At 40.8% G+C, this 70,941-nt stretch overlaps 3 protein-coding genes and 1 long non-coding RNA gene across 5 annotated transcripts in view; 3 read left to right on the top strand and 1 right to left on the bottom strand.

Annotated features, from left to right (window-relative positions):
• The window catches only part of c3b.2 (complement component c3b, tandem duplicate 2), a 22,768-nt gene extending 3,911 nt beyond the window's left edge, over positions 1–18,857 (top strand). The window contains exons 10-44 of the mRNA XM_060859692.1: positions 3,374–3,461; positions 3,556–3,658; positions 3,974–4,088; positions 4,601–4,716; positions 4,802–4,945; positions 6,246–6,461; positions 6,579–6,779; positions 6,853–7,011; positions 7,117–7,246; positions 7,534–7,602; positions 8,523–8,804; positions 9,587–9,812; positions 10,116–10,201; positions 10,391–10,530; positions 10,695–10,904; positions 13,045–13,111; positions 13,224–13,310; positions 13,392–13,595; positions 13,772–13,847; positions 13,945–14,104; positions 14,244–14,354; positions 14,529–14,673; positions 14,771–14,934; positions 15,156–15,305; positions 15,515–15,574; positions 15,690–15,780; positions 16,526–16,577; positions 16,664–16,748; positions 17,004–17,093; positions 17,191–17,296; positions 17,422–17,511; positions 17,624–17,701; positions 17,785–17,865; positions 18,007–18,154; positions 18,535–18,857. Coding sequence (XP_060715675.1) covers positions 3,374–3,461; positions 3,556–3,658; positions 3,974–4,088; positions 4,601–4,716; positions 4,802–4,945; positions 6,246–6,461; positions 6,579–6,779; positions 6,853–7,011; positions 7,117–7,246; positions 7,534–7,602; positions 8,523–8,804; positions 9,587–9,812; positions 10,116–10,201; positions 10,391–10,530; positions 10,695–10,904; positions 13,045–13,111; positions 13,224–13,310; positions 13,392–13,595; positions 13,772–13,847; positions 13,945–14,104; positions 14,244–14,354; positions 14,529–14,673; positions 14,771–14,934; positions 15,156–15,305; positions 15,515–15,574; positions 15,690–15,780; positions 16,526–16,577; positions 16,664–16,748; positions 17,004–17,093; positions 17,191–17,296; positions 17,422–17,511; positions 17,624–17,701; positions 17,785–17,865; positions 18,007–18,154; positions 18,535–18,673 — 4,469 coding nt within the window. The 3' untranslated portion in view covers positions 18,674–18,857. The remainder of the gene's footprint in view (positions 1–3,373; positions 3,462–3,555; positions 3,659–3,973; positions 4,089–4,600; positions 4,717–4,801; positions 4,946–6,245; positions 6,462–6,578; positions 6,780–6,852; positions 7,012–7,116; positions 7,247–7,533; positions 7,603–8,522; positions 8,805–9,586; positions 9,813–10,115; positions 10,202–10,390; positions 10,531–10,694; positions 10,905–13,044; positions 13,112–13,223; positions 13,311–13,391; positions 13,596–13,771; positions 13,848–13,944; positions 14,105–14,243; positions 14,355–14,528; positions 14,674–14,770; positions 14,935–15,155; positions 15,306–15,514; positions 15,575–15,689; positions 15,781–16,525; positions 16,578–16,663; positions 16,749–17,003; positions 17,094–17,190; positions 17,297–17,421; positions 17,512–17,623; positions 17,702–17,784; positions 17,866–18,006; positions 18,155–18,534) is intronic.
• Positions 18,858–35,255: 16,398 nt separating this feature from the next.
• On the top strand, positions 35,256–46,299 carry LOC132838686 (platelet-derived growth factor subunit A-like). 2 transcript variants are annotated; one of them, XM_060859202.1, is made up of 7 exons: positions 35,256–35,758; positions 37,232–37,328; positions 40,978–41,085; positions 41,556–41,743; positions 44,645–44,765; positions 44,946–45,055; positions 45,735–46,299. In XM_060859202.1, exons 1-6 carry the CDS (start codon positions 35,666–35,668, stop codon positions 45,023–45,025), a joined length of 687 nt encoding a protein of 228 aa, XP_060715185.1. In that variant the 5' UTR covers positions 35,256–35,665; the 3' UTR covers positions 45,026–45,055; positions 45,735–46,299. The 2 variants fall into 2 exon arrangements, with proteins under 2 accessions (XP_060715185.1, XP_060715186.1); XM_060859203.1 differs by lacking the exon at positions 44,946–45,055 and having other exon boundaries at positions 35,257–35,758.
• A 5,407-nt stretch (positions 46,300–51,706) lies between these two features.
• On the top strand, positions 51,707–64,757 carry LOC132838981 (uncharacterized). The gene is made up of 4 exons (XR_009647678.1): positions 51,707–52,000; positions 52,287–52,346; positions 63,985–64,080; positions 64,692–64,757. It is a non-coding gene; the product is annotated as an uncharacterized LOC132838981 (long non-coding RNA).
• Positions 64,758–66,447: 1,690 nt separating this feature from the next.
• The window catches only part of dnaja3b (DnaJ heat shock protein family (Hsp40) member A3b), a 5,405-nt gene continuing 911 nt past the window's right edge, over positions 66,448–70,941 (bottom strand). Inside the window, exons 2-12 of the mRNA XM_060859142.1 lie at positions 70,511–70,910; positions 69,592–69,719; positions 69,131–69,214; positions 68,837–69,034; positions 68,513–68,665; positions 68,250–68,397; positions 67,970–68,034; positions 67,738–67,866; positions 67,305–67,420; positions 67,100–67,197; positions 66,448–66,914 (exon numbers count right to left, since the gene is read on the bottom strand). Coding sequence (XP_060715125.1) covers positions 66,799–66,914; positions 67,100–67,197; positions 67,305–67,420; positions 67,738–67,866; positions 67,970–68,034; positions 68,250–68,397; positions 68,513–68,665; positions 68,837–69,034; positions 69,131–69,214; positions 69,592–69,719; positions 70,511–70,742 — 1,467 coding nt within the window. The 5' untranslated portion in view covers positions 70,743–70,910 and the 3' untranslated portion in view covers positions 66,448–66,798. The remainder of the gene's footprint in view (positions 66,915–67,099; positions 67,198–67,304; positions 67,421–67,737; positions 67,867–67,969; positions 68,035–68,249; positions 68,398–68,512; positions 68,666–68,836; positions 69,035–69,130; positions 69,215–69,591; positions 69,720–70,510; positions 70,911–70,941) is intronic.

Raw genomic sequence — 70,941 nt, 5'->3', positions numbered from 1 at the left:
ACTCCTCTAGTTGCAGTAGTGACACATTGTTGGTAATGGATTTAATGCTCTGCTGGATGTTGCGCAATTGTGATCCTTTTCATCACCATCAAATTTTGATTGATGCCAGATCTTTGACTATTGTTGGAGGTAGGTCCTCTAACAAGCTCTGGGGACATTCAGCAAGAGCAGTGACATTTTAACTATACACAGCTGGACTCCAAACATCTGATGGTATCTGGTGTCTGATAGCATCTGTTTGCACCAGATCTAATTCATAGGGGTTCATAGCAATGTGAATACTTTTAGGATATCTAAATAATGTTATGTTAATAATGTCCATCCATCCATCCATCCATCCATTTTCTGCCGCTTATCCGGGACCGGGTCATGGGGGCAGCAGTCTAAGCAGGGATGCCCAGACTTCCCTCTCCCCAGGCACTTCCTCCAGCTCTTCCGGGGGAATACCCAGCGTCCCAGGCCAGCCGAGAGACATAGTCCCTCCAGCGTGTCCTAGGTCTTCCCCGGGGCCTCCACCCGGTTGGACATGCCCGGAACACCTCCCCAGGGAGGCGTCCAGGAGGCATCCGGAACAGATGCCCGAGCCACATCAGCTGACTCCTCTCGATGTAGAGGAGCAGCGGCTCTACTCTGAGCTCCTCCCGAGTGACCGAGCTCCTCACCCTATCTCTAAGGGAGCGCCCAGCCACCCTACGGAGGAAACTCATTTCGGCCGCCTGTATCCGTGATCTTGTCCTTTCGGTCATGACCCAAAGCTCATGACCATAGGTGAGGGTAGGAACGTAGATCGACTGGTAAATAGAAAGCTTCACCTTGCAGCTCAACTCTTTCTTCACCACAACAGACCGGTATATCGACCGCATCACTGCACAGGATACACCGATCCACCTGTTGATCTCCCGCTCCATCCTTCCCTCACTCGTGAACAAGACCCCAAGATACTTAAACTCCTCCACTTGAGGCAGGAGCTCTCCACCAACCTGAAGGGGACAAGCCACCCTTTTCCGGCTGAGAAACATGGGCTCGGACTTGGAGGTGCTGATTCTCATCCCCGCCACTTCACACTCAGCTGCAAACTATCCCAGTGCACGCTGAAAGTCCTGATTTGATGAAGCCAACAGGACAACATCATCTGCAAAAAGCAGAGACAAAATCCTGTGGTCCCCAAACCGGACTCCCTCCGGCCCCCGACTGCGCCTAGAAATCCTGTCCATATAAATAATGAACAGGACCGGTGACAAAGGGCAGCCCTGCCAGAGTCCAACATGCACCGGGAAGAAGTCTGACTTACTGCCGGCAAAGCGAACCAAACTCCTGCTCCGGTCATATAGGGACCGGACAGCCCTTAGCAGAGGGCCCCGGACCCAATTCTCCCAAAGCACCCCACAGGTCGCCACAAGGGACACAGTTGAATGCCTTCTCCAGATCCACAAAGCATATGTGGACTGGTTGGGCAAACTCCCCTTGAACCCTCCAGCAACCTGGCAAGGGTATAGAGATGGTCCAGTGTTCCACGACTGGGACAAAAACTGCATTGTTCCTCCTGAATCCGAGGTTCGACTATTGGCCGAATTTTCCTCTCCAGCACCCAGGCATAGACTTTTCCGGGGAAGCTGAAGAGTGTGATCCCCTATAGTTGGAACACACCCTCTGGTCCCCTTCTTAAACAGAGGGACAACCACCCCAGTCTGCCAGTCCAGAGGCATTGTCCCCAGCCGCCACGCGATGTTGCAGAGGCGTGTCAACCAAGACAGCCCCACAACATCCAGAGAATTGAGGTACTCAGGGCGGATCTCATCCGCCCCCGGTGCCTTGCCACCGAGGAGCTTCTCAACTACCTCAGTGACCTCAGCTTGGGGGATCGACGAGTCCACAACTGAGCCCTCAGCCTCTGCTTCCTCAGTGGAAGACATGTCGGTTGGGTTGAGGAGATCCTCTAAGTACTCCTTCCACCTCCCAAGGATGTCCCCAGTCAAAGTCAGCAGATTCCCACTCTGCAGGGCACTGCTTCCCCCTCCTGAGGCACCGGACGGTTTGCCAGAATTTCTTCGAGGCCAACCGATAGTCCTTCTCTATGGCCTCACCGAAATCTTTCCAGACCCGGGGTTTTGCCTCCGCAACCACCTGGGATGAAGCTCGCTTGGCCCTCTGGTACCTATTAGCTGCCTCCGGAGTCCCCTGAGCCAACCAGGCTCGATAGGACTCCTTCTTCAGCTTGACGGCATCCCTTACTTCCGGGGTCCACCACCGGCTTCGGGGATTGCCGCCAGGCACCGGAGACCTTATGGCCACAGCTCCGAGTGGCCGCGTCGACACTGCCAAGTCTGTCCAACTTCCTCTCCCGCCATTGGATCCAACTCACCACCAGGTGGTGATCAGTTGACAGCTCCGCCCCTCTCTTTACCCGAGTGTCCAAGACATATGGCTGGAGGTCAGATGAAACAACCACAAAGTCGATCATCAACGTCGATGGACACCCTTATGCTTGAACATGGTGTTCGTTATGGACAAACTGTGACTAGCACAGAAGTCCAATAACAGAACACCACTCGGGTTCAGGTCAGGGGGGCCGTTCCTCCCAATCATGCCCCTCCAGTTGTCACTGTTGCTGCTCATGTGAGCGTAGAAGTCCCCCAGTAGAATGACGGAGTCTCCGGTCGGAGCACTTTCCAGCACCCCTCCCAGAGACGCCAAGAAGGTCGGGTAGTCTACACTGCCATTTGGCCCATAAGCACAAATAACAGTGAGAGACTTATCCCCGACCCAAAGGCGCAGGGAAACGACCCTCTCATTCACCGGGGTGAACTCCAACACATGGCTGCTGAGATCGGGGGCTATGAGCAAACCCACATCAGCCCACCGCTTCTTGCCGCGGGCAACTCCAGAGTAGTAAAGAGTCCAGCCTCTCTCGAGGAGTTGTGTTCCAGAGCCCAAGCTGTGCGTGGAGGTAAGCCCAACTATCTCTAGTCGGTATCTCTCAACCTCCCGCACCAGCTCAGGCTCCTTCCCCCCAGTGAGGTGACATTCCATGTCCCTAGAGCCAGATTCCGTGTCCGGGGATTGGGTCGCCGAGGTGCCCGCCTTCGACTGCCACCCAATCCACACTGCACCAGCCCCAATCGGTTCCTCCTGCAGGTGGTGGGCCCACAAGAGATCGGCCCCACCTTGCTCCTTCGGGCTGAGCCCTGCCGGGCCCCATGGGGTAAGACCCGGCCACCAGGCACTCGCGTGCGAGCCCCAAATCCGGGATAATGTAATGTTAATGTTATGTCTCAATTAAGTCCATTTCGTTTCCCATGTGCAGTATTTGGCTGGAGGGGAAACACTTGTGCAAGGAGCTTCTGTGTTGATAATGTAATTTTGTCTATTCTAGTGCTACCAGCATTCAATGTGACACTAATACCGCAAAGGACCCACTTCAGTTTGGAAGATAAGGAGTTAAAGGTGGAAGTGCATGCCAGGTCAATACCATGTTCTATTTCTTTACCAACTGTATATACACACAGAGTATCAGATGTTGTTTGTTCACTCAGTGTTACTTTGTCAATGATACAGATATTTGTATGGCAAGGATGTGAAAGGTGTCGCGTACGTGGTGTTTGGAGTGGAGAGAAATGGAGAGAAAGTGAGACTATCGTCCATGAAGCAAGTGAACAATGTGAGTGAAATATAAAGCACAATGAATGGGATGTCAAATAACCTGGAACAAGGAAGAAAGTCCTCAGGCACATAGTTCCTGGGATGGACTCCCAAATACTGACCAATCCTGAAATTCTAACTGATGATGATTGACTAAATATCAGGTGTTTTTCTCTTGAATAAAACAAACATATATGAATTAAACATCTGAACAATTTTAGATCAATTTTACAATTCAACAAGATTCCTGCTCTCAAAACTGGTTTTGGTAATAAATCTAGGCTACTGTAACTTCACTTCAATCTAACACACTTCTGCTCCTGACTGGTTGCAGCTGGATGGTGGGATCGCCACTCTGACCATAGCCGAGATTAAGAGCACCTACCCTGACATAAACAGCATCGTGGGCTCGTCCATATATGTCAAAGCTTCCGTCTTGACCAGCTCAGGTAGGACATCTTTGTCACAGATCATTATTCTGTGTATAATTGCAATGTTTAAAAGAAAAAAAAACAAATAAAACGAAAAAAACAATGTCTAGAAATACTCAGAAGTCTTTATCTGAATCTTTAGGTTTCACAGAATAGCCATCATGCTCTAGGGTAAAAATGGTGTGTCCCAAATCAGTCTACAAATTATTTAAGATTTTCTATCCCTGCATGGGCTCAATATTTGTACAATTCACCTTGCATACGATTGTATAGCACCTCACAAATGTACAGCATCAAGTTTTATACTTATAGTATAAAGTTTTATATTATAGGTTGTGCATTGTGTGGTTGCTGTTGTGCTTGCAGATAGGAACGAGTCAGTATTATTATTTAACAGGTGGAATTTCTATGAGTTAATTGCAGACACACAATCGTCTGGATATATTTTGGTGGAATCTCTGTAGTGCTGTGTACTGGGCAATACCCAAGGGTGGAAAGTCTGAAGTATGTTGATGCACTGTCCTCCTCAGGAAGTGACCTAGTGGATGCAGAGAAGACGGGCATCAAAATAGTCTTGGCACCATATGTGCTCGTCATCAAGGACACTCCACGTTTTTTTAAATCTGGGCTACCGTTTCAAATGATGGTAACATTTATAAATAGTACTAAATACATAGTAAATTGCATTTGGGTTATGTATACATTAAGATGTTTGCATTTTGGTGTCTCAGGTTACGGTTAGCCACCATGATGGCACCCCAGCCCCAAACGTTCCTGTGAAAATCACATTATTGCCCACGCCAATCACAGTCCACAGCGGCACCATCAAAGTGTATCTTAACATGCCTTCTGACTTGCAACCTGTCATGCTAACAGTAAGTCATATCTCAATTCATACTAATATTACAAACCTAAACCACAAAAGTTTTCGAATTTTATGTCATGATCCTCTTTGTGTGTACGCAGTGTGCAGGATAAACAATGATTTACATCAGGGGTGGCCAATCAGTCAGAGACCAAGAGCCACATTTTTTACTGTGTTACCACAAAAAGCCACATCATATATATGGGCACACATGAACATCACCTTTTTTCCCTGCCATTTTGAGAGCGAACTTGACACAAATTGTTTACTCAAATGATCTTGCTCCTACTGGGAAACTTTGAGGTATTTTCATCCCACTCACATGCGCGTTTGATGAAAATACCGTATTGAATTCAAGCGAAGCGAACACGCACATTAAAAAGACACAAATACAAACTTCGATATGAACATAAGAGCCGCATGTGGCTCGGGAGCTGCGGGTTGGCCACCCATGATTTACATGTTGGTTTAAGGGTCCAAGCACCAAATGTTTGTCCCAATTGCCGTTCTCATTGCTGTTTAATTCTTGGTTAGAATTTCACTGCCCATATTATGTACGAGATTTAAAAAGTTCACACTGTCACTTCATCTTGTACATAAATATTTTTTTTTAAATTTGTATTGGATTTTACAAAGAAACTGGAAAGCTCTGCTTCCTGTGTTTGTTTCCTACGTCTGAATAGTTACAGCTTTACCTCTGATGGTTAAACACCCCTGAGATTGGAGACGCCTTCCTTATAATAATAAAATCTCCACACAGTACCAGTTATGTAGATTCTTCACTTTTCTACACAAACCTCACAAATTGAACCAAATTATAACAAACACATTCATTTAAGCTTGTGGTTTGCCTTGTAAAGTGAAAGTGAAAGTGACGTGACATACAGCTAAGTACGGTGACCCAATACTCAGAATTTGTTCTCCGCATTTAACCCATCCAAAGTGCACATACACAGCAGTGAACACACACACACCGTGAACACACACCCGGAGCAGTGGGCAGCCATTTATTCTGTGCTCCCAGGGAGCAGTTGGGGGGTTTGGTGCCTTGCTCAAGGACACCTCAGTCATGGAATTGCCATCCCGAGACTCGAACCCCCAACCTTAGGAGTCAGTCTCTCTAACCATTAGGCTTAGAAAAAAGAAAGAAAGAGTTCAATTTAAGCGGTTGGCATTTAGTCATCACTTGAATTTGCAATTTTTATAAATGATCCCTAGCAAAGAACCTTCATGACTATGCTAGAACATCATTGAGTTTGTTAAATATCTAAAATTTTCTCACAGACACGACTTGTAAACTGTCTTTGCAGGCAGAGACGGTAATGCCGAATTTGAAGCAAGAACAGCAGACGAAGGCTGAATGGTACGTGGAATCGTACATGCCTTATAATTCTCTGCGGCTGAATCAGCTTATCATCAAGCATGATGCGAATACGGTGAAGGCTGGACAGACTTTTAACCTTAAACTGCAATTGAGAACCTTCTCACAGAAAGAAGCAAGCTACCTTAAACACGTTTCCTACATCGTACGTCACTCTGTCGACTGTGTTATTATTGTTTATGAGTAATAATAATACATATAGAAAAAAATGTGTTTATGGAAAATTCAAGAGAGTAAGTTAACTATTCCCTGCACTCTCTAGGTGCTGAATAAAGGGAGAATAATACGTGCTGGCAGGGTAAACGTTGAAGGGCATGACGTGATAAACATTCCCCTGCTGCTGACTTCAGAGATGCTGCCTTCGTTCCGCTTTGTGGCATACTACGTATTGCCATGGCAACTTAAAGTGGAGTTGGTGGCCGATTCCATTTCAGTGGATGTGGAGAGCCATTGTGTGGAACCAGTGAGTCAATGTGTGTTTAATGTTTGGTGTTTACTTTTGTATGGAAGTCCCATTGACATGATCGTTGTTGTAGCTCAACGTAGAGCCACTGAATGGTCAGGTGAAGGACTCGTATTCGCCAGGCGACAGCTTTAGCTTCCAAGTCAGGGGTACCCCCGGAGCAAAGGTCAGCCTGGTCGTTGTGGACAACTCCGTTTTCCTGCTAAGCAAGAGCCGCCTGACACAGAGGAACGTGAGTGCTTTCATATTTGATGATCATCATGATGATGATGATGATGATGATGATGATGATGCTCTCTTTTAAGATTTTGCCACTAATTCGGTTGTGTACTTCCAGATTTGGGACACGCTCAGACAGGGGGATTTGGGCTGCTCTCCAGGTGGCGGAAAGGACAGCTTGGGTGTGTTCATGGACGCAGGCTTGAATTTTCAGTCCAGCTTCGGTGTAGCAACTGATAGTACACAAGGTACATTTTCTTTTTGCACATGATGTTTATTATAATGGCAAGGTTTCTGTTTTGTCCTCTGCCTGGTGTTGTGAATTCTACAGCAAAGTCAGTTTGTGTAAAGATTAGCCCAATTATATTATAGTATTTTTGTTAAATATTAAAATAAGTCTTAAAATTTTGCCTATGTGAACTTGCACAATTCTTTTGCTAATTAAATAATTAAGTATAAATTAGAAATTAGTAGTACGCACTAACCATAAAGTGGATTTTGCGAAAGAACTCATGCGTTCTGTTTTTCTGATTAGGTCAGCCGTGTAACTGGAGGTCTAGAAGGAAGCGATCTGCTGAAAAACTGAGACTCAGAGACCAGCTCGGTAAGTAATGCCTCATATATTATAAAATGTGTACTTGAAAAGACCAAATTCCTGAAGTCTTAATAGCGACACATTAGAAAGATTAGTATGACATAAAATGCCAATAAATCTGACTTGTTTACAGAAATTGTTGCTATTCTGTTACACGACACTATACTTATATTGATCTTGCTTTTTTGGCTTTACCATGGTTGCACAGTGGTCTTAAAGAAATTATGTTTCCTTCTGATGTATGTGGGCTACACAGAGGAATGAAAAGAAAAACCCACTGGACTTGAAAACATAACCTCTTAATCGATTCGTTGAGTTTGTTTTATAGTTAAATTGATACTTGTGGACCATTTTGCCATTTCAGAATTTCATTCATTCATTCATTTTCTACCGCATATCCGACTTCTCGGGTCACAGGGAGCCTGTGCCTATCTCAGGCGTTATTGGGCATCAAGGCAGGATACACCCTGGACGGAGTGCCAACCCATCGCAAGGCACACACACACTCTCTCATTCACTCACACACTACGGACAATTTTCCAGAGATGCCAATCAACCTACCATGCATGTCTTTGGACCGGGGGAGGAAACCGGAGTACCCGGAGGAAACCCCCGAGGCACGGGGAGAATATGCAAACTCCACACACACAAGGCGGAGGCGGGAATCGAACCCCCAACCCTGGAGGTGTGAGGCGAACGTGCTAATCACTAAATCATCGAGCCATTAAATTTCAGAATTTAATACCCAAAAAAATTAAGAAACTAGCCCTGTGGCGTGCAGAACGATACAAGGCTTAGGTTATTTTTCGAAGAGAATGGAGAGAGAGAGCACTGAGAACATGGAGTTTACACGATGACGACTTTCGACGATGACAGTAAAGCAAATAATGTTGACATATTTGTGTTTTTCTGTTTATTTGTGTGATCAGAGAAATCTCATTCTGACCGGTTTTTGAGGCGCTGTTGCTCCGATGGAATGAGGGAGATTCCCATGCCGTATTCATGCCGCCGCCGTGCTCTTTACATCACTGAAAACTGGAGCTGTGTGATGGCTTTTCTCGAGTGCTGCTCACAGTACAGGGGTGAAGAACTGGGCAACATCACCCCACCACCACCCACCACTCCAGAGCCACCATCCACCACTCCAAAACCACGCTACAATCGAATTATGCTCCGTGGTGAATCGATGGACCAAGAATTTGTTCGAGAGCGTAAGTTATCTACTTTCATTTTCACAATATTAATTAGCACATAACAAGGCAGAGTTTCCTTTTAAAGCACATCCTGAAATGTTTTATTGTTCCTATACCACAACTATTTGCTTTTTTTTTTTCAATTCATAATTGAACCAAACAGAGTACTCTTTGTTTATGTTTGTGAAACGTCTTGTACTCATTGACATTATAGCAATTATAAGGAAAGAACAAAGCACAATATGCTCTCTATACTGAAGAATTCCTGAAGTGTTAATCTTAGTGTTACAAGTTCTGCTTAGATCATCTGGCATACCAGGTCCACGTTGTTACTATAGAAAGGATAACATATTCTAACAAGCACACTATACAGTGGGGCTCGAAGGTTTGGGCACCCCAGGTAAAAAATTGTATTAATGTGCATAAAGAAGCCAAGAAAAGATGGAAAAATCTCCAAAAGGCATCAAATTACAGATTAAACATTCTTATGATTTGTCAAAATAAAGTTCGATTTTATTTCCATCATTTACACTTTCAAAATAACAGAAAACAAAAAAATGGCAACAATTTGATGCCTTTTGGAGATTTTTTTCATCTTTTCTTGGCTTCTTTATGCACAATAATACAAATTTTTACCTGGGGTGCCCAAACTTTCGATCCCCACTGTATACATTGAGATAGACTGAGATACTCTGAACTACTGTCAGAAAATTAATCACTGAAAAATGAGTGTCTGTAATTTCACTCTTTTACCTGTAATTCTGAATTGTGTTGGTTGCATTTCTGCCCTTTTACTGTAGGTACTATGTTGGGTTTTTCATTTCCTCATTCTCCAGTTTATGAGACTGCTGTAGTTAATTCAGCTATACTCATGGCACCAAGAGTGGTAATGGAGGAGGAGGATGAGGACAATGAGGAGTACAATGATGAGGACTATGAGCTGGATGACATTTATGTTCGTACCAAGTTTTTTGAATCCTGGCTGTGGACTGATGTCAAACTTCCTGAAGCACCCGTGTCGGATGGGTAAGATTTGCTTTTCTGTATAAGTCACTCTAGTCTAGATTCTACATTTTATGGCATTTGGCAGACACTCTTTTCCAGAGCAACTTACATCTATCTCATTTATAAAGCTGAGCAATGGGGGTTCAGGGCCTTGCTCAGGGGCCCAGGTGTGGCAGCTTGGTGGCCCTGGGATTTGAATTCACGACTTTCCGATCAGTAGTCCAAAACAATGAAGTCTTTTTATTTGTCTTCAGTTATGGTCTGATAGATAACCCCAGTTGGATGGAGACATTGCTTATATGTTTAACCCTCGTCTTTTTTCAGATTAGCTGTTTTGCCAATGGATCACGTTCTCCCCGACAGCATCACTCAGTGGGGGATTCTGGGTGTCAGTGCATCATCCAAGACAGGTGCTTTTTTTTTGACTCCATTTCCTCTTTTTGTTCTTTGTCCTGTATACGTCAGACTCTCCTGCATTGTTCACCTATTGGTCCAACTTTTTGTATTGGACGTCCAATGTATATACATCAGGAGGATCAGTATAACTTGACAAGGCCCACATTATGTGCATTCTGAAAACAGATTTTGCGTTCCTGCAGGTTTCTGTGTAGCCGAGCCATATAATATCAGAGCATGGAAGCGTTTCTTTATCGACCTTCGTCTTCCTCGTACAGCAGCCAGAAATGAGCATGTGGAAATCAAGGCTGTGTTACACAACTATGTGAACGAGAGCATGAAGGTCACCTATTCACATCTCATGCTTTAGTGCATCACTTTATCCAACGTGGTCGATTTCTCTTAACAGGAATCACTTAGACTATGCATTCTTCAGGAAATTTGTATGCTATAAAATGTTCCTAGTGATCACTGATGTTTTGATTGTTCATCGATGTTCACACACAGGTGCTGGTGGTCCTGGCTAAGACGGAGGAAATGTGCAGTGTGGCGTTTACTGAAGATCATAAGCAGGAGGTGTTTGTGAAAGCTCTCTCCTCCGTACTCATCCCCTACACCGTAATCCCGCTCCGATCAGGAGCGCTCCCCCTGCAGGTCACTGCTGTGTCGCGGAGCTTCATCGGAGAGGATGCGGTCCGTAAAAACCTCCATGTGGTGGTGAGACTTGATCTGGAACTTGTATTATTTAGATTAGCCTGTATTTGAAAAAGATTTGTGGTCAGTATTATGTTCCTTACTATGTAGATCATGTACATGGTGTATAATCAGAGGGATGTGGTAGCCTAGTGGTTAAGGTGTTGGACTACCAATCGGAAGGTTGTGAGTTCGATTCCTACGTCCACCAAGCTGCCACTGCTGGGCCCCAGAGCAAGGCCCTTAACCCTCAATTGCTCAGTTGTATAAAAAAATGAGATAAAATGTAAGTCGCTCTGAATAAAGGCGTCAGCTAAATGCTGAAAATGTAAATGCAAACATATTGTGCACCATATTGTGCACCAAAAATGGAAATGGCAAGGCTTAATTATAAGGCCAAAGTGGAGGATATGCTAAAAACCGGGAATTCACGTTCTGCATGGGAGGGGGTGAAATCCATGATGGGGATGAATTCCAAAAGACGTAATATTTTTCTTGATGGGAAGCTTGATTTTGATCTCTCTAATGATCTGAATGTTTTTTATAATCGTTTTAATAGTCATGATTTTAGTCAGGAATTGGCAGTGTTTAATAATGCTGCCCCGGAACAGAATAGGGTAAATATGGATATGGTTTTAAAACTTTTTCGAAGTGTAAGAGAGAGGAAAAGTCCTGGCCCGAATGGTATTGGGGGCCGTATTCTTAGAAATTGTGCAGAACAACTTGCAGATATTTTTTGTTTTATTTTTAAAATGTTATTGAGTCTCCATAAGGTTCCCTGTCTTTTAAAGAGTCTATTATGGTACCTGTTCCTAAGAATAATGCACCAAAATCTTTAAATGAGTACAGGCCAGTAGCACTTACTTCTCTGATAATGAAAACATTTGAGAGGATTGTGAAGGACGCACTTTTGACCATGGTACAGTCAAATCTAGATCCGCTTCAGTTTGCCTATAGGTCAGGCAGGGGTATTGATGATGCGATATGTGCTCTATTAAACATGATTTTGGCACACCTTGAGGGCGCAAAAACTTTTGTACGTTTGGTTTTTATTGATTTTTCATCAGCCTTTAATTGTATCCAACCTCATATCCTAGCTGAAATGTTAAAGAGTGTTCATAATATTGATTTTGGATTGATAAATTAGCTGATGGATTTCTTAACCAATAGGTCTCAGCGTGTGAAGGTGAACAGTGTTTTGTCTGATGTACTTTTTTCCTCTACTGGGTCACCGCAAGGGTGTGTTCTTTCACCTCTTTTATTTGTGCTTTATACTAATGAGTGTCGTATGCAACTTGAGAGGCGCCATATCATTAAGTTTGCTGATGATTCAGTGATCGTTTCCCTCCTTGATAATGATGATCCTGTTCACGGTTCTGTATTGGTAGATTTTATTGATTGGTGTAAACTGTCCTTTTTGGACATTAATGTATTAAAAACTAAAGAGATGATTGTAGATTTTAGGAAGAATCGTACAGCCATCTCTCCTGTGGTTATTAATGATCATGCTGTTGAGATTAATTAATGAGCTAATTTTAAATTTCTTGGTACTATAATAGATGATAATTTGACCTTTGGGGCTCATGTGGATGCTGTTTGTAAAAAAGCCCACCAGCGTATGTATTTTTTACGGTTTTAAAGTGGATAGCACTTTTATGAAGATGTTTTATTCTTGTTTTATTGAGTCAGTTATTACTTTTACATCTGTGTGTTGGTATGTATTGCTTAATCTGAAAAATAGAAATAGACTTCAGGGTATTGTTAAAGTGTGTGGTAAGATTGTCGGCACCAACCTGATTGATTTAAACAGTTTGTATAAAGCAAGGACTCTGAGGAAGGCCGAGTTAATGTTAAGAGATTCCAGCCATCCCTTGCAGAATCTTTTTATGTTGTTACCTTCTTCATGTAGATATTCTTTACCGCTTTGCAGGACAAATAGATTTAAAAATTCTTTTGTACCAGTTGCTATTGGGTTTTTAAATACTTAATAATTTTTTTTTTTTTTCTCCTCTGTACTGTTTGTTGTTGTGTTTGTTGATGGATTCTGCTGGCTGTGAAACAAATTGCCCCTCGGGGATAATAAAGTTGACCTAACCTAACCTAACCTAACCTAACCTAATATTGCGTTCACAATCGTGCATTGTGCACGTGTATGTTGCTGTAGGTCGAGGGCATTCAGAGGATGCACGTGAGAAGTTTTGTGCTGAATCCTGCTGAGAAAGGAGACAACAGTGAGACCACGTCCTGTTTCCTTAATTCAATAATTCAAGAGTTGTGTGTGAATGCAAATTTACCAAATCTTCATGTAACACAGATTTTCTTTGTACTTTGTTTGGTCCACAGATGGAAATCAGCTCATTCGTGTGGACAAAGCCAAACTGAATTCGGTGGTTCCCAACTCGCTTCCAGAAACATTTGTCAACGTCAGAGGTAAATAATGAGTTACTTCCTAGCTTGACTGACTTTGCTGATGACTTCATTAGTTTTCATTACATGTCTGTGTGTGTTTAGGTAATTTGCTGGCTGACAGCATCGATAACTCTATCAATAAGGACTCGCTTGCGGCCCTGATCCGAATGCCTGGAGGCTGTGTGGAGCAGAACCTGGCTAGCATCACGCTGCCTCTCATCGCTGCTCACTATCTGGACCGCAGCTCACAGTGGGAAAGTGTGGGTTTTCAGCGCAGACACGAAGCTCTGCAATACATCAAAAAAGGTAAGATGAGGTCAAATCTAGCGAAGACCCTGATCTAATTCTTAGCAAATTTTCTTTCTTAATGAAGAACATTTCAATTCTTGTGGCTCATAGTTTCTTCAAAGTTTCTATCGCACTGGATGTCAAACCCTTAATCATGAAGTGTTTGTGTATTGATTTCTCTGCGTATGTCTCAGGATATGACAACCAGCTTCATTATCGCAAAACGGATGACTCATATCCACCGTATCGCAATGAAGGAACCAGCACCTGGTACTTTCACTATTTTTGCAAGATAGAAGACATATTTGATTACATCAACCTGCCTTTGTTCCCTTACAGTAATCTTTCTGCTTTCTTGGTGTCACAGGATCACAGCGTTCGTGGTGAAGGTGTTCTCCATGGCTTATCCATTCATTACAGTGGATAAGCAGCACATATGTGGTCCTTTGCTGTACCTGCTCAAACACAAGCAGCTCACATCTGGAGCATTTAAGGAGGACAACCCTGTCTATGCCACTTCCATGACGGTGAGGAACTGGACTCGATAATGATGTAGCTGTCACAGTTGGCCAACACATTTGCCACATGGGGAAATCCTGTGCATTATGTGGAAAGAAGAAGAGGATGGATTGCTAGTCTAATGGTATTTGTACTGATTGTGTATAGGGAGGTCTTCAGGGTGCTGAGTCCAGGGAAACTCTGACTGCTTTTGTACTGATTGCATTGGCTGAAGCTCAGAGTGCTGTTATATGCAGTGATCCAGAAATAAACACAGAGGTAATACACACACACACACACACACACACACACACACACTAAATTCCTTATGTATTCATTTAATTATCTTACTTTTGCAAAATGTAAAGACAATCACAAGTTCACATTCCCCAACATCGATTTCATTCTGTTTTCTTTAAATAGTTCATGCTTCTGGCTTCTCTGTTTTTCCAGGTGAAGTTCAGACAAGCCGGAGAGTATCTGAAGGAGCGATACCACTGGCTCCGCAGACCGTATTCTGTCGCGGTCGCCTGTTATGCCTTGGCCATGAGCAATCAGGGCTGCTCTAAGAGTGTATTGCTGAAATTGGCATCACCGGGTACTCACCTGAGCCATCAGAGAAGATGTATTTTATGTTATGCTGCTATTTTTCATGTATTTGAAGAGGTTATTTTGTCTTTGTCTTTTGATATCAGACCACACACACTGGCCAGATGCAGACAATTCCTTCTATACACTGGAGGCGACAGGTTACGCCCTGCTTGCCCTGCTTAAAGGCGGCCATTTTGAGGATGCAGCCACTCCGTTCAAGTGGCTGAATCAGCAGCGACGGGTTGGGGGAGGATATGGATCTACACAAGTATGATCATTGTTTGGATTTATTTGTAAATTTATTTGGAAATTTTCTAAAGTTGGAATCAAGAATGTGGGTAACCTGGGTAACACTGTTCCTGATCTTCTTTAATTCCATCCCAGGATTTTACAAAATGTAGTTTTCAATGTGCAAGTGTACATGTGGACTTTCACCTACTGTATATATTTTCCTGTGCAAGATTCTGAATCCCCTTCCCTCTCTCTTAGTCCACCATGGTGGTACTGCAGGCTCTGTCCGAGTACATGGTGAAGAAACCCCCTCCGTCTGACCTGCGAGTAGACCTGAGTGTTCCTGGTCGCTCGGATATACGCTGGGCCTTCACCAATCGACTGGCCCATGTTGCACGTTCCTCTCGGGTCAGTAACACCTGATTAGCTCATTCTATTTTGTGCTATTCTATCTATATTTACCTAGCTCCTCCTTAAGTAACTAGCAGTAACCATTTTCTGTTATGGCAGTAAATGTGACAAATTCAAGCTACCTGAACGTGAAACTCTTCTGCACTTTCTATATAATGGATCCAACATGTTTCTAACTCACTATCACACTTGATAATGTTACACAGGTCCCTCTAGATATGGACTTTATGGTGCTCGCCAATGGAAATGGACAAGGAATCCTAGAGGTATAAAATGGCAAACACACCCAAGAGTCCTGCATCCCAAGAACTTTTTAATAATTTTTTATCATCTGCATTTGGGCAGGTGTGATGTCTAAATTTGTCTCTCCATCCTCTGTAGGTTGTAACAGTTTACAATGAGTTGCCCAATGAGGATGAGAAGAGCTCCTGTAATGGTTTTGATTTGAATGTTACCATTACTGAAAGCAACGGTACATCGTTTTTATTCTTTCACTCAATTTCTTTATGAGTCCTGTGATCAGTAATGAATGAATAGAATACTTGTTGTTAATTAAATTGGGCAGGTTTATTAATGCACTCCCTATTGATTCCAAAAACATGCTAGCCAACTGTCGGCAAGTTACCGGTGATCATTCGGTGAAGGAGTACAATTAGTAAAAACAGGATTGTCACAGGTAGTTTGTACTTTCCAGTTGGAACTAATCTTTGTAAGAGATCTCCAGGAGAAGAATCATCCATTTAGATCTCCATGAGAAACATTTTTTTTACCATAAAACTGTTAGTGACTATGCCAGGTCTCCAAGATAGGGGTGCGTGAGGAAAAGAAGAACTGCTTAAGATCTACAAAAGAAGTCTTTCTTTCGAGATCTCTTCTAAAACAGAGATGACTTTAACAGGTCTCAAACAGAAGGCTTTTGAGCACTGCAGATCTCCCAAGGGTTGGTGAAAAAGCCATTATAGGATTTATGGCCAGAGAATCCTTTCAAGGGAATGCATCTTGATCAAATCAGATCTCTAAGCTGAAGGACTGACATTCCCAATCAATTTAGACCCTGACTTAAGTTTTCCAGAAGATGGGTTCATGAATGCTGTACATTTTCAGGATAATGGCTGGAGAACACTATAGACTCAAGGGATAGGGTTTATACTGTATATATTCCGGATAAAGGATCAAATGTAGGCAAAATGTTTATCTCAAATTTCTGTACGTCACAGAGAAGCCTCATGCAGATGTAGAGAAGGTGTACAAACTCGACATCAGAGTGAGGTAAGCCATTCATACAGTATGTAATAGCATAGCGTCATAGGAGCAACTGCAGTATTCATGTAAGCATGAGCTTTTTGTCCCATTAGAGCTCTGGCACATCAAGTGCGCATGGCAGTTTTCGACATCAGTCTGCCTACGGGATTTGAACCAGAAACCGCAGACCTTGAGCTGGTGAGAAACTAAACAGGCTGAAAAATATCATGCGCTGCAGTTAGGTAATTATTGTGTTATTCAGACAAGCATAGATGAACAATGATGTTGATAAGATATTCCGGGGATAACAGCATAGTAAAGAGTGCAAGATTTTGTCACAGTGACAGTCAGATAATAGAAAGCTCTCAGAAATGCTGCAATTATTCAGACACAGAACTTTCCTCATGTAAACACACATTTGGAAATTTGTTTTATTTGCTCTTTGATCTACAGCTGACCAACTCTGTGGATCGCTATATCAACAACTTTCAAGTTGTAGATAATCTGAGTGACAGAGGATCTCTCATCATTCATCTGTTCAAGGTAACATGGAGGACTATACAGTATGCTGCTGAGGCCCATTTTCTTTAAGTAAAATACTCTATATATCGTACTCTATCTATGTGTCACATGCATTTAGGTATCCAACAAAGAGGCAGATATCATCACCTTCAGGCTGAATCAGAAGTTTAAAGTGGGCCTCCTGCAACCGTCTATAGTTACTGTATACCAGTATTACAACCCAGGTACACACAGTGTCCTTCTGTTGTCTGCTATTTCTGGTTAAATGAATCAAATGTATTTGAAATTATAGTTTACAGCAAATCTATGATGTGATTCTGGTGAGTGACGGTCAGTTGTGTGTTTTCAGATAAACGTTGCAGCAGGTTTTACACTCCACCAGAGGACAAAGAGCAGCTCAGTCAGATCTGTAAAGACAACGTTTGCCGTTGCACACAGGGTAAATCTGTGGAAAATTTGTAAGGGGAAGACAGGACAGCAAAGATTATTTAAATAAAAAGGAATGAAATGGCATGCTTGTTTTGTGATCAGTTCAAGACATATTTGTGCAGGCGACTGTTGCGTTATGAAGACAGCTGCTGAGACAAACACAGAGAGGAGGAACGCTGTGTGCAAGGGAATCCACCATGGTAAACATTACAGATTACCGTTACGCTAACTGAGCTGCAGTGAACTAACATCCATTGTGGCTCATGCGCATACTGTTTTCCAGCTTACAAGGTCAGAGTGTTGAGCGTCAGTACAAGCCAATATGACAGATATGTGCTGCAGATCCTTAAGATCATAAAAGAAGGTACAGTGTTTGTTTTCTTCTCTAAAACCAGACTTTAATAAGATAATGTTTTTGGACATAAACACTGTGATGTATTTGTTTTTTTTCCTTAAATGGGGTGTGTGTGTTTGTGTATATGTGTGTGTGTGTGTGCATGCATAGGTTCTGAGGTTGGTCTAAAAGAGATGGACACGCGAGTGTTTCTGTCTCATGCTGGATGTAGGGCGGGGCTTAATCTTCTCACCGGGCAGGACTACCTCATCATCGGTCCATCGTCTGATGTCTGGCAAGCAGGCAGTGACAATAACGGGTAATGTTAAACACTTCACTTGGCTGTACCATATTGTAAACTTTCTTCTCATCACTTTCCAGCCTTTGATTTCTTGCACAAGTTGTTCCTGTGTGTATTTGTGTGATATGAAACACTGCAGTTCACTCAGATGGTCAGCAGAGGAGGCACTTACCTTGTAGATGGCTATAATGTGTCTAAAAAGAACTGCTATAATGGTTTATACAGGACAGATTTGCTCCTTCTCTCGGACTTTAACCTTTTATAGAATCGGTGGTTTAATAACAACAGTTTGAGAAATGTATGTCCAGCAATCATGACGATGAGTTCCTGAGTTGTGTATTATGGAGTATTTTTCCTTCTACTTAAGGCTTACAGTCATGTCTCTTCCTTACGTACAGATACACATACGCTCTGGGGAAGAGGACGTGGGTAGAGCACTGGCCATCATCAGCCGAATGCAACGCTGCGGCACGAGACAAATGCACGGAGCTGGAGAAATTTACAGCGGTCTTGCAGGACACCGGCTGCCAGACCTGAGAAACACCACACACACACACACACACACACACACACACACACACACACACACACAGTGGTCTGTGATCACTACCTTCACATACAATCTCTAAATGTCTATTGTACATACAAAACCTGTATCATAGTGAAACATTTCCAATAGGAAAGCCACACAGCTCTAAATAAAACTTTACATTAACAGTGAGGTTTGTCTCCCCGTTCTGTCTGACTTGGAATCAAAGACTCCCTGTTGCATCGCTGTTCTGTTCTTTAAACAGGTTAAAGATTAGTGAGGGTGCGGTGTTTACTCGCGGACAGTGTGTTGACATTAGCCAGGTTGATTTAGAACACAACCCAGACTCGGTGTCTTCCCTGGATCTATTTGTGATGAACGGCCATCTTGGATCCGCTGCCCTACTTGTCTAGGGTCAAGAGAAGGAATGTTTCTAACGCTGGAACGTTTTTAGTAACGGGCCACGTTTCCACAAGCACTGATTTGAAACTTTGTCTCTCATATGAGCCATATGAGGATTAATCTACCTGGTGCTACAAGCTCAAAGGCTATTAATATTTAGCTCATGAACTGTTTGCCATCTTTAATGATTAAAAAAAAAAAATCTGGCAGAGAAGTTGGTCACATGACCATGTCAGCATTTCTGTCTGTGGTCAAAGATTCTGAAGGCATGAGCACACACATTTAAATGGAAAACAGGTTTAAAAACCACATCAAAGCTAAAGACTACAAACAAAAACTGAGATTATCGGTAGAATTGAAAATGTATTTACTTTTTTTCATTTAGATTTAAACATTGATATGTTGGTCTATTTTCATATATTACCCTAAATGCCATTTTTAAACCCAATGACATTTCTACAGTAGTGTGTTACACGTCAAGTGGAATTATAATTAGCATTATTTTTGAGACACATGCTTCAGAATAACAGTAAAAAAAATAAAACACTTGGGAGACGCTGATGAAGGAGGAATATAATAATGAAGCGAAGATACTGTTAAGTCAAATCAAATTTTATTTGTCACATACATACAGAGTACAAAAAAAATAGCCTTTTAATTGACTAACATTTACATTTAATGTAAAACCTCAACGATTTTATTCAGCTCCTGCTATCATGACTATAAACAGCCGTTCCATCAATTTCACATAAAATGCAGCTTGTCATGTTAGCAAGAAACGCAAACGCAAATCTTGTCATGCTCCTTCCATAAATGTTAAATAAAACATCTTACAGAAAACTTCTTCATGTCACGTATTATTCCAGATATTGATATCAAAAGAATTGTGATGTTGAGTTTGGACACCACAGTGTGCCAAACTCACTGCTTTTATGCTGTAGTTTAGTGAGATGGCCAGTAGAGGGAGAGATTTAATCATTTGACATAAAATTTGACATAAACGTTTCCTCCAACATCAGCACATTTGTGGCTTTAAACAGAAAAGATTATGATGTGCGGTTCTTTATAAACATATATTAATATAATAGAATATCAGTTAAAAATCACATGTATTAATAAGGAATTTTTTAAAAACATACCTTGTGTTTTTTTTAATCGCTTTGCTCGCTTAGCTTCACCTCATTCTTAAGTTAATGTAGGCGTCATAGTTTACGATTTACCTCAGGTGTTGGATGCTTCAAAACTTTTTATAAAGCTATTGTGGTATTCCGATGGTAAAAATACATTTTTTTGTAAGGTAAAGAACTTTGTGAAAAAAATCAAGCCCAACTAACTAATATAAACTTAGCTGTGGGGGAAAACTGTTGAGGCAACCTGACTAGCTAAATCTCTCGATTTTATGACTCAACAAACCCAAAGTTAACTTGTTAACTTAAAATTTTATGATTACATGTATAAGGAAGGGCACGGTGGCTTAGTGGTTAGCACGTTCGCCTCACACCTCCAGGGTTGGGGGTTCGATTCCCGCCTCCACCTTGTGTGTGTGGAGTTTGCATGTTCTCCCCGTGCCTCGGGGGTTTCCTCCGGGTACTCCGGTTTCCTCCCCCGGTCCAAAGACATGCATGGAAGGTTGATTGGCATCTCTGGAAAATTGTCCCTAGTGTGTGATTGCATGAGTGAATGAGAGTGTGTGTGTGCCCTGCGATGGGTTGGCACGCCGTCCAGGGTGTATCCAGCCTTGATGCCCGATGACGCCTGAGATAGGCACAGGCTCCCCGTGACCCGAGGTAGTTCGGATAAGCGGTAGAAGATGAATGAATGAATGAATGTATAAGGAAAGTGGAAATTAAGTACAATTTGTACACTCATAAATACAGTTTGGCTGCTTTTTTTCAGTTCCCTTTTGTCCCTCTCAATTTGACTCTTAGCTAATGCTAACTGGCTTAATAACTTCTAGCTCATTTAGCTAATATCTCTCAGTTAAATTATTATTTTTTTTGTTTAACAATAAACATTTATTCGAAATACATAAAAATACAACAGCAAATTTCGTTACCTTAATTTAACTCATGTTTGCAGAGAGAGATTTGACCTGACATGCTAATGCAGCTAGCTGACATACTGTACGCAAAGCTTCATTAAGAGTGTCACTAGGAAACTCGGCTTTTATAACTTATAAAGCAATAAAATAAAATATTCGCACAGATACTTACTTACGGGAGTTGACTTGTGACAGCTGAAACAGCGTTTTCATTGACTAATTGTTTGAACTAGTTCTGTGACGTTCGCAAACGGACCGGCTCTTTGAGTCGAATCGTTTAATTGAATGTTGGGAACTGACTCACAATTTTAAGCCACAATTTATGACCACTTTCTTTTATACACGTAACTACACACAATACACACATAGAAATTTTTAACAAACTGCATGGTAATTTAATTTTTTTTAACTTTTTCGGCAATAGCCTTAAATGTCACTGTTTTTTGTGTACTTTGAATAGATTACGGTGCTGTTGGTTGAATATTGTGTGTGTTGTGTGTAATATGTGTATCAGACAAGATGATCAGTTATGATAATTGGAAATGTCATAATAAGTCATAATAATGAAGCACAGACCCATCCATCCATTTTCTGTCCCGCTCACAGGGGGCATGGAGCCTATCCCAGGGGGTTTGCGGTACAAGGCAGGGGACACCTTGGCCAGGTGCCCACTCATCACAGGGCACAAATGTACATGCACACAGACAATTTAGAGATCATGTGTAGTGGATTTTCTCTAAGTTCTGTTCAAGTTTCTTCTCACCTTACAAAAAAGTAGTGCCAGTAGGTGGACTCCTAGGTATGAGTGAGTGAGTTTGTGCACAGTGTGATCATGACAATAGACTGGGGTCTATTCCACAATTTATGTCTGTTTAACCTCTGTCGTTTCCTGGGATTGGCTTTGGAACAGTAAATTGTCTTATGGAAAGGAACGAATGATCTCTGGTCAAAACGTCTCAACGATTTGTCTGGTTAATTTTTTTTTAAATGACTGAGTCATTTAAGAGTCAGCTCTTAGTGTTGAGTTGAATTAACTGGTCTGTTTCATGGAGAGCAGGAATTTTTAAACCAATGTGCCTCGACTTACAATGCAGTGCAATACACTCTTTTCACACACTTTTAATTAACACACCATTTTGTGTGTGTGTGTGTGTGTGTGCATGTGTGTGAGAAATAGAGAGAGAGAGAGAGAAAGTGTGTGAGTGTGTGTGTGAGAGAGAGACCTTGGTGCTCAATAGTCAGCCATAACATAGAGAGGAAACGAGAAACAATGCCTTCATGAATCTTCCTGCAGAAGAGAGAGAGAGATATTTTATAAGTAATCCTGCATTGTTATACTACAAGATATTTGCATTATAAAATACACACACACACACACACACTTCAAGTGTGAAAGTAAAATCAATAATCAAAAAATCTGAAAAATCATCAATAAATTGTAGAATGAGCTTTACATTATCTCTCTCTCTCTCTCTCTCTCTCTCTCTCTCTCTCTCTGTGTGTGTGTGTGTGTGTGTGTGTGTGTGTGTGTGTGTGTGAATACAACCTTAGCTTTACAGAGCTTTTAGGAAACTGGACTCTCATCTTTTCTCTTTTCAACAATAACGCCCAACAGATAATGCAGTTTTTTTTCTTCTTCTAAGTATTACTATCATTCTGAGTATATTTGCTAGCCACAAAGAAGTTAATCCACACTCACACACTGCATCTCTGACACAACTTTATTTTCAGATAAGCTTATGTTAAGACAGGTTTGACATTGCCAATGTCAAAAAGCACGAAACAATATGGCTGTGTGTGTGTGTTGGGTGTGGGGACGACTATTTTTCCAGTCGATTGAAGAGCCGCTGCAAGTTTTTTCCACTTTTTTCAATTTGGCAGTGTTCCTGCTCAGCTTGCCAGCACCCACATCCACCTGTGCACACACACAGACACACACACCAACCCTCATCTGCAATCATATCACATTTATTCCTCTTATCCTATCATACTGCCTCGTTTGCACGTAACCCCCCCCCCCCATCCACACACACACATTTCTCAGTCGCACAATGTCTTTGTGCTTCAAAAGGAATCTAAGGTTCACAACACACTGCTTACAAAACATACTATATACAACAGTTATTAAGTGTGTGTGTGTGTGTGTATGCGTTTGTGTGTGTGTGTGTGTGTGTGTGTGTGTGTTGGTTTGACTTTTCTACAGCTTTAGGGTGTGCAGAGTGGCTTTTGATCCATTATCGCAGCAGGGAGTTTCCACTGAAGTGCACTTCAAATGAGTGCGTTCTTTCCACCTGTGCAGGTGTGTTTGTGTGTGTGTGAGTGAGTGAGTGAGTGAGTGAGTGAGTGAGTGAGTGAGTGAGTGAGTGTGAGTGTGTTTTGGGAGGTCAGGAGGTCACTGTGAATGTGTTTTTGTGTGGGCCACTGCTGTCGAATATTTAAACTGCCATTAATGGAGTGAGTAATGAAGGGTTTTCAACTCACTGAGGATGATGTCATTGCACTGGGATTGTGAGTCATCACATACACACACACACACACACACACACACACACTTGTCATCCTATGCTTGCAAGCACCTTCTATTTAAATAAGAAATATCAGATAACCCAACTTTAAATACAGATATTTAAATATCAGATAACCCAACTTTAACCTTTTTTCTCTCTAAAAGCAAGTTTTCTTTTTAGGGACCAGCCAAATGTCCCCACAAGGACAAAACTACAAGATATGTGTGTCCTTGGTTCCCACATAGATAGAAAAACATGACATCACACACACTTCACACCTCAGACTCAGTCAGGAACAATGCAGTCCCACCCCCCACCCCCCGCCCATCATCCTCAAGGATTTGGCTCAAATAATAATGACCTCATTTAACCCCCAGCTAAGACTCTCTCTCTCTCTCTCTCTCTCTCTCTCTCTCCCCCTGCAGCTAAGTGACATGACAATGCTCCTGTTCAGCAGCGTTTGCTAATTACTCTAATCTCTCCTTTTTCTAACCAAAGAAAGAACTGTGGGTTTAAAGGTGTTGGGGCGTGTCCCAAATCAACCTCTTTTACTCCGCTACTTCTGTAGGGTGTCTAAATGTTTAACTTTCTCTGGGGCACCTGATCATTCATCTACTCATGTCCATCCATCACACGCTGTGAAATGTCAGATTAGTTTTAATAGAAAGAACAGTTTTATTAGAACTCAGTTGAGGTAACAAGCGTGTATTAGCACATCAGTGAGTCATTGCATTATGTTTTTTCATATATTAACATGTTATGTTTGCTCTTTTGCTAATAACTGTATAGACTGTAGTTTTTTTGATGTGATTTGTGATGTGATTTTGTTTTTGTGATGTTGAGGAAAATGTCAAGTCTTGTCATCAAGTCCTGAACTAGCATGGTGGCTTAGTGGTTAGCACGTTCGCCTCACACCTCCAGGGTTGGGGGTTCGATTCCGGCCTCCACCTTGTGTGTGTGGAGTTTGCATGTTCTCCTCGTGCCTCAGGGGTTTCCTCCGGGTACTCCGGTTTCCTCCCCCGGTCCAAAGACATGCATGGTAGGTTGATTGGCATCTCTGGAAAATTGTCCGTAGTGTGTGATTGTGTGAGTGAATGAGAGTGTGTGTGTGCCCTGCGATGGGTTGGCGCTCCGTCCAGGGTGTATCCTGCCTTGATGCCCAATGACGCCTGAGATAGGCACAGGCTCCCCGTGACCCGAGTTAGTTCGGATAAGCGGTAGAAAATGAATGAATGAATAATCCACAATGGTGTAAAATCGCTTGATTGGTGGGTTTTCCTACCCTCCGTCCAGGGTGTATCCTGCCTTGATGCCCGATGACGCCTGAGATAGGCACAGACTCCCCGTGACCCGAGTTAGTTCGGATAAGCGGTAGAAAATGAATGAATGAATAATCCACAATGGTGTAAAATCGCTTGATTGGTGGGTTTTTAGTTTCATCCGGACAGAAAACGGGAGATGAAGAAAAGTAATTAATTGACAATGAAAATGCTAACATGGTTTCCATGGTAGCCACTCTTCCTTTGTGCAGTACAGCATGAGGCAGGATTTGGAAAAGAATAGCACACAAACATTTGCAGAAATATCTGAACACAGTGGGTGTGTTGGGTTTAAACAAAAGAAAAAAGATCGAGATAATCGAGAAGTCTGTTTCGTGACAGCTACTGTGTCGCACGTTGAAATGAATCAGAACATGAAGGTTACAGGAACCTAAACAAACTTAAATTTAATAATATTGAAACTATTACAGTTTATAATATCAGAGTCACTGGACGTCATTAGACCTCGTCGCCTGCAGCAATTTCTCAAAGTGAACAGATATTAAGCTTTTTCATTATTAACCAGAGGCCATGTATTAAGTAGGAAGTTCCTACAGCATGACAAGCTTTTTGTTGGGGTCAGGTTACTTTTGTTTGAGGCGTCGAATTCATTTCATTTACTAGTTCATGGCTTCGATGTTTGTGGCAACACCTTATTTTAAAAAAAAATGAACCACTGTGTCTTCTTTGAAAACTTGGATAGATTTGATTGTCATGTGTCAGAAGAAAATTCTGACTAAAATGAAAAGGTGTTAATGTTCAATACACGAGTCAACAATGAGATGTGTACAAAACAATTCTGAGGATTGTAACAGGACATTCCAGTCCAGTTATTTGGACTTGTAATGTATTAACATATCACACACAAGGAATGCCATTATGATGCCCCTTGACACTGCCTAGTCGAGTCTATAGAATCTAAATATAGCTTGAGTGAGTGTTTCCACTTCCTGTCACATCTGGCACCTGGGTGTAGCTACACACACACACTCACAATCACATTTCCCTTAGACTTAGCAGTGTCAGCCGTTCTCCTAATGTCTGCTCTGTCATACACAGGACAATACCATGGAAAATAGTAATCCCTCTTTCTCTCTTCCTCTCTTTCTCTCTCTCTCTCACCCTTAAAAGTCGTTGTTGTAACATGGCCATTACCGCGGCTCTTCCTAATGTCTTATCTTGAGGTTAAGACACTGGGATGAAACGGCGGAGACAAAGAGATGAAGATCGGAGGGGTCTTTTGTCTTAACCTTTAGAGAACAGATAAGAAAGGGGGGAGAAAACAAAACAGGAAAGCACCCATCATTCTTTATCTGTTTGTTTTTCTCTATAAGATTGATGAGATAAGTGTGTGAGAGACACCTGCTAACGCTGGGTCTATGCTATATTTGGAATATGTCATATATCCTATTTATAAATTTATTGCTGTTTTGTCCTTCGTCTTCATCTGGTGCATGTGCTGTACTACATGTGTATGTGCATCATCCTCAAGAATAAAGTGTTTGGTTTAGAAATTTGCATGAAAGCTTAGAAATGTACTAGTGTGAACTTACATTTATATGTAAAACGTTAACAGTGCAGCAGGTTGCCCTTTTTTGTTTGTGTTTTGGCAAACACATTAGCAAATGACCTACAAAATAATGTGTTTTCTATGAAAACTTTAGAGTAATACTGAAAAAAACCCATTTCCCTCAGTTCTACAACTCTACTAGCTGCAGTAACATGCTTGTTGGCTAGTTGCTAGCAAATCGCCTGCTTTTTTTAAACACACATAGCTGACACAAAAATCTATGTTCTGTACTTTGATCAAATTAATGCTGAAGATCATACCACATTAAGAAGCAGAATACTTTTTTTACCTAAAGATTTTACGAGCCTGCTAGCAAAAATAAAGCTAGATTTAATGGCGCACTCAAACACATCCAAATAAAGACAAATCACTACCAAATAAACTACATCCTCAACTTAGCGTTATGCTAAATGCTAATTGACTTACTGTTTACACAGACATTAGCAAACAAGCTGATAGCTTACCAAAGACTGGTGTGCAAGAAGTTGTGTGGTTCTGTCAGTACTAACTGTGTTTTATTAGAGTGACAAACAGCTAGTTATAAATACACCAAAGTTGTATATAAATATAAATATAGAATATACTGTATATTATTTTCACTGTGGAGAGGACTGGTCTTGAAAGTCTGAAACATTGGAGACTGAGCCATTCCAGAAAACTTGTCATGACGTCACATGTAAACACAGCTACACCCTGAACTTTGTGAGCATAGCAGTAAGCTGACGAACTGACTGGCTGTTTGCACAGACATTAGCAAACAACCTCGAGGCTAACAAAAGGCTGACGAAGCATTGTGTACAATGACAAGTCAAACCCAATTGCTTTTGCCAGTGCATGTGGGTGTGTGTGAGAAAGTCTGGCTAATTGCTATGGCTAACATGGTTTGAGACTGGAAGGAAAACAAATTATATATATTTTGTTTAGTCATTTTGGTTATCCGAGGTCCCTGAAATGAAGCTGCTCCAAATTCTTCTTGAGATCACCCACTGCTGAATGACAAATGTGTGCCTTTGCTCTGACTGTGAAAGAGGTCAAAAGGGCTTGCCCATCTCTCTTTTTCTCTCTCCAGTCGTCTCTCTCTTGTCCATTCCCACCCTCATTCTCTGTCTGGAGTTTAGACTTGGTAAAATGATACCATGGAATACATTGTTGTCTAAATCACTGAACTCTTCTCTGACTGTGTCTGTGTGCCAAACAAGCTAGAGCAAACTCTATATACACACAGTTGTGGGCCCCTGTGCTTAAATGAATGGTATGTATTAAAAGAGCATCTCATTGTAACTCACAGGCACAGAGATAATTTTTTAATGGGATCTTTTTTTTTTAATGGGACTGACTGGTTCCTTCATTGGGATTGGCCGACAGAGGACATGTAGAGAATACACACCTCCTTTGTTGGGACTGACAGGCACAGAGGCCACACCTCATTCGTTGGAAATGACTTGTATAGAATCCATACTTCCTTCATTGGGACTGACAGGCAGAGAGGCCACACCTCCTTTGTTTGAACTGACGTGCACGTAGGCCATAACTAATTCATTGGGACTGACAGGCACCGAAGCCTTCATTCGTTGGGAATGAGAGGCACAGAGGCCACACCTCCTTCATTGTATAGGCTCAGATTTAACATTGCTGTAGTCTAAAGTGTCAGACACTAAATAAACAAGTCTATTTGTGATACTCAACAACTTAACACGGTTTGAGGCAAGTGTGTGATGATTTTGCCATGTGATGCTAAATTGGTAGCTATAAGCGACTTGTTAGCAACATTAGCCTTATTGCTATAATGCAAAGTTATAGAGGAAATTTGCTGACACTAAGCACCTGTTGGCTGTTGGACTAGATTGGAGGTAAAGGGGGAAACTTTTTGGCCAAACTGAAATCCTAATACAGCTTAAACCAAAAGAACATGAGATAGGTCAGCGACTGTAGGCCAAAAAAGAGTGTGAGAATGTATATCTAAAGAAGATTTAATGACTCCCTGAATAAAAATCTAAAGTATGTGTATCTCTGAGTTATATCTCATTAAAGACATGGGAAAGCTGACCCTGAAGTCAATAGAGCATGGATCCACTCTGACACTACAGCTGTATCATCTGTAATAGGATATATCCTCATCTCTCCCACACACTCACACAAACACACACACACCCACACACACTGGACCTATGAATAAACTGTGCCATATTTAACCATGCTGGAATATAATCCAGGATAAGGATTTGGATGGCCAGGGTCCAAATTCTCCAGCTATAAAGCATAATGGCTTTTGGTCTTTGGCCAAGCGAGAGGTTTTAAAGCTCTAATATCCACTTTTGTGGCCGTAATTACTGTCTAGGTAGGAAAAGATGGATAAAAAATGCTTATCTTGTGCTTTGAAGAGGATCTGGGATGGCCTCGTGACCTAAGAGACTGCACACCCACACTCTAACACACTCTTATCCTCCTCCCTAACAGACTTGTCTTTCTCTCTGTCTCTCTGTTTGCGTGTGGTCTCAGCTTCAAATGTCTCTCACGCACATGTATACACACATCACAGGGTCTCATAAGTATATCAGAGCCTGCAGGCTTCCAGACGACCACCATCACACGCATATACACACACCATGAAATGTACAGTACTCCGTAGTGATGAGAAAGGTCTCTGTCTAAACAAGGCCTCAGGCTGCATCCAAATAATCAAAATTTGGGAATTTCCACTGAGATGACACAGACTGCTAGTATCCGTCCTCAAGAGGCCACAAAGGGAATCTGGGTGTGTGTGTATGTGTGGAGGTTTTGGCTTCTGAAGCAGTAGCACTGTGCTTTTCAGCAGAAATACTGGCTCTATCCCAAAAAGTCATTTGTAGTTCTTACTGAAAAATCGTCCCAAGTTTAAATACAGTGATTTTCCCATCAGTGCTCGTCAAGCAGTTCACTGCTCGAGGCATATCTGTCTACAGTAAGGTGTGGATTTCAAACAAATGTTACCTAGCTAAGCTTTGACAAACATTAGAATTTTGTAATATTAGTGTACACATGAGTTTGTTATTTTTTATATGTCATAACATCTGCTGTTATCTTTACGGCACAAAGTCAAGTGTTAAGCATTTCACATTGAGCCTAGATCTCAAGATCTGTCCTGGAGGCACTGCTTTTTAGCTTTGTTCAAACGAACCTGTACCTTTTTTTTGGACGATTTAACTACAGTCACTTTTGAGCTCATTTGCAGAATGTCTGTCTTTTGTGAACTAGTCCTAGCATTTTGAACATACCTTCACAAAATCAGTGACATGCTACTTGTGCTTGGAATCAGTATAGCTGCTAATCGCTACTTGTGTGATGGAGTTTGATTAAATGCAAGTATTGACACAAAACCTGATGATTGTGAGGCTCTGTTCAACACATCTATAGCGGGTTCTTGGTTCAACTAGCTGTAGCTTTCTAATGATATCTGGGTTACTTTAAAGACATGGAAACCATCAGCCAATCAGGAATCAGCTGTTACCACTGAGCAAGGAAACCCGAACAGGATGTTCATCTATGGTCTCAGACGTATTCTATGTCACTTGGCAAGAACTAGACATCAGGGTTGCTATTTGTGCAAGGTGTTTGGACCTTACAGATCATTGCTTGCAGATTTTAGATGGTTTTAATTTGATCGGTTTGAGGTCACCCTATGTGGAAAACAGATACTGTTAAATAGGCATGTTTTTGTGAGAAACATATGACAGATGGAAGACTTGTGACAGGTGCTGACCATTTCTTCCCAGACAACAGGATCATACCCTAAAGTCCCACTTGGATAGCACTACACAGCTTGTGATTTGGATTAAGTAGTTTTTTTTCCCCCCACCTCGCTATGAGTCAGGTTCTCACTGCCCGCTATTCCCATAACACATCACACAGGAACTAACTATCCCAGATGGAAAATGAATAGAAGTGAAATTTTCAGATCCACATACAACGTTCTCATTTTCTCACAGCACAACAGCCAGACATGGACAGAAACATGGAAAGTGAGACAGGTGTTTTATGACTCTATCCTGTTAGTTGTAACCCTAAATCACTTTATGAGCTAACACAGAGCGAAACGGCTGGTAATGGACAAGTTATTTGGCCAAGACCCAAATAAATCACCAGGAAGCTTTGTGCTCCATTAAACATGGCCATATTTGGCTGCTACTGTTGTTCTGTGTGTGAGTGTGTGTGTGTGTGTGTGTGTGTGTGTGTGTGTGTGTGTGTGTGTGGGTAGTGTGCAAGAGTGAAAGAGTTAGCAATTATGTGAGTGGATGACTAGTAAATACCCTATATGTGTGTAGAAGACTGAATAGCCAAGTAAAAGTATACACTCGTGGCGACTTTAATAGGAAGACATGCACATTTGTACAATTATCCAGATTCCAGTTCCTGGCTGATGAGAGTATCATGAGTATAAGGAGTAGACATTATTACATAATCACTAATTATCTCTCTAATCGACAAGGCATTTCCACCTAAAGAACCGGTGCTCGCTGACTGATTTTCTTTTTGTTTTTCACACCATCATGCGTAAACAGATATGAGTTTCTGTAAATATTCCAGGAAATCATTCGTGAGAGTGAATGAATTCGTCAGTATATCTGAGTGTGTGAGAGTGAATGAGCAAGTTGAGTGTGTGTGTGTGTGTTTGTGTGAAAAAGTGAATGTGAGAGTAATTAAGCAAAAAAAAATAAAAAATATTAATGAGTGATTGAGTAAATGAGTACAGTGTGATATTCTCATGCTCAGCATGATGGGAAGGAGAACAAAATTTGAGTTTTGGCACAAACCCCAGAGGAGCTTGGCATGATTGGCTAGTGATAGTTGTGTGTGTGTGTTGTGTCCTTTCCCACAGTTGTGCTTGTTGCGGTTGTGTTCTATGCTTCATTCTTTTTGGCAGTGTCAAATCTCAGGGGAGTCCAACTCCCATGATCCTTTGGACTCTGGCTATTTTTTGCCACAGCCATAATGAAGGCGATTTGCTTTCTGTGTCTCCCCTGTGTTACACACTGCTTCCATTCATGCATGAATAAATTCATAAACAAATTCGTCAGCGCATGTTCCTTTGATTTGGTGGCCTCCCGCCCTCCCACCGAGATGCCTGTCATGTCTCACACGATATGAAACCAAATGAAATATTCAGAATCTAAAGCTCATGTTTGTGCTGTATCATGTTGCCTACTGAGAAAATCAAAAACAGCTCGACACTAGATGCCATATATACCAACAGAGGAATTATTCAGTTAGAGAAAGTTCTAGAATAATTTACCAGACTGTTGTGAAAAACACAGTTTGCTCCGAGTTTGAACTCTTTAAAAAGTTGTATGCTGTATTATATGTATATATTATTTTCAACCATGATATCTGAGGCAATGTTTAAGTATTTCTGAAGGCACTATGTTAAAGGAGCAGCTTGCTTTTTAATTCTTTTTAGGGAAAGGGGTTTGTTTTTTTGTTTTTCTCGCCCATGTTCACAAAGCTCCTCCCTCAGGACCTACAGTGACCCTGTAAAGGGACTCGCAATCGACCAAACAGGCATTTCAGATTAGAAGTCAGTTTTGCAAATAACTTTTCTTAGCTGCTTAGTACTGGTTCCATGCTTAGTACTGGTCCCATGCATAGTACTGGCTGCATGCTTAGTACTGGCTGCATGCTTAGTACTGGTTCAATGCAATAAACATAAAAAATGATCATATTTTACAAATTTTAGAGATTATTTGCACGAGTAAGAGTTTTAAAAAAAAATAAAGAAATCTACTTCCCCTTTTAATGACATGGCAAAATTGTGCAAAATTGTGACAGAGGTGTTCTACAGACAATTTCTAGTTTAGGAGATTTCTTTTCTTCTGACTGTTTAATCTATCATTTCCCCAGACATAAAAAAGAGTTTCAGGGTCGATGGGGAGGCGACACCAGTCATGGCTTAATGTTTGATGTCTTGTGTATTGGTCATATTAAGAATATCTTCTTGTGTTTAACATGATTTTTGGTCCTTTTATTGAAAGACGTTTATTGTTTCAGATACCAAGTTACTACCATCCAAACCACAAGATCCTCCTCCCAAGCCACCCACAGCCTAAGCCCTAAAGAAAAAAAAAACAAGGAACACTCTTGTATTTAGAGCATTACCTTGACAGATAAGAACAGTAAGACTTGTTAAGGCCCTGAAAACTCTGAAGGGTGTGGTTTAGTTGTTGCAGCTTTTTAGAAGTCTTCATTCACATTAAATAAATTCCTTTCACTTGAGAATTGCAAAATGAACAGAAGCTGTTGATTCTTGGGTGGCATTTTTTTTTCTTTCATGAGTGTCAAGATCAGATGTTCTGGGTCTTCCAACAGTTGAAATATAATGTCATTTGTCAGTTGTGGTAACATCACTATGTAGACAAAACAGCTTCTAACAAGAAAGAGGGCTGTGTAATGTGAGTCTGGTAGTGTGCACTTGAGCCTAAGGAGCATGGTGGCATCATATGGTGGAAAAATACACCAAAGCCACAGTATAAATTAAGTGTGTGTGTTTGTGTGTGTGGGTGTGTGACTGTGTGTCCACCTGACCTGCCTTATCTACTGTTGTTTCAGTTACGGGACATTGCATTCACCTCTTTGTGGCCTTTCTCCATCGTCCCTATTTTTCCCTTCTCTATTGTCTAACTCACTTTTCCTCACATCGTCTCTCTCCGTTGGCTAAGTGTCTGTGGAGCTTCCTGTCTGGACCAAAGGGCACTGATTAAAGGTTTACTCATCCAAAATAGAGAGAAGGAGGGAGGAAGGGAGGATAGATAGATAGATAGATAGATGGATGGATGGATAGATAGATGGATGGATTGTGAAGGAAACCTACCCCGACTCCCACTCCCTCATCATTCCCCAGTTAGTCATTAGTCTGCTGGGGCTATTTATGATGTAAATGTCATCTCAAATCTCAGCTATTAACTCTCATTCCTCACTAAACACACACACAAACACACACCATTGGCAATTTTTAACATGACAAAATTGGTCATCCTTGTGCAATAGTCAAAATATAGTTTTATCCCTGTATTTAAACCCTCTTGTCAGCGTGAACCAGCTTGGCATTTCTCCTCTGACCGCTCCTATCAACAGAACGGACTGTCTAGATGTTTTTTTTTTTTGTTTTTTTTTAGGTTTTTCCAACCATTCTGTGTAAGATTGTTGTGTGTGAAAATCCCAGGAGAGCATTATACTCAGACCAGCCTGTCAGACACTAACCTCCATGCCAAGATCATATTTCTTCCCCATTCTGATCTGATTTATTTTGATGTTTGATATGAACACTGATCTGTATCAGCATGATTCTTTTTGCATTGCACTGTTTCCACATGATTGGCCATTCAGGCAAAATAGCAGGTGTTCCTATTAAAGTGGCAGACAAGGTTGCAAATAAATTCATAACACAGTTCCAAAAAATGTCCTTGTTTTTGGGGCAGTTGTTCCATCAAAAGTACGTATTTATACCTTAAATAAATTATTTATGGACATAATTGAAACTTCAGAAGACCACAAAGCTTTACTCTAAAAGCTGACGGTATAAAACATCTACCTTAAGGAACATTTCACAGAGACAGACTTGTTCAAGTTGGCAGGAAGGCAATGGAAAGTCAAATAACCACAATTTACAGCCGTCTTACACAGAAAATCACCTCGGATGGAACAACATGCTGGAGCCTTGAGACAGATGGTATCACAAGTACCAGTTATGGACCTTTATCCATAACTGACACCATGATGTCAGCAACTGACCCTGTTTCTAGGTATTTTGGCAGCGTTTTCTGTTCACTCTGAAGTTGACGCACATTGTGCACGTGTTACACGTTTAATAGTTTTTCCAAAATTATTTTGTATGTGTAGTGACCATTTGTCAAATCAAATGAAATCAAGAAAATGAATCAAACTTAACTTCCAGAAAAATTCAAATAATCCCCAAGATACACCATGGGTTGTGGTTTAGTCCGATTGAGTCCAAGCCAGATGATGCGTTTGGTGGAAGCTTTATTAAAGGGTTTGCAGGCAAACAAACAATTTTGCATCTCCTGCACTTTGTGTCCAATTGGCTTGACAAAACTGGTAATAAAAAAACAAACCCTAGGCATTCTGGCTGCATTCTGGGCTGCCACAACTGAACCCCTTTTATCCCCTAGGTGCACATGGCATAACCCAATAGTAAAGTAATACTATAAAACGCTATACCAATCAAATTCGCAGATTACTAAGAAAAGTAAACATATTCTAATTAACATGAAAAATTAACCAAAAAATAAACTACTTAAGAAATAAACTAAATTTTAACATTACACAAACAAAAAATAGACAAATAGCTCCTACAGTGTGTGTATATATGTATATACGTATATATACATATATATACGTATATATATATATATATATATATATATATATATATATATATATATATATATATATATATATATATATATATATGTGTGTGTGTGTGTGTGTATATATATATATATATATATATATATATACATATATACACATGTATATGTGTATATATGTATTTATATATATATATATACAAATTTTTTTGTTTGATTGTTTCTTTTTCAAAATAAATGACTTTTTTTAATTAATTGAATTTAATTAATTAAAAAGTTCTTAATTAAGGGGGATTTCAAGTTCCTGAAGGTTACAGGTGGACTGCGCGAGACTGCGGGGGCGCGCGCGCGTTTGAAGGGAGCGCGCCTCCGTCACATTTTTTTATTTGGAGACACGAAGTGTTCAGAGTTCATTCACGACCAGACGGAGCTCGGTGCGCGCGCGCTGCACGGAAAACCCCCCGAACAACAAACATCAAACACGCGCTCGCACCTCAGTCCCCGCGACCCGACTCTGGATTTACACCAAGGAGCAAAAACGTTCTTCATTACCGACAGGATTCGTGTTCGGTCCTTTTTTATTTTTATTTTGTTTTTTATTCTTGTTGCTGTTGTTTTAAGTCGCGTTGACGGCTCAGTGCACGATGCGGAGAAGTTAAAGGAGAAGCAGATTCTTTATTTTTGATCACTTGGAACGTGATGATCGAGTCGATCGCGTTTCGGGGATCACGAGACTTGTGCGCCAGCGACCGTGTGTGCGGTCCGATCCTCCATGGGAAGCAGTGATAGCGCGCGAGAGCGGAGATGAGAGCCGCGCTCTGCTGCCTCCTCGCGTGCTGCTGCTGCTGCTGCTGCTTCTCCGTGCCGCACGCCGCCGCCGCCGCCGCCGCAACCGGGGTGAGCACGCGCTTCCACACAGCACATTCCACCTGCACGCGGAGCCTCCGCGACACGCACCACCATGACGCGCGTCCCGATTATACCGTCACGTCTAACTCTAACGTGCGCGCGCGCGCGTGTGTGCTGACTAGGTAGATGCATAGAAAGTCAGAAAGGGTTCGTTTCAGAAACAATCCTTAAAGTACAAGTATGTGCACTTATTTTAGCACATTTTAAAGCACCCTCTTCTCCTGAGAGTATAACTGCGCAAAGTTTGTAGGATTGCAGTTAGCAACCCCTTAAATGTGAATTAAACAATAGGAATTAATGCAACATGCTATGCTACAGTGTAGAGTTCAGTAGGCTAATAATTAATAGCATCCACTGAGTACCAGTAAGTCACCATATTTGTGTAGAGTCTATTACCATTAGTAATAGATATGAACTGTAGAACTATAGTCTACACTGTGGACTATAGTTCTACAGCTCATATCTATTACTAATAATGTACTATATATACAAAACATATATATACTATATTATAGTAGATATTAAAGTAGCCTAATTGTATTTATCTAGTCTTCATAATGTACTAGATATGTGTAGACCATACGTTAGTAACCTAAGAGTCTATATCTATAGTCTATATAGCTTTATCTTTTAGCTTTTACTTTAATAATACTTAACTAGTACTCATAATCTAGTATGCAAACCATAGTTTAGTAATCTAATAATAAGAGCGATATAACTAGGTGTGTTGAGAAGGCTAAAAAAAAAACTCATCTATACTAATAACCTACTATGTGAGTAGATCGTAATTATCTAGCGCTGTCACCTTTCAGTGTGTTTAGACTGTATTTCAGTGGCCCAAATATACTAAGTGCTTTTAACGTTATATACAGTATGTGTGTAGTCCATTGTTTAGTAGGCTAGCAGCGTTTTATGTAGTACCGATCACTTCTTATACTGTATGTGTAGACTCTACTTATCTACTGTTCCTTAAGTGAAAGGTTTGTATACTTCTTTCACTACAAGGTATGACTAATGTCAGGTTAGTTTCCATGCAGCATAGGTAGACACTGATGAGTCGTTTTAGTCTGTCCAGAAACACCCAAACAATTACCAATGTTTTGGTTAAGTATAAAAAGTAACAGTCAGTGCTTTGGGGTTTTTCCACTTGCCATTCACTTAGGCTTAAAATAGGCAGTTTATTACCTTAGTAAAGTACTGAAATGTGGTGGGGTCTAAAAGTCTCCTTTAAAGGTAATGAAGTAAAAGTTTTCCAAAAGTATAAATAATCCAGAGAAGTACATATGCTCCATAATGGTACTCAAGTACTGCAATTGAGGGACATTTGGTTCAGAGAGACTCCCATTTCAGCCTAAACACTTACATTTCTCTTATTTCTAATGACTTTGGACATTACGCTAAGAGCTAGGTCTATATGCTGTCAGTGATTACATACTAATTTACCAAATGTTCCTTTAAAAGGAGGCGTTGATTCCTCAAGAACTAATCGAGAGACTGTCCAAAAGTGAGATCCGCACCATGAGTGACCTCCAGCGGCTTCTGGAGTTACACTCTGCAGGTACCACATGTTATGTTTCTTACATTTTGCAAACTTTGTTTTAAATCGTCAGATATTAAGAGACTACTTCATACTGCAATCTTGGAGATGACATCATACATGAGCTATGGGAATTTTTGGCTGTTCTCCATTGTGGAAGCAGCCAGTGCAGAGTTCTATCAACTGTTTCTAGTGTATGTTAATATATGACTCTAATACACTTGTCCCTTGACAAGTACCCAAAGCTCTGCCTTTGTTGTCATTTTACTTTTGTTTTCCCCTCCATTTTCTTGTTCCTTGGTTTCTTGCATTAACTAGGTCACCTGAGTCACCTCTGTTACATTATCGTACTATGTATACATTTGTGTGTGTTCTTGTTACTCACTGTCTGTTATTCCCTTGTGTACCTTTGTTCTTTGTTATTTCTCTATTCTTTATCTAAATCCTTCATGATTCTGTACCTAGATCTTTGTGTACTTCCCAGTTGTAGAGCCCTGAATTTACATGCATTTCTGGAAACTGCATAGAAGATGCATATCTATATAACGTTATATAGGCCATTGTATATAAACCCAAACAACACTAAAGCCTGTACTGTTTCTGAGGTCTGTACTTTTCCTAAAGCCTGTACTTTTAATTAAACACATATTACAAATAAACTATTAGCTTTTAATGCACAAGGTATCCGCTCTTCTTGTCAGAGTTGCCCCATGATGTCAAGGTGCATTTGAACTGTAACTGTTGTAACTTTTCCATTACGACTAGATCATGATCTAGGAAGTACTAGCCATGTAGCAGTCTGCAGAATGTAAGTGTTCATGAAGGACAAGCCCCTGATCTGGCTCGGTCTTCAGAAGTTCACATAACTGTCCAGTTGTGTTGATGCCAAGCGCCTCAAGGACTGTTGCCCAGAGACCGGCACTTCTGTCTTGTCTCTCAAGGCGCCGAGAGTACTCCCTTCATGCGAACTTGTTTGACGGATGTCACCATTTTGGCTGGTCCTCTCTGTCGCCCTAGATTAATCAGTGTTGGAGAAAGAAAGCGTGACGACAAGACAGAACAAAGAAGTGATTTAAAGTCACAAAAAGAAATCAGACCTTTGGCGAGAGCTGATGAGGCAAGAATTCCTGAACTTAGCTACAGCTTTGCAACATGTCAGGATCCTGTTAATGATAAAATCAGAAGTACTAGAAGGGATTTAGTAATTGGGATGGTGTTGCCGGTGGTCACTGGACAGTTGTGCTGATTGTGTATCCAACAAGCGATTGCAAGAGTCTTTCTCTGAGAAGAGAAGCAAATGGTTTGGAGAAGGATAATGACAGTACACAACAGTGCCGGTTAATGACAGTTGTCATTAACTATCACTCACAGCAGGACAACACATTGGAGAAACCAAAACAAGGGTAGTGTATTGTTTGCTTGAGAACCTTAAAGGAATTGGAAACAAGTACTTTCCATTATCCGTGACTATAGACAATTTACCCATAATGTGCATTGTTGATATCCATCAACATTCTTAATAGTTGCAGTGAGTAACTAGAAACGAAACTCTCATAACGTCTTGACTTCATAAAAATTTCTGCACCAATCAAGAACATTTTGTTCATGCTGAACCCGAAGCAGATCTTCAGGAGCGTTTGGTTAAAGAAAACTGTGAAAGAGATCCATGAAGAGTGGCGTCTCTCCTCAGATTTCCCCTGTGGATCCGTAATTGAAATGCAAACGACTGCATGTGTAGCACTGCTGCAGCTCGAGGGAGGTCAAGAGACTCTCCATTATGGCGTCGTCATGCAGCCTTTATGAGCTTAGCAGGGCTGAATGCCAGCACTGTAATGTATTATTCATGTTGGATTCCTAGCAGGCGTGTGTATCTGTGAGACTGCCTCAGGGTGTGTGTTTCTGGAGTCTGCTAACGAGTGTGTGAAAGTCTCAGCTAGTGTGCAGGGTACAGCTCAGAGTACTGAATCAAAGCTACCCTGCCTCCCCATACCATGCTGGGGTGGTTCCTGGGGTGGCGGGGAAGGGCGTGACAACAGGGCCACCCCCTCACTTCTGGAGTGGATCTGCTGGTTGGATCCTGCTTATTTACCAGACTTGCTCTTCTGGGCTCATTTTACATGTATGAAGTAAAGCAGATAAAGTTTCCAGTGAAGAATCTTCACACAGAGGGAGAAGTTAAATTCCATTTGGATTCAATCGGTCAAAGTCACCACTGTGGTGCCACTGGAATTCCATTGAGCTCCATTCACGGCATTAGCTTGTCTCTGGAAATAGACGACGGTCATATTTTAGTGGGGCTGTCTCGGTGGCTGGAGGAACTGACAACCTTTCAATGATTTCTTGTTTAATTCAAATTCTTGTTTGACGCCTGTGAGCAGCAGGGAGCAACATAAAGATTCATAATCATTTTGGTCATGTTCAAGCAATACTCCAATCAGGCCACTGTAAATGACACTCGGTGACTTAAAGTATATGGCGGCTTATTATTATTATTATTATTATTATTATTATTATTATTATTATTATTATTAGTAGTAGTAGTAGTAGTAGTATTAAAATACTCCTAACACACAGTAATAATCATGATTATCCTTTAAAGACCTAATAATATTCTGAGATCTTATTGCCCATGCATAACTGTTTTGACTACTTTCAGTAAACTATTATTTATGAATACCTATTTTTTTTTTTCTTTACAGAAATATGTTTGGACAAAAAAGTAATATAATGAGTTATTCCACATCACTGTTAAATTCTGGATTTTAATTGGTCAGTTGTTGCTGTAATACCTTATAGTTTCCATGGTAACAGCACTTTAATGTTTTATACCTGACATGCTTCTGTTAATATGTATTATAATATAACAGCAACATAAATGACAGAGCAAATTTTTATTTTTTCCAAAAAAGTAGCATCTAAACCATCACATGAACCTGAAAAACATAATGAAGTTTTAAACCAGATACTTTTAAGCCGTTTAAAGGGAATGAAACTATAAACGGTTTATAGGTTTATACCTTTACAGCTGTGACTTTTGCACTCTTCTAAATAACAAAGTCTCTGTGATAACAAGAGGACAAAATGTATACGGTTAGCATAATCTTAGTCAAACTATGTAATGTCAGGGTAGCCATGAGAGAAAATTAAATATGAATTAGTGTGTAGCTTTTAAATGTAAGTTAAATTTGAAACGCACCCAGTACCATGTTCTGTAGACCTATGTAGCAGCGTGCCAGCTGTTGCCCGGGCCTGTTTCCATGTGTCTGATATATATCTAATTGTTGTCAAGTCTAGACATGCGTAATATGATCTTTTATGACTCCGAGCTTATTCATGTGGTTTTTGGTCGACAATAAAAAGCTAGAAGCTCGTCAAAGCACACTAATCACATGTCCTCAGGTTACAGAAACATAAACTCGTATCTGATTTAAGCGTGCTGTCTGATCATGGCCTTAAGCCAGAGTTGACATGATGTGGGCGGGGCTGTAATGACAAGTGATCTACTTGATAAAGGCCATAAAGGTGCTCTAATTAGTGACTAAGGAGAATGTACAAAAAAAATGTTTACATAGTGTTCACATTTTTTTGTCACAATGCTTTGTGGGTGCCAGGTCTTGATTTGCCGGTTTACAGGGACACTGATTTTGTTCTGTTGTTCTGATTGGTGCAGAGAATGAGGTGGTACAGGAGGCTAAATGGCGCTACAGTAAAGAACATCTCGACCACAACGCCAACCTCAAGAGTTTACACACACGCCCAAGACACAAGAGGAGCATTGGTAAGACACAAACACACACACACACAAACAGAGCCTAATAAGTAGAGATTCCATACGTGACAGCGATCATGCTGCAGCCTGTCAGAGTGTGGACTGAATAACCTTCTTAGATAAGCACCAAATCTCTGTTAGATTACTGTAGGTGTGCAGAGTGTGTTGATTCAGCTGTGTGTTTGTGTAGCGGAGTGTGTCATGTGTGTTGTCTGGCTCGTGAATGCAGCAATATTAGTGTATGTGTGGAATATATTTTTACACACACACACACACACACACTTTTCCCAAACCCCATCACTACAGATTTCTTTTTCTAATCGAAATATTCAAATATTACACATTATTTAAATGTCGAAAATTTATAGAAAGTCTTTTGGTTGTTTATTGAAACGAGTCGAGTGGGTTATGAGTTTGAGCTTAGATTATTCTGTTTGTTAGAGCGCCCAAGTCTATATATGATGTATGTGTTTGTGTAGAGGAAGCAGTCCCGGCCGCATGCAAGACTCGGACGGAGGTGTACGAGATCCCACGTTCTCAGGTCGACCCTACAGCGGCAAACTTCCTCATCTGGCCACCATGCGTAGAGGTGATGCGGTGCTCAGGCTGCTGCAACACCAGCACCATGCGCTGCCATGCTTCCAAAAAACAACACCGGAACGTCAAGGTAAGGAGAAACACACACACACTTTCTCTCACACACATACCATTTCCTAGCCAAAGCACTTCCTTGCACACACATACAAGAAACCACACTGGAGGTACAAAGGTGAGAGCTCTCCTGTGTACACACGCCCACTATATACTTATAGCACAGATATACAGCATACTTTATTTTCTTTTTTTTTTTCTTCCCTTCTCATTATTATCTCTTCTCTTCTTTCCTTTGCTCTCGTTCTCCGCGATCCATTCAGACACTCACAGCTGCATGGTGCTCATTTTACCAGCGAATAAAGAAACTCTCATACACCCACTGCTCCTTGCCTTATCCGCGAGCTCGTTCTGTGGTGAAGGTGAGGCCAACTAAACTGTGTTTCTCAGATAAAAGAAGAACCTGACACGCAATTACACGAGCGAAGGACAAAAGACGGAGATAGATATCGTCTTCTTGCAACCTACACTCACTTTCTCTTTCACCGTTCTTCACACCGGCTATTAATATATATACCGAACTCTTTGCAGAATGGGTTTATAGCTTTGCTCTGTGATGGACAGACAGGTAAAAAGCATTTACATCGTCTACAAAAACCACAGGAACAGGTGCCGCTAGTTTTTATTGCTAGTTTTACTTCAAACATTGACAAAGGTTGCTTGGATACGGTACAGATTTAACTCTAAGGGAATTAGCTGATGGTAATTCTCCTTTTAACATGGACAGAATTAGCTTGGACTAAATAATGTTGCTAATTCACCTCTCAACACTGACAGGAATATCTTGCATACAGTGCTGTGGCTAATTCTTTTTTCAACATGGACAGAGTTAGCTTGGCCACAATACTGAAGCTAATTCTCTTTTCAGCACTGCCTGTCAGTGTTGAAAGGAGAATTAGCTTCAATACTGTATCCAAGCTATCCAGTATCCAAGCTATCCAGGATACAGTATTGAAGCTAATTCTCCTTTCAAGACTGACATTGTTAGATTGGATACAATAACCTGTAGTTAAATCTTTTTTTTTTCTACACTGAATGAGTTAGCTTGGACACTGAAGTGTTGCTAATTCTGTTTTTTAACACTGATTAACAGGACTAGCTTAGACATAGTTCTAAAGCTAATTCTCCTTTCAGCACTGACTGATAGTTAGCTTAGATTCACAAGTGATGCTAATACTTGAAGGAATTTACTTTGACACAGTAGAATTGATATTTCTCTTTTCAACACTGATTGATCCTAGTGCTTTTATTGTTACTGACAGAGATATATTAGATAGCACGCGGATGCTAGTTCTTCTGGTAGCATGGAAGTAATTGGCTTTGGATACTGACAAACTGGACAGAACTAGCCGCAGTATGTTATAGCTGATAATTCTACTCCTATTACTCATTCCGATTCTTTACATTTTTTACGACTCACTTTATTAGCCTAGTTAGAATATTAATGCTAGTATCTAGAAAGAGATAGACGTTGCTTAGCTCCAACGCTGATGCTAATTCTTATTTCAATAGAGAGGAAATTTGCTCGGTTGCAGTAAAAATGCTAACACTCTAGAGTTAGCTTGGTTACAGGACTGTTGCTTGTTAGCCAGCTCATGTTAATATTAGTTTAGCATAATGATATTGTCCCTTCTGTCTTGTTTTTTCACTGTTCTGAGAAGTTTTTTTTATACAGAAATGATTTGTATTCATTCGAACTGCAACATTTTCAGTTGTAGGAGCTAATTTTGAGGAAAACTGCGAAGGATTGATGAGTACACATCTAGCATCAGGACATTGTGGCTAATTGTGCTTGTTAAAAGAAAAACTAGCTTAGACAGTTTTGCAACTGGTGCATTCAGTTTCTCTCAAAGGGAACAAGCATCAGCTTTGTAACCAAATGAAAGTTGATTTAGTTAAAAGTAGAATCAGTGTCATTACTTTAACTGGAATGGAACAGCAGCTTAAACAGTTTGGTTACAATATTGATGCTAGCTCTATACAGAAACTGAAATATTGGTGTTAGTTCCAGTTTTAAAAAGCATGTTGCTTAAGGTAAAAGGAGATCTGCTGTAACTCGAGTAAAATTAGTTTGGTTACAGTTTGACTTTAAACTTGTCCAGGTTTATGTTAAAGTCACCAGTGACAGTTTGTATGGTAACACTAATGACAATGGCATTGCTTTCGACAGCCACTCAGGGCAGAAGTTTGACTGCAGTGTTCGAGCTAAGCCTTTTTTAATAGCAACCCAATGAGTTTGTTTACATTTATTGTAATTGATTACACCGCTTTCAACAAGCACTCGAAGCCTGAGTTTGCTTACAGTCCTGACAGGAGAGCTTCTCTTGGCTGCCGACGTGTTGACGCTTGTTCCTCGGCTTGTACTACTGTACAAACGTTTTTAAACTCAAGTGGAAAAGGCTTTATATGTCTGGCAGAGGAAGGGAGGAACGTGAGGATTTCATGGCTGCTGAACTTACTGGGTTTCAGGCCAAAACTTCCCCTTGGGAGCGTTCAATAGCGTTAACCTCGCTTGAACTGCGGGGCCTGTCTGTCTCTTTCTGTGTTTTCCAGAGCTGTTCTCCAGTTGTGTGTGTGTGTTTGTGTGTTGAGACATGAATGGAGTTTTGTATAATCAGGCCTTCAGGGGTTGGTGCAAGTAGTTCAGGAGCGCTTGTGTGTGTATGTGCGTCTGTATATGTGTGTGTGTTTATAGAAAGAAAACTCATTTAAGATAGATCATGCTACACATCATGTATTTTCCTCACCTGGACTTACCTTTCGACAAAACCAGAGATAAATAGGTGTGTGTGTGTGTGTAAAATCTTCACACAGCTTTGATTCTCTCTCTCTTTCTCTCTCTCTCTCACACACACACACACACACACACACACACACACACACACACACACACTCTCTCTCTCACTCTCTCTCTCAGGTGGCTAAGATCGAGTATGTGCGTCGCAAACCAAAGCTGCGGGAGGTGCAGGTGCAGCTGGAGGATCATCTGGAGTGTGTGTGCATGTCCAAACACCACACAGAGTCCCGCTTACACACAGGTACACAAACACCCCAACGCACGCCATTTCCTTCAGCCCCTTTAATCTCGCCAGGCTCCTCAAGTTACACCAAACATCAAGTCTTTCTTTACTGTTGCTCTGCCTCTTCTACAGTTTGAATATACTCCAGACTGTCTTTCATTCTCTTGCCCTCATTTTCCTTCATCCCTCCATTCGCAGGCCACTCTAGTGTGAGAGCTAAAAAGAGGAAAAGGACACAGGCAAAAAAGTCAGAAAAAACTTACACGCTCGGTTCTTAACGTAACACTGCCACCGGACTGACTTGGCAGGTATGAGTCGAGCAAACGGGGCAGCGCAATCGTTTTACCAATCAACCAATCAGTGTCCTAATCAGACGCTCAGGTGGAGGGAAGGTTCTGTGATGCTGATGGGTTTTATCTGTAACTCGTTAACATAAAGATAGATGATTGCAGTGGTTTCCTATGTAATTAGTTATGATGTTGGGATACTAATAAACACCGAGTGTGAGGAGGAGGACTAACAGCATTTTCACACTTGAGTGCTCACCCAGGGACTGAATCTGGGTTCGTTTTTCGGGGCAGGGCTTCATAAGCTCACGTCTACTTGAACATTTTTTTGCATTGTTCTAAGTGCAAGCGAAATCAACACAAATGCACAAGCTCAAAAACACATACACACCTTTTTTTTATTGTTTTTGTTTTGTTTCAGTCCCAGAAACAGATTTCACTTCTCACCATGTGGAAACAGGGTTTTGTTTTGTTTTGTTTGAGGGAAAAAACAAACCCTCAAGTGTGAAAATGACCTGAATGTTCCAGCATCATTAATTGATACTTTAATTTATTCAAGTTTTTTCCCCCATAAACGACTAAAACGCTAAACAATTCCCTTTCACTGCTGAGGTTAACAACGCAGTTTAGATTAAACACAGTAATATACAACTGTGTGTGGTGTGTGTGTGTGTGTGGGTGTGTGTGTTCGCCTCCACAGATGTACGGTGAATCTGACTGGATCATGTTGCGGAGTGTGTGGTGATGCGGTGATGAAGAAAGGCCAGCCATCTTTTCCAATCAAAAATCTTTGCTTCCATCTGACATCAGCGAACAAGAAGGCAGCCCCAAGCAAACAATCACCGCCATCCACTCACCTGGCCTGGATTAAGCTAAAAGGACCGTCGCCGAACTTTTCAGACTTTTAGACTGGACGTCTCTTGGACTTTATTTTGAAGAAAAGGAAGAAAAAAGTTAGAAACAAAGGAAATTTGCCTCATGGATGGGAAATTATAAAGACTGCATTTTTTCCTGCGTGGTGCTTCAGCGTGGAGTCTGAACGCTCATACCAAACGGTCCCAGCTTGGATCTCGGATCTAGCATATAATGGACAGACACAATTATTCACTTCTATAGCAAGATTCCTTTCTTCCAGCAAACACTTTTTTTCAGTATACACTCTTATTTTTGTAGCCCCATTTTCTATCGAGACTCATTTGCTGTATGTACAGTAGTAGAAAAAACAGCCTTCAGTAATAGCCTTTAATAAACTATTTATAAGTGCACCGATTTTTTGTTTATTTTATATCAGTATCATTGATCTTACTGTAGCATATCATTTGCCTGAAAATAATCTGAATTGCTGTAATTCAGTGCTGATTTCTGTCAAGCTTTGAAAGTTATTTGATTTAAATAACAACAAATTGTTCTTTCAATCCTTTTATAGAAGCAAGTTACAGTTCTCGCTTATGCTATAGCAGCTATAAACAGTCAAACCTACACTCTTTTTAATTCATGTCATACTGAAACAACTCATATCTCAAAACTTGTTCACTGAAAGTTCCAACAAGACAAAGTGAACTTCGGAGAGCCGTAGGATGCACTTATTCAGGAGTTGAATGTTTGTGCACTTCTTTGATATGTAGGCAGCTTTCACTACATAGCAAAGAAGGGGTGGGGCTACTAGACACTGATGCTGGATGAGAAAATAAAAAAAAATGGCCGACGACACTCGGGTGGACAAGACATCTTAAAAACTTCTTTTATATTATCCCGTGTTGTGTGATTTATTTTTGAGTGTTTTTAAAACCGTAGTCTAATGCTAATGATAGCTGCATTGCATTAGGTGTGTCTGACATCGTTTGCCAGCATCCGGGAACCTGCTTGTACTTTTGATTATAATAAAACCTCCAGTGTTCCAGTTGGGACAACGCTAGCCCTCTAAAACTCATACAGTATACGCTGCTTACTGTATACGCTGCTTACTGTGTACGCTGCTACACACTAAACAGATCTGCCACATGACTTTCTTAGGTTCTTTTTTACATGAAAAACGATTGTGGTTATGAATATAAACCTGTGATTAACTGTCTTAGTAGTAATGTAATAGTGGCACGCTGGTATAAATATTGATATGCAGAGCTGTAAACTTGATGGTTAGTTTCTTATTTAGCTTTTGTTTATACTATGAACACAGATTTGTTAATGCTAGTTACCTAGCAAAGGCTCGCAGTATACCTCAGCTTGGATAAGAAGCCTGAGAAGTCTGTTTGTTATTGTTTTTGTCATTATATACCTACCTTTTTAAAACCAGTGCAATTACTTACATCATGTACAATAACACATAGTTTCTGTAGTTGCTATCATCAAGTGACCATTATTTAGTCAGGGAAAATAAACTGTGGAAAACTTCATCAATTTGGCTAACCGCAGTTTGCACAGGTTTACCTAGTTATAGCTAGTTGAGTTACACAATACAATGCGTTTATTTACTCAGTCAGACCTTCCACATACAGTAGTGAAGCAGAGAGCTTCTTCTGCTCATCCTGAGAAATCCTGTGCATCAGTCAGGTATTAATACTTTGGAGAAACTATCATAATTTTTGGAGTATCACGCCTACCATAAATACTCTAGTAGCAGGCTCATGCGAAAAAAAAAAAATCTGTCATAGCCAGTACATATCATTATGTACAAGTCACAGAGGGCAAAAAAGACGCCTTTAGGTCTGGAGAATGTTGTAACTGTCAAATAAGGGAAATTAAAAGAAAAAAAAGAGAAAGAGAGAGCAGGATTCCTGTGAGTTAATGTCATGCAGTTGGGCTTAGCACACCTGTGTGTGTGATTGATGTGAGACAGTAAAGCCTATAATCACACACACACACACATAATGGAGAGAGCGACAGATAGAGAGAAAAACAGAAAGATGGAAAAAAAAACTAAAGCAGGATGTAGTGCTTCCTAATACAGAGAGCCATGTAATCAGCCTGTGTAATTAAATTAGCACTGGTAACAGGCTTACACACCAAATGCTAATCATTACATCACCACCAGCTGCGTTTGGTCACGGCGTATAGAAACACAACAAACAGGATATGTGTTCGTTTGTGGGTAGAAGCCTGAACCCCAAACAGTTGGAGCGGCTTGACATCGGTTTGCGGTGGAGTTTCATAATGTCAGCGTGTTGTGTAAAGTAATATCCTTTCTTCGGCCATAAAAGTGTGAGGGATTTCGCATGCTTTCCCACATGCTGCCTCGCAGGACCGCGTTTGTCCCTGCGTGTCCCCCTCATAGACTATATTTTCAAGGACAGCGTACACTCGAGTTCAGAGCCACAATAGAGCCAGTGTGCTTGAAATGTGTGTGAAGAGCCGTTTCCACAGTTGGCACCGTTTTTTGTGGATCTGCAGCAGTGTGTGTACCAGCTGACCCTGTTAGGATAGGAAAACTTGAATATGCTTGACGTGTATTCAGAAAGTATTTACACCCCTTCACTTTTTCCTCAATTTGTAACAATACAGCTTTGCTTTTAAAATGCTGTCTTGAAATAAAAAAAAGGCTTCAACAGTCTTTTGCAAAGTCGAGTATAATGATTTATTACATAAAAGTAAAATATCACGTTCAAGGACACTTGAACTTGAGCTCTTCTTGTTTTCATGGCTCAGCCTTGAGAAGTTTCTAGAAACTTTGTCTTCTTCCTGTCAAGACAGGATTGTACTGAGGCACAGGTCTGAAAGAGACACCAGTTCATTTCTGCGAGCACTGAGCACCGAGACAGGTGCATGACGTCTTGTGTCGGCAGCTCCAACACACTAGAAATTGTGAAATGTCATAACCTTATAAAACCCAGCATGAGGAGTCAGCACATGGCAACAGTTAACATAAACACAACAGCTTTTCACACTGAGTTTAACCTCGATTTATCGTCTCTCTAAACCCTGTTATTAATCCCCGGTAAAGAAACGTTTCACGTGTAATTTAAGAAGCAGGGTTACAGTAACACCGCTTTTTTTTTCTCCAGGATTAAGAAACCCTGCTTTGAAGCTTTTACAGTGTTAACTCCACATCATTGGGCTTAGCATGTACTGTATGAAACAGTGTTCAATTGTTATGGCCAGATGCTTAGCAACAGAATCAGAAACTAAACAGTGTTTCAGCATCATATCACATGAAAACCAGGAACGTACTGTAGTAACCCTCTGTATGAAGAAAATTCTGAAGAAGGATATCGGTGAACAAACAGCTGGTCAACTCCAGGACAAAAAGTAAAAAATGACCAAAAAAAAAGATTAAAAAGCTGTAAAGAAGATTACAATACCTGCTCATTTGCTGAATGGCAGACCTGATTTTTTTCCCCTCATAGGAACGATGTCATGTGAAGGAAAGCTCTAAAGTTTCATGATACTCTTTTAAGGAGCTCCTTTAACAGAATGAGGAAATGTTATTAGCTGTAATACATGTTTCAGTGAAATCTATCTAAAAGATAACAAGAATTTATGTGTGTGTGTGTGTGTGTGTGTTTCTCAAGCGTAGTTTTTACAGAGAGAGATCTGTTGTTCTGAATTTGTGTTGATTTCTTCAGCAGAGTAACTTAATTCTGTGGCCGATCTCCTCTCAAAGCTCCTTTATTGCAGCAGACAGTGTAAATAAGTCAGAACCGATTGGGCTGCCAGGATCAGTTTCTGACCTCAGTACTGGACAAAAGACAGAATTTTGTTTCTCATACTCACATTTCAAGGTGACTTGCTTTCTTTGCATGGCTGGTTTTCAGACCAGCTGCAGAAATGAAGGCCGTGTTAAGAAAGCCGGTCCAAAGATAATAGATAACGGCTAGCGACCGTGTTGCGTCACAGAGGTGTTAAAACTACACAAGTGCAGCAAGTAGCTTTAATTCTTCACCAGGGATGCAGAGATTTATTAGCTGAGATGCAAGTTATCGAGCTAACATGTTAAACTACTGTAAGTATCAAGCTATCTCGATCTAAAACAATTACAAGTACCTAGCTTGCACAAAATAACTTAAATCCTTACCTTTAATTATCAACATAGAACATTATCCATGTAGTCACTGAATTACAAATGATCAAGCTAATAAGTTAACTTCAGAACAAACTAGCTAAAGCTAAGTTGTTTCTATAGAAATACCTAAATGTTATCAAAGATGTTCAATTTAACAAGCTTGCTATATGTAAAACATTTACTGTATATGCAGATTTTTAAGTAGCTAGCTTGCCATAAACTTGTTAGCTTTAATTTTCAACATGGCAAAGTAGACTTTTAGGAGCTGAATTATGTTCAGTTAAACTAAATAACAAGCTAGCTATAGTCAAAACATTTATATGCAAATTTATAAATATCTTGTTTAAAAAAAAAGGAAGAAAAAATTCTTACCTTTAATCTTCAACATAGCAAAGTAAAGATTTTGTAGCTGAAATCTAAGTTAGCAATATCTAGCTTTTAGTAATAGCTTTTTTCTAAATATCCAAACCTCTTAACTTTAATTATTAGCAAACAAATTAGAGATTTAATAGCTGAATTTTAGTTATTATAAAAGTTATCATGCTAAGATAAGGACAAACTAGCTAAAGCTGAGGCCTTTTTGTTAGTTGTACAGTTTTTTGTTATTGTTATAAATATAAAAACATGCTAGCTTTCATTTTCAACATAGCAAAGCAGACATTTATAAAGCTGGCATATGTTAATGAGCTAATATGTATGATTATTTTAATATATCGACGAATGGCTTCAGCAGCTGAATTATAAGGTATCAAGCTAATAATTAAACTAATTAACAAGATATATGCAGTTTACATTGCTAGCTTGAAACAATTCTCTCCTTTAATCTTCAACACAGAAAATTAGCTGAATTATGTTATCAAACTAATAAGTTAACTTGGAAGTATAACTTAACTATTTGGAAGTAGCTAGCTCGTCATGAATGAATAAACTAGTATGTTACTTCATATTAAGCTGTACAGGGTTAACTAAGGGTAAAACCTGTGTGGGAAAAGCTTAAGTTTTGAAGTTTCTACATAACTCCAACGTGCTGTTGGTATTGTATACTGCATACGCAACACAATGTTCCACAATGTGACCCTGTGGGAAACTGGCCCAAACTGGCCCAAAATCTCTAGTTCACGTTTGAATGGCCAAAGATAAATGGCTCCTACAGTTCCTAGTAAAGAAGACATCCGGAGAGCTACTTTTCAATCGCACTCTGGAATGTGCTGGAGCTGTCCCGACAGGATTGGGTTGCTTAAGTGTAAAATCAAGGCAGAGTGCACAGAATGTGAATTTTCATACGAGTGTGAGTTGTAGCCCGGGGGCAGGTTAGTCCATTTCCTGTTTTTTTTTTTTTTTAAATCACACCTGCCCACTTCCTGCAACAAAAGGGAACGTGAGCTCCAGTCTGTATTTATTTATTTATTTTTATCGAAACATCTCGACTTTCTGAGGTCACGGTCTGTATCATGTTAAAGCTATTTCTTTTCGGCTTTAATTTAGAATCGGTGTAACGTAGGCCTGACATGGTGAAGTAATCGCCCCCACCCAGCTGAAATCTCTTTCCAGATGTTCCCTGAGAAGCCGAATTTACAAGAGAAACACGGTGCATGAAGAATAAATCCAGTGTTTTTCTTCTTCTTCTTCTTTCTTTTCTTTTTTTTTTAATCGCTAGAAGAATGTAAAGACACGCACCAACACGCGTGAACATAATCGCATGATTAAACGGCTTTCTATATGTTTATGTAGCTGCGTGTCTCGCTTGGGGATTTGACAGTTCTCGGAAGAAGAAAAGGGAAATGGCGGAGAACATGGTTGCTCAGGAATGGGGGCGTAATTAAAAGAAAAAAAAACTATTCATCCATCCCAGCACCTTTAATTCATCTGTCCGTTCTTCAGCCTGTTTACCGATAAAGTCTGGCTGTATTTCAAAACGTAAATATATCCGGAAGGAGTCTCCAGTGTCAGTGCTGTGAATCAGTCAGCAAGTAAGTTTCTGAACACAGGAAATTCTTCTCCTGCTTCTGCTTTGTTTGTCTTATCTCATTATTAACAGGCTGATGACAACGGACATCTCATTTTACAAGATGAAATTATTATATCGTTAATAATACAATCATTGGCAAATTATTATATCCAACATGAATAAAACACAAGCAAATTCTTGTAAGAAATATTCAAATTGTGGGTTGATTTATTTTTCTGTAACCCTGTCGTGTTTTTTCAACAGTTACATCATCATCCTCTCTTTTGCACTTTATTCTTCCTCCACAGCTCCCCCAGCTTTTTGTTGATTTAGTGGTGAAGGGGTGTGGCCAAGGGTCAGATGAGCAGGTAATGAATGAGTGTTCACACCTGTCTGTGGTTTTTATTCCCGAGTATTCAAGCGAGGGCGCAGTGGCATAGTGGTTAGCACGTTTGCCTCACACCTCCAGGGTTGGGGGTTCGATTCCCGCCTCCGCCTTGTGTGTGTGGAGTTTGCATGTTCTCCCCGTGCCTTGGGGGTTCCCTCCGGGTACTCCGGTTTCCTCCCCCAGTCCAAAGACATGCATGGTAGGTTGATTGGCATCTCTGGAAAAATTTTCCGTATTGTGTGAGTGAATGAGAGTGTGTGTGTGCCCTGCGATGGGTTGGCACTCCGTCCAGGGTGTATCCTGCCTTGATGCCCAATGACGCCTGAGATAGGCACAGGTTCCCCGTGACCCGAGGTAGTTCGGATAAGCGGTAGAAAATGAGTGAGTGAGAGTGAGAAATATATATGAATTTACATTTATATTTATCTCAATGAGTGAATGTTGTGTTTCCCAAGCAGTGTGATACAGTTTGTGTATTGGCTGTGTGTGTCTGTGTTCCCAAAAATTGGATGCTGTGCACTAAATTTTAAAAGTGTGTGTGTGAGTGTGTGCATGCTGGTGTATTTGTCGCTGATTTCAGTTTCAATGCCATCACAAATTAAGCTGAAAAGCATAGAGCTTGAGAAACGCAGTAAAGCTCTTCAGCACCTCTCTCCCTGGAGCCTTGTGGAAACTGATTTGCTACGCACACATCAGGACTGGTTCGAGATTTTCTTTCTCTCGCTTGCTGGAAAAACAGAGATTCTTATAATCAAGTGTTTATAAGAATGTATATCATCCATACATCCTGGCAGAAAGTACCTTTTAAGCAAGGTTGAAAAAAATGTTTTGGAATTCTGTCTGAAGTTCAATCTGCAATCAGGCTGGAAAAAAGTAACAGGTCTTAACTTTCTATTTGCGTTCCATGCATGTAATAATCCACCAAGGAACTAAACTACCCAGATTGCATCTAAGTATATATACACACACTCACACACACACACACACACACACACACAGACACCATTTAGGGATTACAGGGTGCGTCTTGAACTCCTTTTGTTCGTGTTTGGATTTAATCCTACGGATTCTCCAACGCAGAGCCATTAAAAGCCAGCACGACACGGGCGCTACTCCCACGGTGAGCGAGAGATAAAGAAAGAGAGAAGCCGTGCATAACTCTGAAATACTATGTTGCACGTGTTAAAACAGCTTGCACTTTTGATGTCGATGTGGAAGTTGCATGAATGCATGCATGAGCAGAATACACGCATACGGATTTGAGAAAACACACACACACGGCGCTAATGTACAGTAGCTGCACGGAAAAAACAAAGCAAAGGACTAAAAGATTTTATTTCTATAGCACTTTTAATATTTGTCACAGTGTAGCTATGGAGATTCCTATCAGAGTTTGAGGTTTCTGTGTTGTGTTTTCAGTAAAAAGTTGATTTCGCATTAATGGATTTTTTTTTGTCTGCTGACAATAGAGTGAAGGAGTCGGGTAGGGAAGGAAGGATGGACAGACTAGACGGAGGGGGAGGTGGAGCTTGGGGTGAAGGAATGAGTGGGCACGGCTTGGGGTATCTGGGGCAACGGTGTGTGTGTGTGTGTGTGTGTGTGTGTGTGTGTGTGTGTGTGTGCGTATGTATGTGTGTGTGTGTGTGTGTGTTTTTCCTGCTGAGTTATAGCCAAGGGTCAGTTTTTACTTTGCTGAATGGACAAAAGAAATAGCTTATGAGCTGACAGGAGGAGTCTCTAAATCACTGCACTCTCCCTTTTCACCTACTGAGCAGTTGTAGGGAGTTGGTCCTATAATGAGATGGGGAGCACGATGACCTTTTTCGGACATATGTTCTGTCAGGCTAATCTAATATTAAACATTTAGCTAAATAACAATGGAACGAAACACATCTTGGTGATATCAGAACCCGAAAGTTGGTGATTTATGAAGTCCGAAAGTCCTTTCCATAGTGGAAATCTTTAGTTCTGTTGGTTAAAGTGGGCAGCTGACACCGGAGACTCCTTCCAAACGTGCTAAATAAACATCTCCGTACAGAAAAGTTTGTCGTTTCAATGCGTAACATGTTTGTAAACTCACGAGTAAACATGGAGCACCAATAACCTAGAACACAACATGCAGCACCGTGTTATACTACTGATCTAGGTATTAAAGAAAGCTAATAACATTTTCCTTTCTCTCATTCCACGTTCTGCTCTCCCCCACCTTCATGCTTGGGTTTCAATACTCTCTGGTGGCTTTAAGTGCTGGACCCAGATGAAGGACAGGGAGAATAAAAGAGAGGAAGACAGGAACCGAGCGGAGGAAGAAAGGGAATCAGCCGGAGAGAGCCGACATCCTTTAGAGGACGTCAAAGCTTCTCTAAACAGCACCTCACCTCAAAGGAGACGCAGTGAGACAAAGAGAGGGAATGAAGTGGGCACTTCACATAGAACAAGAGAGTCATGTTTTTTAAAAAAAAAAACAAGTTGGGTGGAAGAGATTGACTTAGGGGAGGAAAGAAAAGCAAGAGCACAGACAATTCATAGCAAGCAAAGTGTGAACTTCCTGAACTGCCCAATTGCCTGAGGCAAAAAAGGAAACCACAGGCCAGATAGTCAAGGACAAAAGAGGGAAATGACAAAAACGACTCCCTCAATCAGGAATTGCATACGATTCTTTTAAAATATAAGTATTATGCAGAGTTTACACCCATTCTGTATTATTAGATTTTTTTACACATCCACATTGTAGCTGCTCTCTGAGGTCCTCTGAGTCCTCGAGGTCAGTCATGTCCAATGATAAAGATCTGGGTGGTCGCAAAAAAAGGACCAAACCATCAGCTCTCTTTCAGTGTCAATGGAGGAGGCCATGTGCCCAGTTTGCTCTGTTTTTATATATATATATATATATATCACACAAACAGAATAGTGCAAAGGGAGAGAAATAGCAAGGGATGGAAATAAAGGCCGGTTAAAGAGACATAAAGACTGATTTAACTGCCCCTATATTCTCTGCCTCCCCCAACATATGGGCTCCATCCATGACATCCGACCTTTGACCTGTGACACCGGCTTTTGTGGAGCAGTCAGGTGCCGACTCGCCCTGCATTGGGATCAGATTCCAGCGTGACATACACACACACAAATGCCAACACAATGCATAACTTTGCTATATATACTTTTACTCTGTGTATATTGTCGTTTCTGGGTGAATTTTTCACATTTCACATTCTGTGTTGACAGAAATCAGCCCCAGGCATAATTTAACACTATTGGCTTTTTTTTTTTTTTTTTTTTTAAAGAGTCAATCAGAAGACCGGTATCATCCTTAAGCCGCAAGTGTGGACTTGTGAGCTTTTAGAACAAAGGCTCTGATTTAAGTGGCTCATCTTCACTCTCATCCGGGTTTCAGCTGCACTCTCTGACTCTTTGTTGTGCCTTCATCCACCCACCCCATCCACCCCATCCACCCCATACTCCCCATACTCCTCTGGGCCCCTTGAGGAGGATCTGAGGGCTTACTGAGAGGGATCAAACAGTGGCAAGACCGGAGCCTTTCAACTCGGCAGCGTAGCCGAGATTAAGGCAGAGACGTCTGGGGGTTATAATAAAAGAGTTTGGGAGAGCCTACAGGGTAGAGCGCAAAGAAAGAAAGGGGAACAGAGAGCAAGAAAGATGCCAGCTGTTGTTTTTATATTATACACTGCTTTCCTTAAAGAACTTGCTGAGGAACTGCTGAAACTATGTGCCTTGCTGTCTGCTAGCAATTAGCAATCTGTGACAAATGTAAAGGTTAGATCATTCAGGTGTAGTGCAAACGTATTTTTTAAGGTTTTAACACTTTTGGTTTGATGAGTCTGTTGGTTCCATCTGGCACCTTAAAGGGCTCAAATCTACAGTAGTCCCTAAATGGGATACTATTCTATCCTAAAACGCAGAGTTAGCTAGGTTTGCTATAGTATGCATGCGATTTCTTGTGATGTGTTAAGCCTCTGTTGGACAGATTCCTGAAGCCTTCGTCATCACAGACGATTTCTCTTTGATAAGAGAAAGCACAAGAAAAGAAAAGCTCCTGACTTAACCATAATACGCCAAAACTGGCAAGCACACATACTGTATACGCTTAAGGCAGGCACGATATCCTGAGATTTGAGAAGGCTTACACTTCAAAGGGCCCGAAATATGTGCCGAGATATATAACGATTCCAAAGAGGACAGACAGGTGAATTTATTGTCGAAAGACGAGGGCAGGCGTGTAGGGGTATTGAGAAGAAAATCAGGGGTAAGAGTGGGTGAGAAGTGAGATGTTAGAGATTGTAGTGAGTGGTAGCTAAAAGTAGGAAAAGGAGCGGTCGTATAAACAGTACGCATAAAGTTGAAAGGAGGCATGTGTATATATAAGTCTGAGGTAAAGTTTAATGGAGAGCAAATATTAGTGAACTGGGAGAGGAATTATGAGGTGGGGTTAGGGTGAAAATGGATTGAGGAAGGAATATAAAGTTGGGGTAGAGTTAAATTTGAGTAGGCAGGTATGTGCAAAGCCAGGCATCTCATTTTCTCTGGAGAGTCTAGTACATTTTGTCAGTAAACATTAACTAAAGATGTCACTAATTTCATAGGATTGACCTTGCGAATGGCAAACTACATTAACTCACCCCAAATCGTGTTGAACAAGACTCTTTCACACCATTTAAAAATGTGATTCTGAGAAGCGTTTTTTATTTGGATACAGCGACTATATCTTGCTCAAAAAGGTTCACTGTTCAAATGGTTTAGTGTGCAGTGTGCATACGCAAAAACATGTCCAAGCTGCTCGTGGCCTGCTAATTGTACAAAAACATTCAGATGCTACATGAGAGACAGGTGGAGATTCTGAGGCTGAGTAAAAAGTTGCATGGGGAAAAGTTTGCAAATCTGACATGAAGTTGTTTGGTTTGTACGGATTAGAGATTCGTTTTGGAAAGATGGGGTCTGAGATAGGGTACAGACGGATAGAGATGGGTGTAGAAGTTTGAGATGGAGGTTCGGTTAGATGGAAAGAGATGTAGAAGTCTGAGATGGAATAAGATAAGGTTTGGAGGAGGAAGTATTGGAGGAGGTGAATATGAATTAGACAGGTGTTAAAGGATGAGAAATAGGTAAGTCTGGATGGGAGCTGATAGATACAGTAGAATTGAATGGGGTTCAGGAAGAGCTATTGTTGAATGGGGCAGATATGTGAGGCTGTGATTATGGTAAATAGGGATGGGGAAATTGGGGTAGAAGTGTAAGTTAGGGTCAATGTTAAGAAAAAATGTAATGTGGCAAGAAATAAAGAAGGGGTGAGAACTTTTTTTTGGCAAGGGGTACAAGTGCAGGTTAGAGAGGAGCAGGTGGAGGAGGATAAGGCAGATATAGGCAGATATGCATGAGGAAGCAGTAAAAGTTGCCCTGGAGCAGGTTGGTGTAGATAGTTTCGATGGGTCCGGGGTACTTACAAATGGGCCAGAGCCTATTCATACTCCTAAATGTTCCGTTTGACTTATTCTCAGAGCAGTTTTCTCTGCATGGTCACGGTCAGCCTTCACTAGTCTCTCTCCAATGTCACTTTATTTATTTTGGTACTCTGACAGTTGAATACCGTCAAAATGAACAGAAGACAGCGCTACTGCAGAAACATTCCTTTGTGACCAGACCCTCAGCCATATAAACTAAAGAATTTGTGAAAGCTCTTAGCCCCCGAAGAGTGTGTGTACATGCATATATGTGTGTGTGTGTGTATGTGGGTGGTCCAGCCAAGGCCCTCTCCTCGGTTTTGTCTGGCCTCAGCTGCTCTCTCGCTCGCCGCTAGTCTTAGTCGTCATCGAGGAACTGCAGCCGCTATAACAGCCACTTCAGATTTTATCATGGAAAGTAAAAGGGTCCCTGGTGTAAAAGCTTGGCAAGCTCAAAAACGACTAAAAGCACAGACAGAAGCTGAAAACGATGAACACCGCAGCAGGAGACGAGGCTGACGCTGCTTAAGAGAACCGAGAGAGCAGATTCCACAGATCTCATGGCACAGAAAGAGAAATAAATGCAGGATGATGATGATGATGATTAGAAGATGAAAGGGATACTGAAAAGGGATGCTGATGTTCTCTACCTCTATCTTTCATCTTATTTATTTTAGTCCACCAACACATGCATATTATCATTCTAAAAAAAACATGAGCTTTAAATTAGGTGCATCAGCTGTTTAGCAGATTCTTGCCATAATTTAATCTAATCTGAACTCAATAACAAACTATAAATAAAACCCTATTAATGTTATCGCCATCCATTTCCTTTTTGGCAGAGCAAATCCTCCATACAATGCCTTCATTAGCTTGTTCTGGGTCACAGTAGTGAATCTGTGGGATTGGCCCTAGGCTTGGGCTGGTACGTCTGTCTCCTGCATATACAGCTCTGTATTAAAGGCTTACATTTTATGGCCTGCCGTTAACCTGGAGGTCACTCTCTTCTCAAATACCTAGCCACGGCCAGGCTAATCCCACTCACCTGTGCTGCCGGGATTGTCCGAGCACCTGCGAGCCGGAACGGAAAGAAGGTCCTCTGTTCAAACGTGTTTGATACTTCTGACTAAAGCCTTTTTTCGTTTCGGTGCATAGCGTTTGTCCGTTCTGAAGGACCTGCATTGTTTCATTCTCAAATAGCATTACATCACTGAAACAATATTTGCTGAAAGCTGTAGCAGCGATAACGCGTAAAGCGTACTGCGTTTTATTAATGGAGTCCATATCGGGTGCGAACAGTAAAGAGAGAGACTCGCTGTATGTTACGTTTAGAGGAAAAGTATGTCAATGTCAGGTTTTGTTTGCGTAACTAAAACAGACCGATGCTAGGCCACTTTATTAGGAACAACTGTTATTATCCGATCAGTCGAGCGAGTAGTCAGAGTGCTGTGTGTGAAATCACAGACAGAGGAGTGATATAAGTGACAGGGAGGGTGTGGTATACAGTAAGTGACTTTGACTATGGTATGGTAGTTGATGCTTGGGCTCTGCTGCCAAAAAACAATGCCATGTTGATGAGAGTGGGCGGAGGCGAATGGACAGAGTAGCATGAGCTGACAGGAAGGCTTTAGTACACAAATAGTGACTCTTTACCACCGTGTTAAGCAGAAAAGCATCTCAGAACATGCCAGAAACTTGAGGCGTACAGTAAGATGACACAAAGGCACAGTGGGTTCTACTCCTGTTAGCTGACAAAAGGAGACTCAGACCCACTAAAAGAGGACACATGACTAAAAAATATACTGTAAATTTGACCCATGAAGATGAACTCTAATATTTAGCATGTATCTGTATAAGAGAATTCTCTTTGCCTTAACAATCTGTAGTAGAGGATTTGTGTATATACAGTATAATATCAGAGGATTATAAAACCAAGGATCTAAGGACTAACCAGATCTTCTTAAGGGTGGTCAGTAGAAATGTTCATTCCTCTGGGAGTCACCAGGTCCACAAAAAACCTTTGTATATTACTGTATGATTTAATTATTCCTATAGGACTTCATAGGGAAAAAATATATAATGTTTAATTTATTATATTTTTTTATTGGTGTCATAAATGACTCCTTCTTGCTCACAAGAGAGACTGTAGCTTTTCTGCTCTCAAATGCTCTTTTTATGAAGTTTTCCTTTACACTCAGGCGACTTGAGTCGCAGACTAAAATTTTGGAGTTTGGAAAAAATTTTTTATGGTTTGCTTTCTTGCTGTCTCTCTCTCTCTCTCTCTCTCTCTCTCTCTCTCTCTCCCTCCCACACACACACAATGTGGGAATGATGGCAGTGCAGTAATGTGTTGCCTTGATCAGAATGCTGTGGTTATGTGGAAAAGCTGTCATTAAGCAGCGGAGAGATATATATCAAACTGTAGTAAGTGTGTGTGTGTATACGTAATGTGAACAGGGGCTGCTTTGGGCATACAGCCAGGGACAACCACTTTGTTACCCAACCTAATACACCCCAAAACCCATATGCCATGGCTACAAACACACACACACACACACACTCACACACACACACAGAGCACTCATTTCCACTCTAATGAACCATCAGTGGTGATTCTGTAGATTATTTGATGTAATAAGCCACACAAAGGAGTCTTTCTACCCTGGAAACTTTAAGTCGGTCGAAATGCCAACAGCGCCCCGAGCACGTACTCCATGCATGAATACACGCTGCTATTCAGGGCTGCTCGGTGACGTCAGAATAAACGACCAGCTAATGACGCAAAGGCCAAACGCAGTGCATGCAAAGTCGGAAGACAAAGAAATAAAGCCTATGTATGCACGTGTGCATTCTTCACAGGTTTTAAATAAAGCAAGTGCTGAGTGGCCTTTGATCAAACTGTTCTCCTTGTTCCTGTTTACTCGGGCATTTAAAAGCTTACCGTGTATATGTAGCACTTTTAATATGTCATCGTCACAATGCAGCTTTATAGAAATCCAGGACTAAACCCTTAATGAGTGACTTAAAGGTGAGCGTGTCAAGGAAAGTCTCCCTTACAACATGATGATAAAACCCTAAAGCCAGGCTTGTGGCTTGTGTGTACTGCAAGTGAAAGCTTGTCATCCGTCTTCTCATGCTTCACGAAATCCATCTCTCCATGTTATGCTGGAGATGATGATGATGATGACACTGTTCACTACTTAAGTGGGTAGTGCACGCTTTTGCTAAGAACAGGTGTATGGAGGTGCAGGACATGTTGCCTCTATGTTGTTAGTGCTGCTTTTATTAAACGTAGCATACGCCGATGATGGGAACGACTTGAACCGAAGTCTCAGACACCGGATCGTGATATGGCTCACATTAGATGATGTCTGAAGTTTTCTGACAGAAAAATGCAACCAGCTTAAAAAAAGCGAACGCTCAAAAGTGGGAAGAGTGAAAGTACAAAGTCCGAGATTAGAAGTGGGACTCTGCCCAAACAGAGTAAAGATCACTGAGATATGACACAGGACTGTGTTAGAGATCAAGGGGGGAAAAAAAGCAACAAAATATATATAAATTGACATATACAGAATGGTGCAGCAGGTAGTGTTGGTGTCTCAGAGCCTCCTGGGTCAAGGGTTGAATAGTAAGGTCTGGTTACTGTCTATTTGGAGTTTTACTTGTCCTCCTTGTCAATGTGTGTGGGTTGGAATTATGAATTATGATTAAACCTGGAGTTTGCTTTCATGAGAAAATAATAACAAACCATAATTTAGCGATGCAACAGAGTGAAGTTAGTTTTGATTAGTTTTATTGACCTCATTTTTTATTCCTCAAATTGTCAACACAAACAAAACTGTTTACTGAAAGTGTGACAAGTCAGTTCCTGTTTTTTTATACTCTAGGAGCTATAAACAGTCATTCCCTCAGCAGACTCTTATTTTTTCCCCTCCCACTTAATGCTCATAAGCAAAAATTGCAGGTTAGCACGTTACATAGAAACAGTGAGCTCCTCTTGTCTTGAAGACTTTCCCGTTTCAGAAATCGGAGGGATTTACCTTTAGTCTGCCTTTTACAAAGAGCTGATACCGGTGGCTCCTTCCAGCGACGTTAAACAAACGCCACCTTACAGAGAGTCCCTGTGTCAGTTGTTTACTACAGAAACAATAATGTATATGAAAGAACACTTCATTTAAACCTTAAAACCAGAACTATTTTAGAGGTGATGTTATGGAAAAAGAATCAATCAGAGTGAAGAATTATGTCTAATTTGACCACAAACTAACCTGGAAAACTAACATCAGGGGGGGAATAAAATAGGGGATTTCCAGGAAGGTGGACGGGATACACGTCTGGCTCAGAATTTTGTGGTCTTTTATGTTCAAAACAGCATCAAAACCTCATGATTTCCCACTGATAGCATTTCAGCCTGAAAAAAAAACGGCCTACAACGGCCTTCGGCCTACAAAAAAGACACCACAGAGTATCTGACACATGGTGTATTTCATAATTACTGTATAGTGTAAAATGGTGTGTATACATTTTATATAACACTATAAAACACTACACTATAGACTCTCATCTAGATCAAAAGTCATTCAGAGAGAAACTTTTACTTCATTCAGACATTTTTCCTTCTCTCTCTCTCTCTCTCTCTCTCTCTCTCTCTCTCTCTCTCTCTCTCTCTCTCTCTCTCTCTCTCTCAGGTGCCTGGTTAGCCTCAGTGCTAAGCTGCTCTGCTCCTGGCTCTCGGCCAGTTAAAAATAGACAGCTTCAGATGAGACACAGGCGCTACACACCTACTGTTTTGGAGACAAGCTCAGTATGGGTTTATACACAAGAGCTCTTATTTGATGTCCCATAACCTCACAGCTATAAAAACCAGACGAGGCAAGCCAGGTTTAGCCTGAACCATGAAAAGGAGCTTTGAGGAACTTTTCTGTCTCTCAGAAAATGAAACCTTTGACCCTTTAGCTTTCTGGCTATATAAAGTACAGAACCCTAAGGCGTGAAAACCTGAATTGATAGTTGTTTTTAGCCTGAGCAAACGAAAGCTTAGATTTATTTTTATTTTATGTAGTGTTGGTTTGTAAAAGGAAGAATTTAGCAACTCCACATCACCACAAAGCTATTCGCTTAATACAAAGCAGCGAGGTAACGGTGGGGGAAAATCTTGCATTTAACTAGATAACTGTAAAAAAAAGTTTTATATACAGTACATTCTCTCTCTCTCTCTCTCTCTCTCTCTCTCTCTCTCTCTCTCTCTCTCTCTCTCTATCTATCTATCCCTATATATATATATATATATCTATATATATATCTATATATATATATATATATATGCAGACATACTCTATCAGATATATACAGATCATTATCTATCTATCCCTATATATATATATATATATACAGACATACTCTTTGATGCTTGATGTAAGACACCATAATTTTCATATTTAAACAATATTCAAGTTAGTTAGGTCACAAAAATATGAAAAACATTTACTGTATGATACCACAATAAATATCACAATGTCACAGATAATCAGAACAGGAATAACGGTGTAAACTAATGATGAGTCATTTTTGCAAACGAGTCGACTCTTTGGAGGGCTTTTATTATGAGACACCTAAGAACAGACTCACGACTCCGGTTTTTTCCCCAAACTATCTATTTATTTGTTTATGTTTAGACACTCAATTATTCAATCATTCGTGTTCAGTAAACGCTTAAACGCTTCCATGGAAAGCTGTTTTTAACAATTTTCTTAATGAGTGCTGTTGATGAGCTGAGTCAAATGCTCTGACTCATTGGAAAGATCCGGAATTCCGACAGCTACTGGAAACTGAGTCGAGATTGACTAAGACACATTGTGAGAGGTTTAGCTTTGCCATATAAATTCTCTCTCTCTCTCTCTCTCTCTCTCTCTCTCTCTCTCTCTCTCTCACACACACACACACACACACACACACACACGCGCGCGCGCGCACACAAACAAACACAAGGAGCAAGGACTCCTCCTAGTGGAGCTTTTCCCTAATTGCATGTGTGTATAGCAATAATATTGTCCTAATATTGTCCTTTTTCACACCCAGGCATACATAGTGACAAAAATACTCAATCAGAACTTTAACTTTAGAGTCATTGAGCTTGTTTAAAATATATTTATTTTTGTACAGACACCCAGTATATTTTACAGCAGAACATCATAGGAGGAACCCGGAGAACCTATAGAGAACCCACAGAGACATGGGGGCAGCAAGTCCACACAGGCAGTAAGTAGAGACTATTTTATTTTATTCATCCTCACTGGTCAACCAAATCTGACCACTTTTTAAAAAAGCTTTAGCCCGTTTATTTCTATTAGAATAAAAAATAAAAGGGTGAACCTCTGAAGATGAAAATAAAAAAGCACAGAATGTGTAATCAAGCGCTGTGGAAAGAGAGTACGTTCCGATCAATATGAAGGTGGAGCAACTTTCTTTTCCGATCCTGAGAGCTATTCCGAGGAATACTAAAACACCAGTGGAAGCAGGCTATTTTTCCTTTCTGTTACTCCATATGTGTGTTTTTCTCCTCCACACATCCAGTAGATCAAATATTTAAGTGTTACGGCACATTTATCTATTGGGTTGGAAATTCAGTTTGGAATACAGTTACATATTTGGATATGAACAACAATTTCTTATGTTTAAAAAAAAATACATCTTAAAAAAACAACACGTAATAAACGGCTACACTTTCACCTTCATTAAAATTCTAATGCAAATTCTATCCCACACAAGCCACGCCCCCTTTCACAATAAACACAACTTCATTTTCATATTGAATCTGATTGGCTCTTATATTTTATGACGTTATTACATGATGAAAAATTATTATATAGGTCCTTAAAACAGCTCTGATTCATCGAGGCCTGGATGCCACAGGACCTCTGAAGGTATGCTGTGGTATCTGGCACTGAGACGTTAGCATGTGGGGCCTCATTACTGCCTCCACTGACTCACCTTCTTCCTACAGTGCATCCTGGTGTCACGTCTTCCTCAGGTAAGAGACACACAAATGCTCAGCCATATTACACAGAGCGTTTCTATATATATATATATATATATATATATATATATATATATATATATATATATATATATGTCTATATACGTGTTAGTATAGTTTCTGATCATTCTAAAGGTGTTGATTCATTTTCTTTACCAGCAGCTCTGACTGTAGGTCTGTATGCAAAGCGTTTTCAGAGCCTTGTATTAAATACTAATGGGTTTTGCTCGAATACTTCATTATTTCTATAGTAACGACTTAAACATAATACAAGCCTAATGACGGGCGGACTTTTTGTTCATTAAGAAAGAAAATAAAACCGCTATCGATAAAGTGGCGGTTGCAAGAGGACCTCATTTAAAGAAGGAGTCTCCAGTGTCAGTGTCAACATGACCAGATATGACATTCATTAGCTTTTAGAACTTTAGAGGAAGTTGTTTCGTGGACATTCGTGACTATAAATAGATGAAATCTGCAGTATATTGTTTATCTAAATGTAAAGTTTATCTTGGACTTTCTCCATAATAAATCAATCTATCTTTTGTGCTTTGGTCAGGTTTGTACAGATTAGCTGCGGACGTGAACATTCGAGCTCCTTTACACATTTAGTGCTTATATTTTCACCTCAGAATCCTTAAACCTCCTTCGATCAGTGTACTACTGTCAGTTATATTTGTGTTACCTGGACATACAGTATATTAGGATCCATAAAGCCGAGTGAAAACATCCAGACAGGCCTCGTCCTGACACACTCACTACTGAAGTGTAGGATGTGGTTTGAGGCTGTGTGTGATGGTAGTGTGTGTCGAAATAATTTTGGGTGAGGTGCACTTCCATTACTCCAGAAGCATAGCTAAAAATAATTTAAAAAAAACAAACACTGGACACCACATTTTCTGGTGGAGTGATTTCTTTTGCCACATAAAAAATAAAATATAATTTTAATTGCTTCCAGTAAATTCCTGATAGGGTTTTATTCTATTTATTTAGTTATTTATTTTTTAAGGTGTCAAAAATATCTTTTTTTTTTTTTTTTTAATACAAGCGTTTCTTTTTTTCTGTTTTACTGAGAAACCCAAACCTTAAGAAAAAATAAATAAAAATAAAAAAAATGTAATCTAATGTAAATCTAACAATAATCATTATTTTGGGGAAGTTATTCTATAAAACACTTCTTTTAATTAAACACAGTACTGAACATTTTAAGGTTTGATTTGATCGATGCTTGCGTTTTATTTTAAGGGAAATTTTTTTTGTTTAAAAAAAATACCATTAAGTTTTAGTCAGAAGTGGGCGGAGCTTAAAACCTTACAAACGCAGCAAATCAGTGAAATTAACATGCATCTGTTGAGTATTGCTATCATTTAATATTACTACTGTTACTGCAGTGTACAAGAAGACATTTCTTAATTTATTTAAACTAACAAAACAGCTTTTCTTGCTATAAACTATAAACTAATATGTAATTTTTCTGTTATAGAGAATGTGTTCATATGTAACAGGTGTCTAGATTGTACACATGATTTGAGACACAGCCTTCTGTCTTATTAAGGGGGGGGTATTAAAAAAACAAACAAAAAAAACGACAGTTTTTCTTTAGAGTCACGTTTAATCTTGTGAAACATTCAAAAATAACCTGCTTCCTGTTATCACTTCATTCTTCTATATATTAAAAAAATACACATTAACCAGCATTAAGGGTTTACATGAACAAATAGTGTGTTTATGTTAATAAACCATTATTTTGAAGCTTTACAGAGTTCATACTTCGTTACATAGAATTCTCTCTCTCTCTCTCTTTCTCCCTCTCTGTCTGTGGAGAGCTTCTGCGTAGCTTCTGCAGCTCAATGGCCTCTCACCTAGACACAATAATGTGATGATCATGCTGTAGTTGAAGTAATGACTGCGTTTGAGACATGACCGCGCAGATTCTGCACTCTTCAGGAGAACATCTTTTTAAGTCTGGAGAAAAATCCGCCTTCCTCCTTCTCCTCCGGCTGCTCCTCGTCACGACTCTGGTCCACTCCGGATTCCTTTTTTGCATGCTGAGAGCTTGCTACACAGGTACACACAGGCAAACAAACACACACATACACACACACGCTTGTCCATCTTGGCCTCTGTGTAACATCACTGAAGAACTGGATGTAGCTTGAAAAGGGAACACTGTGTGCACTGAAAGTGTTATGGAAAGAGAGTTTTGTGTGTGTGTGTGTGTGTGTGTGTCTGTGCGCACTGTACCTGGTGCTGATCGAGTCACTCCGTTCACAGACCCCTCTACATCCGTCTCCTCCTCGGCATAGCTGAGGATCAGATCCCGCTGTCTCTGTGTCAGCTTCCTAATAAAAAAAACCTAGTATATATTCATACTTCTTTCATATATTCTCTAATGTGTTTGTGTGTGTGTGTGTGTGTGTGTGTGTGTGTATGTGTGTACAAGTCTTACTTGGGCACTTTGATCTTGATGTGTACATAGTGGTCTCCGTAGCCATAGCCGCTCACACGGGCGATTCCTTTACCACCCAGACGGATCTTCTGGTCCGTCTGAATCCCAGGAGGAATCTGAGGGGTAAAAAAAAAGGTGCGATCCTCAATGCAGGAAAACATAAAAGACCTCCTTCAGTCCTTTTATGAATACCAGCTCTTCCAAAGCTTTGGATAAAAGTAAATATGTTTATCATATTTATTCATTTTGCCTGTACTAGACTCTTAGCTGGCTTAAAAAAAAAAAAAATAGTGCCCTCTACTGGCTGTATGTATGTCACTGCTCACAGACAAGTAAAGAAAGTTAAACAATCCAGCCAGGTGTGTGTTATAGCACAGCTTTATCAGCGGAAGCTGCTAGAATAAGGTGTGTGCTGAGAGTGAACGCGCCTCACCGCGATGTCGACCGTCCCGTAGAGGCCCTGAGCTCGAGCTGTTCCTCCCAGAATGGCCTGAGCCACTGAGATCATCATGTCAGAGTGAATGTCGGACCCGCTGCGCCGAAACAACGGGCTCCTCTCGACCTGAGACGCAACAGATAAAGCACCAGTGTAGGTTACTTACAGAATGAGAAATAATAAATTACGGCGGTTAAATGGTTAGAAGCCGTGCTGAGGGGAAACTCACTCTGAACGTGATGTAGACCTGCTTGTTTCCTACAGACATCTTCACCGTCTGGCCGTCCTCCACTCCTAAAAACACACACACAGCATTTGTCAGACGATGTATCAATACAGCTAAGCAGCTGAGGGTTAAGGGCCTTGCTCAAGGGCCCAGCAGTGGTGATACCGTGATATGAACTCACAACCTTCTGATCAGTAGTCTAGCGCTTCGAGCACTGAGCTACCGCTTAACCCATGTACTGACATGTATTGAAAACATATGAGTCGTTAGGAAGTAGACAGACCTGCAGGCACAGGAACCACAAGGCTTTTTTTCTGTTTGGTTTGTCCGGTTGCTCTGCACATCACACAGGGCGTGATGATGATGGAGCCCCGTCCACCGCAGCGCCGACACATGGAACGCATCATAAACATGCCTGTGTTCACCGACTCCTACACACACACACACACACACACACACACACACACACAGAGTATTAAAGACAAGTTTATCTAAATATATTCTACTCCAAGGTCTCCATGGAGACTGTTGCAATGGTGCTCTCACCATGCCGGTACCGTTACAGTAGTGGCAGTGTGTGACTTTGGTGCCCGGCTCGTGACCTTTACCGTGGCAACGTGGACAGTCGTCCTCTATGTTCACCGTGATCTCCTTGTTAACTCCTTTGGCTGCTTGGGAGAACGTCAGCTCCATGATGTACTACACACACACACACACACACACACACACACACACTCTTCACCAATCATTTCTCAAAATGGAAATACCGTTTCCTACAAACTTCAGTATGACTTAAAAAAAATAAGAATCAGAATTAAATTAGAGAAATCAGACGCATGCAGACGTGAGGTTTCCGGCACTGCAGCTGACCTCGTGCGGCTGTTCGAAAACTGAGCTGAAGTCTCCAAACCCTTGCGCTCCGGAAAATTCCCCAAAGATCTTCCTGAACAGTTCCTCTGGGTCTACGGTGGTTCCGCTACGCCAGTACTGCTGCCCAGCCCCACTTGTGCTCGGCCCCGCAGAACCGTACGTGTCATACTGCTTTCTTTTTACTTCGTCACTCAGAACCTACTCTCACACACAAACACACACACAATAAAGCAGCAGTTTTAATTATGTTAAGCAATGTTTTAAAAAGATAGGTTTTGATTCCTTTAACCTGACCTCGTACGCTTCTGCCAGCTTGGAGAACTTCTCTTTAGCTTGCGGGTCATCTGGGCTTGTATCCGGATGGTATTTCTTTGCCAGCTGCAGGAAAAAAAAAACAACTCATTAACTTTGCTTCTGTAAATCATGTAGCTACAGTGTTGGAATAATATGATAAATGTTCCCGGCTTCAGAATTTCCAGGATAAGCCAAAAGATTAGAATTCCTACTCGGAACATCTCTCTACGTTGATACATTACATAGTCATATATGCTTTATGACACACGTAACATACAGACACGGTCATCGGTTAAACCTATAACACTGACCATACTGACTGTACTGTTCTGAGAAGGGAAATGCGTCACGACGCTTCTTTCATAACTCCACGTCTTTTCTCCTTCGGTTTATAGCTTTTCCAACAAAAATTCAGTAGTTCTTCTTTCCGGGTGTTAGAACAGCGTTACATTTTTTCTGACCTGATAGTAGGCTTTTTTGATCTCTTTCTGCGTGGCGGTTCGCGGGATTCCCAGAATGCTGTAGAAATCCTGCTGATGGTGACACACGGAACTGCTGTGGAAGGCACGTGAGCTGGAAACACGGAGGCCTGCATCACACACAAATCAAGAACGTAAATAAGCAAAAAGAAGAATCTGATATTCAGTATTTTTATTGCATTATTACAACACGCATCAGTTAGATAGCATCAGTATCCACGCCCTTGAATTTCCACATCTGTGGCCAAAATAATATCAGGATCCAGATGTGCAGCATATTCTCGATCCCTCCTGTCTATCAGCACTGCTTGACCGGTCCAACTATACCGTAAATATATTATTTGGTATATTCCAGAAGACTGGATTATGTGACTTACATATTAATCACTGACCCAGAGGATGATTATTTATCTTTATATATTAAATATACCTTGTAAAGCACACGGTGCACTTTTAAGTCCAAGTTTTAGGCTGTAAATATATTCTATAGGACCAAATGTGGAGAAGTTAAATGACGTGATCATGTGTATTAATGGGCATTTAAACCACAGCCCAGTTAGTGTCACTAGCCTTGTGTTTACAATCCCTTAAGCACCTTTACACCATCCCAGCTTTCCAGAATAGACGAGAGAAGTTCCTTCAGAAAAATGTTCCTTCGTAAAAGCATGTAAAAATAGATTTTCTTTCGATTAACAACTTCATGACGTCGGAAACGTCCAAATAAAACACGACTAGTCTGACAGCTGCATTAAGTTAATAATGTTTAAATCCCAAATCGCTCCGATGTCAGAAACTAGTGCACTAGGATAGGGCGCGAGACGCGGTTGCTTCCTGGAACAATAAGTGTACCTACGTAGTAAGTGTGAATGCATTTGGGACGCAGCCCGAGTTAACGCCGTACCTGCACACCGACTCAATGTCACACCGTTTTCGTCTCTCCTGCGACTCCAATCCGGTCCAGAAATATAAAAACGACACCACGTTAAAGTCGGACCGGAGATGTTTTCATATGTACAGGAGCTGAGAGGTGCCCAAGACGTGGTGAGCCGAGGTAAAGCATTAGAAACACAACGCACAGAACGGCAGACTGTGGAGGCGGCCATTTTTTTCATCGCCGGCTCGCCTCTGCGCATGCGTAAGAAGAGCCAGTTGCTTTGGGTTATAAATCCACCATAGACATCTACACCTAGATGTCGCCTTGGGTACGGCAGTTCACTGGAGCGAATGCGTCAATAGAGCCGCCATCTTGGTACAGGGGACCCCCTCCTCTTTAATGCATCAGCGTCAATGTAGGCAAAGGTCTAACGGAAATAAATCATAAATAAATAAACG

Source organism: Tachysurus vachellii, chromosome 23 (assembly GCF_030014155.1).
Source record: "Tachysurus vachellii isolate PV-2020 chromosome 23, HZAU_Pvac_v1, whole genome shotgun sequence".
Lineage (NCBI taxonomy): Eukaryota > Metazoa > Chordata > Actinopteri > Siluriformes > Bagridae > Tachysurus > Tachysurus vachellii.
This window is presented reverse-complemented; position numbering and strand designations above follow the sequence as displayed.

What these genes read in the sequence shown, in the direction of transcription:
- LOC132838686 (XM_060859202.1), top strand. Translation starts at nt 35,666, where the DNA reads ATGAGAGCCGCGCTCTGCTGCCTCCTCGCGTGCTGCTGCTGCTGCTGC. An exon ending in CCGCCGCCGCCGCAACCGGG is followed by an intron (nt 35,759 to 37,231) that starts GTGAGCACGCGC and finishes TTCCTTTAAAAG; the next exon opens with GAGGCGTTGATTCCTCAAGA. An exon ending in AGAGTCCCGCTTACACACAG is followed by an intron (nt 44,766 to 44,945) that starts GTACACAAACAC and finishes CTCCATTCGCAG; the next exon opens with GCCACTCTAGTGTGAGAGCT.